This window comes from Miscanthus floridulus, chromosome 1, assembly GCF_019320115.1.
Source record: "Miscanthus floridulus cultivar M001 chromosome 1, ASM1932011v1, whole genome shotgun sequence".
Lineage (NCBI taxonomy): Eukaryota > Viridiplantae > Streptophyta > Magnoliopsida > Poales > Poaceae > Miscanthus > Miscanthus floridulus.
The window spans coordinates 38,888,293-38,952,683 of record NC_089580.1 but is presented as its reverse complement, the minus strand read 5'-3'; the positions used below and the strand labels follow the sequence as shown (position 1 = coordinate 38,952,683).

The 64,391-nt window shown below is 45.6% G+C and overlaps 4 protein-coding genes and 1 pseudogene across 5 annotated transcripts; 1 reads left to right on the top strand and 4 right to left on the bottom strand.

The window, feature by feature from the left end:
* Positions 1-15,920: 15,920 nt before the first annotated feature.
* Positions 15,921-20,477, bottom strand: LOC136479809 (uncharacterized). The gene is made up of 7 exons (XM_066477552.1): positions 20,071-20,477; positions 18,909-19,528; positions 17,183-17,747; positions 16,998-17,098; positions 16,825-16,905; positions 16,594-16,721; positions 15,921-16,458 (listed from the first exon to the last, which is right to left on the bottom strand). Exons 2-7 carry the CDS (start codon positions 19,470-19,472, stop codon positions 16,194-16,196), a joined length of 1,704 nt encoding a protein of 567 aa, XP_066333649.1. The 5' UTR covers positions 19,473-19,528; positions 20,071-20,477; the 3' UTR covers positions 15,921-16,193.
* A 2,281-nt stretch (positions 20,478-22,758) lies between these two features.
* LOC136487820 (uncharacterized) lies at positions 22,759-24,335 on the bottom strand. Its single transcript, XM_066484957.1, has one exon. The coding sequence runs from the start codon at positions 23,951-23,953 to the stop codon at positions 22,814-22,816; it is 1,140 nt and encodes a 379-aa protein (XP_066341054.1). The 5' UTR covers positions 23,954-24,335; the 3' UTR covers positions 22,759-22,813.
* Positions 24,336-24,454: 119 nt separating this feature from the next.
* On the bottom strand, positions 24,455-27,772 carry LOC136487902 (peptidyl-prolyl cis-trans isomerase CYP22-like). Of its 2 annotated transcripts, none has more exons than XM_066485019.1 (7): positions 27,367-27,752; positions 27,225-27,248; positions 26,349-26,436; positions 25,985-26,077; positions 25,364-25,396; positions 25,079-25,135; positions 24,455-24,760 (listed from the first exon to the last, which is right to left on the bottom strand). In XM_066485019.1, the coding sequence occupies exons 1-7, from the start codon at positions 27,564-27,566 to the stop codon at positions 24,650-24,652; spliced, it is 606 nt and encodes a 201-aa protein (XP_066341116.1). In that variant the 5' UTR covers positions 27,567-27,752; the 3' UTR covers positions 24,455-24,649. The 2 variants fall into 2 exon arrangements, with proteins under 2 accessions (XP_066341116.1, XP_066341158.1); XM_066485061.1 differs by having other exon boundaries at positions 24,669-24,760; positions 25,266-25,396; positions 27,367-27,772.
* A 69-nt stretch (positions 27,773-27,841) lies between these two features.
* Positions 27,842-28,524, top strand: LOC136488052 (splicing factor 3B subunit 6-like protein). Its single transcript, XM_066485123.1, has one exon. It carries the CDS (start codon positions 27,946-27,948, stop codon positions 28,336-28,338), a length of 393 nt encoding a protein of 130 aa, XP_066341220.1. The 5' UTR covers positions 27,842-27,945; the 3' UTR covers positions 28,339-28,524.
* Positions 28,525-29,863: 1,339 nt separating this feature from the next.
* On the bottom strand, positions 29,864-31,577 carry LOC136488138 (uncharacterized; annotated as a pseudogene).
* Positions 31,578-64,391: the final 32,814 nt, after the last annotated feature.

Below are 64,391 nucleotides of genomic sequence, written 5' to 3'. Positions count from 1 at the left end.
TCAAGCTTCCACTTGTTCCCATTGGTGTACTAATAGCTTTAGCATCATCCATTCCAAACTTCTTGAGCATGTCCTTGATATACTTGCCTTGGTTCACAAATGTGCCATTCTTGATTTGCTTGATTTGAAGACCAAGGAAGTAACTAAGCTCTCCAATCAGACATCTCAAACTCACTTGCCATCATCTTGCCAAACTCCTCATAAAAATCTTGATTTGTTGACCCAAATATGATATCATCAACATAGATTTGCATTACAAATAAGTCATTTCCAAGCTTCTTGGTGAAGAGAGTGGTGCCAACCTTTCCCATCTTGAATCTCTTAGAGAGTAGGAAATCCCTCAATCTCTCATACCATGCTCTTGGTGCTTGTTTTAATCCATACAAGGCCTTTCTCAACTTATAAACATGGTTGGGTTTCTTTCCATCTTCAAAACTGGGAGGTTGCTCAACATACACAAGCTCATTAATGTACCCATTGAGAAATGCACTCTTCACATTCATTTGGTATAACTTGATGTTGTGGGCACAAGCATAGGCTAATAAGATCCTAATTGCTTCCAATGTTGCAACCGGGGCATATGTTTCTCCAAAGTCAAGACCTTCAACTTGAGTGTAACCTTGAGCCACTAATCTTGCTTTGTTCCTTATTACTATCCCATCTTGATCTTGCTTGTTCCGAAAGACCCACTTGGTTCCAATCACATTATGATCCTTAGGCCTCTCAACTAACTCCCATACTTGGTTTCTTGTAAAGTTGTTTAGCTCTTCATGTATAGCATTGACCCAATCAATATCCTTCAGAGCTTCATCTATCTTCTTAGGTTCAATGGATGACACAAATGAGAAATGCTCATAAAATGAAGCCAATCTTGATCTAGTTTGCACACCTCTTGAAATATCACCAATGATAGTGTCCAAGGAATGATCTCTTGCAACATTGGTTGGTTGAAGCACTTGCACTTGATTGCTTGCATTTGATAGATCACATGGTTGAGATGATGAACTAGCCACTTGTTGTTGATCTTGCACTTTGTCATCACTAGTTCTTGCTTGAACTTGATTATGAGAACCACTAGCTTGTGAAAGGTCCTAATGGCTAGAGGGGGGTGAATAGCCTAATAAAAATTTCTACAACAACACTTAACAAAATAGTTAGACAATTATGAGGCGAAGCAAGTGTTGCGCTAGCCTACTCAAAATGCAAGCCACCTACCACAATTCTAGTTTAGATAGTATCTATTCACACAATAGCTATGCCACTACCCTATGTTAGTGTGCTCTCAAAGGCTAACTAAAGAGCCACACTAACCAAGCAAGCAAGCTCTCACAACTAGCTACACTAAAGAGCTTGACAACTAGTTTGTGGTAATGTAAAGAGAGTGATTAAGAAGGTTATACCGCCGTGTAGATTAAGGAACCAATCAATCACAAGGATGAATCATAATGAAGACCAATCACCTCGGAATCAATGATGGACACAATGATTTTTTACCGAGGTTCACTTGCTTGCCGGCAAGCTAGTCCTCGTTTTGGCGATTCACTCACTTGGAGGTTCACACGCTAATTAGCTTCACATGCCAAACCCTTAATAGGGTGCTACACAACCAACACAAGATAAAGATCACACAAGCCACGAGCAATCCACTATAGTACCTTTTGGCTCTCCACCAGGGAAAGGTCAAGAACCCCTCACAATCACCACGATCGGAGCCAGAGACAATCACCGCTCTCCGCTCGACGATCCTCGCTGCTCCAAGCCATCTAGGTGGCGGCAACCACCAAGAGTAACAAACGAATCCCACAGCAAAACACGAACACCAAGTGCCTCTAGATGCAATCACTCAAGCAATGCACTTGGATTCTCTCCCAATCTCACAAAGATGATGAATCAATGATGGAGATGAGTGGGAGGGCTTTGGTTAAGCTCACAAGGTTGCTATGTCAATGAAAATGGCCAAATGTATGAGCTTCAACCGGCCATGGGGCTTAAATAGAAGCCCCCACAAAATAAAGCCATTATACCCCTTCACTGGGCACAATGAGGGGTGATCGGACGCTCCAGTCCGATCGACCGGACGCTGGCCCTCAGCATCCGGTCACGTGATACATGCCACGTGTCCCCTCTCTTTGAATACTGTTCGCACGATCTCAATGGTCGTCAGTTGACCGAACGCAGCGCACAAACTAACCGGACGCTGAGCCTCCAGCGTCCGATCATTTCCAGTAAGGTTCTAGAAATGATTTTCTTTGACCGGACGCGTCTGATCATGCTTGATCGAACCCTGTCAGCGTTCGGTCACGCAGTGACTTTTCTCTACGCTGCCCGACAACATGACTAGACACTGGACCCCAGCGTTCGGTCAGTCCAAGACCTAGCATCCGGTCAGAGACCGACACTGGTGTCTTCACTGCCACACTTGACCGGACGCACTGGTCCCTCTGAGACCAGCGTCCGGTCACCTTGTGACCAGCGTGACTAACTGCTTTTCACCTCTAACTTCTTCACCCTCGCTCAAATGTGCCAACCACCAAGTGTATCACCTTGTGCACTTGTGTTAGCATATTTTCACAAACATTTTCAAGGGTGTTAGCATTACACTAGATCCTAAATGCATATGCAATGAGTTAGAGAATCTTGTGGCACTTTGATAACCGCATTTCGATATGAGTTTCACCCCTCTTAATAGTATGGCTATCAAACCTAAATGTGATCACACTCTCTAAGTGTCTTGATCACCAAAACAAAATAGCTCCTATGGTTTATACCTTTGCCTTGAGCTTTTTGTTTTTCTCTTTCTTCTTTCCCATCATGCTATGATCTTCATTTGCTTCACCACTTGGAGTGTGCTACCTATCTCATGATCACTTGATAAACTAGGTTAGCACTTAGGGTTTCATCAATTCACCAAAAACAAACTAGAGCTTTCAATCTCTCCCTTTTTGGTAATTGATGACAACTCTTATACAAAGATGTGAATTAAAATTCAATTGAATCAATGTTGCTTGTCCAAGCATATTTATCATATGTAAAAGGATATGGACAAGTTTCTTGAACTCCATATGATAGCAATTGCTCCCCCTACATATGTGCTAAGAGTTTGGATTGTAGCTTGCACATATGCTTAGATAGGAAATATAGGAGTCAATGTCTACCAAATGATGCTAAGGTATAAAAGATGGACCTTTGAAGCGTGATACCAATCGGAGTGCACCATTATACCATCCTTAGCACCATGGTTAGCTTAATACCACTTGGAAACACTTGGAAATGAAATCATTAGATATCCTATGCATACTAGTTTTTCATTTCATCATTCAAACCGACAACTAGCATACACCACACAAGCATAGATATTTAAATTTAACATTTGTGCCATGCAAGCAAAAATATGAAATGCACATTCAAATGCACCATACAAGTTCATGAGCTTGCTCCCCCTACTTATATGCTTTAAAATTTTAATTCCTTTCCTTTGTCATATCTCTCCCCCTATGTCAAGTTCTCCCCCTTTATTGTTTTTTCACCATCTTAGTACACTAATATATCTTTTATCTTTCTCCCCATGTACTAATATCTTTGTTATTTCTCCCCCTATCACTTATCTTTGTTTCTCTCCCCCCTTTGTCATCAATAACCACAAAGGCTTAAATGATAGATAGGTTGAGATTATCAATGTCAACCAATGGGGTGAGGATCATTTTCTTAAATTTGGTCCAATCTAGATCATTTACCAAAGATTTTTAACTCGGTTTGATCTAAGGACAAGCTTCTTCACATCTCCAAATAAGGGTTATCTTGTACCATGTTGAGTTAAACACTTAGAGCTCATTTTCTAGATCAAACACTAGGTTTACAAGCCCACAAACATGTCATATGCTACCACTAGATCACAATAAGCATAGAAGCAATAGTGGTACCATATAATCATCACATTCATTTGAGTTTCATGAATGAGCCTAATAAAATTGAATCACTTGAAGGGTCCTAATAAAATTGAAAATGTGACTAGATGCACTAAACATGTCCTTAGCAAGGATGTATGTCATGCCAATCAACTTTTACCTTGAATAGCTCGAAGGAGAGGCATGTCATATAAGTGGGGGGTGCATCAACACATATTTGAGAAATCCAATATATTCAACTCATTCCTTAGCTTGCAAAACCTTTTCTCATCCAATGGCTTGGTGAATATATCGGCAAGTTGGTCTTCGGTGCCTATACTCTCAATGCAAATGTCCCCTTTTTGTTGATGATCTCTTATGAAATGGTGGCGGACATCAATGTGCTTTATTCTTGCATGTTGAACTGGATTGTTGGTTAACTTGATTGCACTCTCATTGTCACATAGCAATGGCACTTTTTTGAACTTGATTCTAAAGTCACTCAAAGTGGCCTTAATCCAAAGTACTTGTGCACAACAACTATCGGTGGATATGTATTTGGCTTCAGCGGTTGATAATGCAACACTATTTTGCTTCTTTGATGACCATGAAACAAGTGATCTTCCCAACAATTGACATGTGCTTGAGGTGCTCTTTCTTTCAACCTTGCATCCCGCATAATCTGAGTTGGAATAACCAACTAGCTCAAACTTTGCTCCTTTGGGATACCACAAACCAACATTTTGTGTATGCTTCAAGTACCTCAATATTCTCTTTGTAGCCTTCAAATGACTTTCTCTTGGTGAGGCTTAAAATCTTGCACACATGCATACACTAAACATGACATCCGGCCTTGATGGGTCATATAGAGTAGGCTTCCAATCATAGATCGATATAATTTTTGATCCACCATATTTCCACTTGCATCACTATCCAAGTTGCCATTTGTTCCCATTGGTGTACTAATTACTTTGCTATCACTTATGCCAAACTTCTTGATCATGTCCTTGATGTACTTGCCTTGACTTGCAAATGTATCATTCTTCAATTGCTTGATTTGAAGACCAAGGAAGTAACTCAACTCTCCAATCATGGACATCTCAAACTCATTAGCCATCATCTTTCCAAACTCATCACAAAAATCTTGATTGGTTGATCCAAATATGATATCATCAACATAGATTTGCAACATAAACAAGTCTTTTCCAATCTTCTTGATAAAAAGAGTAGTATCAACCTTGCCCATTGTGAACCCTTTAGAGAGTAGGAAGTCCATCAATCTCTTATACCATGCTCTAGGTGCTTGCTTTAAGCCATACAAAGCTTTCTTCAACTTGTATACATGGTTGGGTTTGTTATCATCTTTAAAACCGGGAGGTTACTCAACATATACTTCTTCATTAATGTAGCCATTGAGAAATGCACTTTTAACATCCATTTGATAGAGCTTGATGTTGTGGGAACAAGCATAGGCTAACAAGATTCTAATTGCTTCCAATCTAGCAACCAGGGCATATGTTTCTCCAAAGTCAAGACCTTTAACTTATGTATAGCCTTATGCTACCAATCTTGCTTTGTTCCTTACTACTATCCCATCTTGATCTTGCTTGTTTCTAAAGATCCATTTGGTTCCAATCACATTGTGTCTCTTTGGTCTCTCTACTAATTCTCATACTTGATTTCTTATGAAGTTATTCAACTCCTCATGCATAGCATTCATCCAATCAACATCTTTCAATGCTTCATCTATCTTCTTTGGTTCAATAGATGACACAAATGAGAAGTGTTCACAAAATGATACCAATCTTTATCTTGTTTGTACACCCCTTAAAATATCACCAATGATAGTGTCCAAAGGATGATCTCTTGCAATATTAGTTGGTTGGAGCATTGGAACTTGATTGCTTGCACTTGCTTGATCATTGGGTTGAGATGATGTACTGGTCACTTGATCTTGTTCATTTTCATGAGTGCCACTTGTACTAACTTGATTTGTATCATTTTGCACATTTGAGTTAGAGAGCACTTGCACTTGATCATCTTCATCATCATTCACTTGCCTAGGCCTCAATTCACCAATATCCATGTTCTTCATGGCATTTGAAAGTTGAATGCCTCTAACATCTTTCAAGTTCTCATTCTCTTCTTGTGAACCCTTGGTTTCATCAAATTCAACATCATGAACTTCCTCAAGAGTACCACTATCCAAATTCCAAACTCTATATGCTTTGCTTGTAGTGGAATAATCAAGTAGGAATCATTCATCACATTTCTTGTCAAACTTGCCCAATCTAGTATCTTTCTTCAAGATATAACATTTACAACTAAAGACCCAAAAATATGCAATGTTGGGCTTTCTACCATTCAAGAGCTCATATGGTGTCTTCTCTTTCAATGGGTGATAATAGAGGCGGTTGCTACAATAGCAAGCTATGTTGATAGCTTCGGCCCAAAAAGATTGACTCACATTGTACTCACTAAGCATAGACCTTGCCATATCAATGAGTGTTCTATTCTTTCTCTCAACAAGGTCATTTGATTATGGAGTATACTTGGCCGAGAATTGATGTCTAATTCCAAATTCATCACATAACTCATCAATTCTAGTGTTCTTGAACTCACCACCATTATCGCTTCTAACTCTCTTAATGGTTGTTTCAAACTCATTGTGAATGCCCTTGACAAATGATTTGAATGTTGCAAATACATCACTTTTGTCCACTAAAAAAAATACCCATGTGTATCTAGTGTAATCATCCACTATCACAAAGCCATATTTATTTCCACCAATGCTAGTATATTGTGTTGGCCCAAACAAATCCATGTGCAATAACTTAAATACTTTACTAGTGCTCATCATGCTTTTCTTAGGATGGGTGTTTCCAACTTGTTTGTCGGCTTGACAAGAGCTACAAAGTTTATCCTTTTCAAACACAACATCTTTCAAGCCTTTAACTAAGTTATGCTTAACCAATCTATTCAATTGTTTCATTCCAACATGACCAAGCCTTCTATGCCATAACCAACCCATGCTAGACTTAGTGAACAAGCATGTAGATAATCTAGCTTCACTAGCATTGAAATCAACCAAGTATAGATTCTCATATCTAAAGCCTTTGAAGATCAAGTTAGAGCCATCTACACTTATGATCTCAACATCATCTATCCCAAATATGCATTTGAATCCAAGATCACACAATTAAGCCACGGATAGCAAATTGAAATTCAAGCTCTCAACTAGCAACACATTGGATATGCTCATATCATTTGATATTGCAATCTTACCAAGCCCTTTGACCTTGCCTTTGCCATTGTCACCAAATGTGATACTATCATAACCATCATTGCCATTGGTGTTGATTGAGTTGAACATTCTTGCATCACCGGTCATGTGTTGAGTGCACCCACTATCAAGAACTCAATGCTTTCCTCCGGCTTTATAATTTATCTACAAAAGAAGATCAATTCTTTTTAGGTACCCAAACTTGCTTGGGTCCTTGAAGGTTAGTCACTAAGCTCTTTGGTACCCAAATGGCTTACTTCTTTGAGCCCATCCATGGTTTACCAATAAACTTAGCCTTCACAAGCGGTACTCCAAGTGCTAACCTAGTTTATCAAAGTGATTATGAGATAGGTAGCACTACTCCAAGCGGTGAAGAAAATGAAGATCATAACATGACGATGGTGATTCCATGGTGATGATCAAGTACTTGGACTTGAAAAGAAGAAAGATAAAAATAAAAGGCTCAAGGCAAAGGTATAAATTGTACACCTAGTGTTTGATCTAGAAAATAAGCTATAAGTGTTTAACTCAACATGGTACAAGATAACCCTTAATTAGAGGTGTGAAGAAGCTTGTCCTTGAATCAAACCAAGTTAAATATCTTTTGCAAGTAATCTAGATTGAACCAAATTGGAAAAATGATCTTCATTTCATATGGTTTCACCTCAACCTATCTATAATTTGAGCTCACCTTTTGTGCTAATTATTGACAAAGGGGGAGAAAAATTCACAAAGATAGTAAGATAGGAGGAGCAAATAAATGAAAACAAATGAAATGACAAATTGTAAGGGGATTAATCAAGAATGCACACAAGTAGGGGGAGCAAGCTCATAAACTTGTATGTTGTATTTGAATGTGTATTTCATATATTTGCTTGCATGGCACAAGTTTAAAATTTAAATATCCATGCTTATGTGGTGTATGCTAGTTATATGCTTGAAATGGTAAAATGAAAAACTAGCGTCCATAGGCTAAAGTAACTAGACTTATGTTCATCGTATGGAAACTAGACCCTTGCTTGTAATATTGATCTCATGGGGTATTCTAGTTTTTGTGTATGTCTAGTTACTAATGGTGCTAATGATGGTATATTGGTGCACTCCGATTGGTATCACGCTTCAAAGGTCCATCTCTTATACCTTAGCATCATTTGGTAGACATTGTCTTATATATTTCCTATCTAAGCATATGTGCAAGCTACCATCCAAACTCTTAGCACATATGTAGGGGGAGCAATTGCTACCATTTGGGGTTCATGAAACTTGTCCATATCCTTTTACATATGGTAAATATGCTTGGGCAAGAAACATGGATTCAATTGAATTTCAATTCATATCTTTGTGAAAGGGTTGTCATCAATTACCAAAAAGGGGGAGATTGAAAGCTCTAGTTTGGTTTTGGTGAATTGATGAAACCCTAAGTGCTAACCTAGTTTATCAAAGTGATTATGAGATAGATAGCACTACTCTAAGCAGTGAAGAAAATGAAGATCATAACATGACGATGGTGATTCCATGGTGATGATCAAGTGCTTGGACTTGAAAAGAAGAAAGATAAAAATAAAAGGCTCAAGGCAAAGATATAAATTGTAGGAGCCATTTTGTTTTAGTGATCGAGACACTTAGTGAGTGTGATCAGATTTAGGATTGATATCCGTACTATTAAGAGGGGTGAAACTCGTGTCAAAATGAGGTTATCAAAGTGCCACTAGATGCTCTAACTCGTTGCATATGCATTTAGGATCTAGTGGAGTGCTAACACCCTTGAAAATGTTTTATAAAAATATGCTAACACACATGTGCACAAGGTGATACACTTGGTGGTTGGCACATTTAAGCAAGGGTTAGAAACTTCACCGGCACCCTATACAGAAAAGACAGGGGTTCACAGAGTGACCAAACACTGGTGGTGCAGTGACCGGACGCTGGGGTCCTGCGTCCGGTCAGTAGCAGCAGTGAGCACGCATCTCGGTCTTGTGACTGAACGCTGGCTCGAAGAGTGACCGGACACTCAGGGTCCATGTCCGGTCAATGCTGACGTACGCTGATGTGGTGGCACACAGAGGAGACATTGAGTGACCAAACACTGGGTGAGTCCGATCGAGCATGACCGGACGCGTCTGGTTGTGATTTTGCGCGAATGGAACCTTACTGGAAACGACCGGACGCTAAGGTCCAGCGTTCGGTCACGTCATAGCAGTGCATCCGGTCATCACTTAACTATTGGGATTGGGCGCTCAGTATTTGAAGAGAGGGGACACGTGGCGTGCATCGCGCGACCGGACGCTGAGGTCCAGCGTCCGATCAATCTGACCAGAGCGTCCGGTCGGCCCGTGTTCAGTGCAGTGAGGAGCCCAACTGCTCTATTTTGTGAGAGCTTCTATTTAAGCCCCATGGCCGGCTCAAGCTCACTCTCTTGGCCATTTGCATTGACATAGCAACCTTATGAGCTTAGCCAAACTCCTCCCACTCATCTCCATCATTGCTCTTTGTGAGATTGGGAGAGAATCCAAGTGCATTGCTTGAGTGATTGCATTTAGTGGCACTTGGTATTCGTGTGTCGCTGTGGGATTCACTTGTTGCTCTTGGTGGTTGTCACCACCTAGATGGCTTGGAGCAGCGGAGGAGGATTGGCACGAGTTGGTGATTGTTCGTGGCCATCTCCGGTGATTGTGAGGGGATTGGTGAGTTACCTCACTTGTGGGTAGGTTCTTGCGATGTCCAATTGTGTGGACGAGGTTCATGCAACACCTCTTAGCCGCTGAACCACCAAGTGTTGGTCAACACAACGGGGACGTAGTGTGTTGGCAAGCACGTGAACCTTGGGAGAAAATTGGTTGTCTCTTGCCCTTTGGTATTCTTCCGGTGATTGATAAAGTATTCATCTTGTGATTGGTTCACTCCTCTACACGATGGTATAATCACCCTACTCATTCATCTATATTCTTGCAAACTAGTTGTAGCAAGCTTTTTAGTGTAACTAGAATTGAGAGCTTGCTTTGTTGTTTAAGTTCATCTAGTGGAGCTCTTTAGTGTAGCAAGTGTGAGATCTCTTAGTGAGTAGTGAAATAGAAAATTGTGTGTTTAGTGATCATAGCAACTAGAATTGTTGCTATGATCGCTTGCAACCCTTGTAGTGCTAGAGCAAGTTTGTATTCCGCTATTTGTTATACTAATCAAATTGCTCTAGTTGGTTTGTAGATTTTTAAATAGGCTATTCATCCCCCTCTAGCCATATTAGGACCTTTCACCCATCCAAATCTGCCGCCACCAAATCCCTCACGACCTCGTCCAAATCCGCCTCCACCAAACCAGCCACGATTGCCACCACCCCTCGGCTGCATCTTGACTTTGATGATGGGAGCCGGCTCGGCCCAAACCACCATCGCAAAGGTTCTAGGGGTGGAGACCCGCCACAATTGGCCTACCAATCGTGTGAGATTTTGAGGAGTAGACGATGTCGATGGGGAACCTAGGGTTTCAACATCACCAATAACCCGATCGACTCGATCTAGGTCCTGAATATCACCAGAGAGGTGCCCTGATTTGAGGTCACCGTCACCGTTACGATTACCAGTGGATGGATGAACGCCGCGTGTGCTCTCAGATGGGCACGACCCTAGGATCTCGGGAACAACACGCACCATGGGCGGTGCTTGGAACCACTGGAAATCCCTAAAATGCCCATCCCCCACCGGAGCCGATTTCAAGCATTATGTTCTTCCCGCCACGTCATCATAGATCCGCGTTTGACCCCGCTAAGCCCAGCTAAGACGAATTGGGGTGAATTTGATCTTCAAAGCATCATTGTCAACTGATTCAAAGGGGAAATTCTCCTCCGAAGCCTGTACTCTAAACCAACGATCTTCAATATCAAATGGTGGTCCAAATTTCTTTTTCTTCCTCAATTTGATTCAACCCGCATCGCGCAAATTGGGGAAATCATGTTGTCTGAATATTGTGGATGGCACTAGATTCCCCTTCTCAATCCCTTCCCTGCGCCCCCCTGCGATTTCCATGGACCCCCACCCGCTGAGGGTTGCTGCGGTTCAGGCATGGTCGACGCCAGCAACCCCTCAACCGGAGGCGCTCTGTCAGGCACAGAGTTGTCCGCTGTGCCAGTTTGACGTGGGAGATTCTCCCTACGCCATGCATCCCGGCGAGGAACCACCTCCTCCACCGTCTCCGCCGACGCCTTCTGATGAGGTGAGAGGTCGCCATGGGAGGTGGAGTTCGGGGAAGGTGTTGGGGCTACGAAAGAGAAATGAACCTTCCAGGCCTCACGTAATTGATGAAGTTCCTCTCGTTGATGGAGCAGTTCCGCCAACGAGGTATGAGAGGCGGAGTCCGAAGGCACCGACGCCACCGAGCCCACCGCGGGGGCTCCCCGTCGGCAGGAATCCGGCGAGGGCCCGATGGTCGCCCCCGGAGTCGCCCCGCTCAGCTTTCCTAACTCAACCATGTCGCCATAGGGACCGGTGTCTGCTTGGTTGGCCTCTATTTGTTTTGTTGCCAAAATTTACCAATATCTCACATTTAGCTTGCCAAATCTGTGGCAAATATTTTTGCCCAACTTTTGGCAACTTTAGGTTGCAAAATCTTTGTCTTGGCAAATTTTGGAAGCCAACCAAGCAGGCTCTATGTTTGGTCAAAATGTATTGATTCTAGCTACTTTCCTCTACCTAGCTACGGAGTACCTGATTGCCAAAAGTTTTGAAATGGCCAATCCAATCTTTTGTTTCTTTTATGAATTGCATTGCACAGCATCAGTACTGAATAGCAAGTGAAGTGGGAACGAACGAACGACGACACAGCTAGCCGGAGCCAGGAGTGCAGGGTTTTTGTGAGTTACCACTCGATTACTCTGGGATGAAAGTGAAAAGGCGAGAGGCAATAAGTAGGGGGTGGCTTTTGACATGCGCGCTTGAGAGGCCATTATTAACCGTGGAGATGCATGGGCGATCATGGGCGGGCGGCAAAAGATGGGGCAAAAACCAGCAGAGTCAGAGAATGCTTGCTTGCTCTCTTGCACTGCACTGCATCGCAGCAGCGCAGGAGGAATCGAATGAAAAGACGAGATGGATTCAGAGTCCACCTGTGCAATGTTTCCATGTCTCCTGTCTGTCAGTCAGTCAGTCTCTCCACGCAGCACCATGCAGATGCAGTAGTAGTAAAAAACACAATGCAACAGTGTACCAAGTACTCCTACCATGCATATATAGATAAAGAACTGGCTAGGGGTCTGGGCAATGCAATTGCAAGCAATGCAAGCAGCAGGCAAAAGCTAGGGATCTTTGCTATGAGGTATGAAATGTCCAAAACCATAAAGCATGCAGCTGCATGCCGGATTGCTGGTCCAGATCGATCGTGTGGCCGTGGGCTGTGGGCTGTGGCTCTCGATGGGCTCTCACCTCGCCATGGCGCCATGCCCGTGTGTGTGTGCACCACACCCATCATCAGTTTGTGTTACTATGCACTGTCTGTCACTCTGTCGTCGGTGAGAAGCAGCACGCATGTTGCTGCAACTGCAAGCAGGCATGGAATGAAAAAAGGAAAAAGACCCGGTACGCCCCAAAAGCTACTTTCCCCACAGGCCGGAGGTCACAGGACACGATCTACAGCTTCGTCCTTTCTCTGGAACGGACGCGATGGAAGCAAGTACATGCATGCTCTGTGTCTTCTAGTTCGAGCTTAGATTAGAGATCGAAAGCGCGCGCATCACACGCATGCATGCATCTACCATCATACCACGCATGCAGCATCAGGCGGCGCTCTCACAAACTGTTTAGTTTATCCGAATGATCGATGAACAACGCTGGTTATCCTCTGATGATGAAGATGCTGAGCTGAACAATGCAGATAAAACCATGCATATATGTCGACGACCGTAGCTAGTGCTGTATGTCATGGACTCATGGTACGTCCGAGTCCGATCCTCCAGGTACAGTAGCTGAAATGTGAGAACAGCTTTTGTGCATACAGGCCGGCAGGCAGGCAAACAGGCAGCTACAATGCTAGTAGTGGTAGGCTACATGCCGTGGCACAGTTACGGGCACTTGTCCCGCGGCGGATTCAGATTCAGTTATATGAGTGAGTGGGGCGAGAGAGAGAAAAAAAAAAGACGATGGCGACCGTTCCTAGCTTGTCCTCTCCTCCCTGCTTATTGCACTCGCAGGTCGCAGCTCACAGAGACAGACAGAGATGCCGTTCCTATCTTTTCATTCAGCCAGGCCAGCAGCAGCAACAAGTGAGCTTTCGCGGAAAGCAAAGCTGCACTGCGCTGCCCTCCGTCGTCGCGCTGTGCGTGTGCGTGTGCGTGTGCGCAGGCAGGCACTCATGGTGGTGGCCGGCGAGCAGCGGCCGGCGTCCATCCGGCCGGCCACCGGTCGCTTTTGGTCGTGGTCGTGGCACTGATTGCTGCTGCCGCACGCAGCAGCGGGCCGGGGAAAAGTCAGAGGAGAGGAGCTTTCGAGGTCAACACGTGCGTACATACAGTACGCAGTACGCGTACAGGCAGGCAGCCCCGGTCCGAATCCTGTTTGCCTGTGGATCGGTCGGACTCGATCGCTGCGCTGGTCCACGCTGTTGATCGGAGGACATGGACAGACAGCCCGGGGTGGGTCAGCGGCCGCCGAGCGTGACGCGCCATCATCAGCTCATCGAGTATCTAGCGCGCGTCAGGCACTAACTGTTGTGTTGTGCCTCTTTTGCCATTGAAATTCCCACGCCGTCGCCGGCAGACAGACGGTGTGCACAGGAGCACAGCTGAAAAAGGAAAAATAATTGCAGCTAGAGTACCTTCCTTCCTATTCTTTGCTCGGCCCAGATGATCTTACGACCCATCTCTCAAAGCAGCTCGTGCCAGGCAGCCCATGTGAAAATACTATCCCATGACAACCGTCCCATGTCGTAGTAACAGAAACAGCTGGCTACCTGTCAGGACTCAGGAATCAGGATAGCAGTACAGTACTAGCAGCATCGGCGGCAAACGGGTGGAAGTGCAAAGTTCCTCTGACGACCTCTTTTTTTATATAACAAACGCTTTTATTAAAGTTAGGAACAATTTACATTAACAAGGGAGAAAGGCTCCCAAGAATCCTGAAATAGTAAAAAGATCTAAACAGACAAGAAGGTACATGCGACTGGTTAGAGCAGGAGAATCAAGGAGAGGAAACAGAGGATCTTGCTTGGGAGGCAAGACTGTGAGCAGGTACATTTATCAACTCTATTTATTTTGAGCACTTGGAACCTCTTGTTCTGAACTTGAAAACTGAAATCAGCTGTAAAAGGTTTGATAGACCAGGGCTTAGAACTCTGGAACCTGTCATTTATAATGTTGACCAGAGTTTCGTTGTCTGAAAAGGACACTCCCTGAAGATTGAGGAGCCCGCAGCATCTCGCTGCTAGAGCTAAACTACCTGCTTCAGCCATCAAAACAGAGGTAGAGCTGTGCATCCGAGCCTGAATAAATAGCTGGAACCTTGGAGATGGGTGGAAGATGCAGATTCCAATACCTGCAGATCTTGGAGGATTTCCTCCACCATCCGGATTGATTGCAGCGTCTACATAGCATCTGGGGCCACTAATAAGCGCAGGGATGGTATATACACTTGGGCGCCTTGATGGAACCTGTTGTTGTTTATCTGTATATGCAGGATCATCCTCTGCCAGCAAAAGGTTTGTGGCAACAGTGATGTCTGCGTTCGTTTCATAATGAACCTTAAGAATGGTCCACCTTTTGTTATTGAACCTGAGGTCATTCCTTGCTATCCACAAGTACCAGAGGGAAGTGAAGAATTTTTGTATTCTTTCCGGTGTAGAATACTACCGACTGTGACCGGAAGGTCCTTGGTTCGAGCCGCAGCCTCCTTGCATTTGCACATCGCAAGGGTAAGGCTTGCTGCTAATACCCTTCCCCAGACCCCGCACAGTGCGGGATGCTCTCAGCACTGGGTACGCCTTTCCGGTGTAGAATCTTGAGGCAGAATTGCAGCTATTGCTTCCTGCACCCCGTCTTGGTCCTGAGGAAGAAGATGAGTTCTTAGAGGCGGGTCCGAGGAGAACCAAAAAGCTCTGGCGAAATAACAATCAAAGAACAGACTACAGATGTCTGTCTGTTTCAGTTCTGCCACAAGAGCTGCAGGCTGTATCGATGTGGCTTTAATACCTACCTGCTCTTTCTGCTGTTGCTAGGGCATGCCGAAGAAGACGCCAGGCAAAAGTTTTGATTTTTGTTGGCAGAGAAGTGCTTTTCCAAATGTTTTTTAGAAGGGCCTGGGAGTTATCTGTGAGAGATCTTTCACTCGGGTTTAAATTTGAAGGGACATGTTGAGCACTTGAGAGCTTGTTTCCTCTGACGACCTTAGCAGGTCGTATACTCGTATGTGATTCCTCATTCCTCCCGTTGCCTCTGGAGGCACCAGGAAGCCCGCAGGCAACACGACCTTGCAGTCAATTGCAGCATCAACATCACAGGCCTACAACCAAACCAATTTAAACCATGAGACGAGCCCGGCGGCGCCCATGGCCGCTCACCACAAGCATCGTACACCATAGCAAGCAAGCACTGCACCACCACGCACCAGCTAAGGCCTTGTTTGAATATAGTCTAAGTTCACATCGATCCACGTGTGTTTGGGTATCCGATAACATCAAACAAGGCCTGAATATCGAAATAGGCCACAGCTCGAGGTCTCACACGAGGCACGACCAAGGCTGGGCTCCCAACAAGCCGCGCAAGCACAAGATTGCTGTACAACTTTTTTTTTTCATCATATTTCTCGACCAGTCTCATACACCGATCCGACCACACCACAAGTTTAAACTAGATCCACCATTAAGAAGCCCGGCTTGGTTTACCACGGGCAGAAGGAAACCGGCAGTCACCCCATCTTTTGTCAGGTTGATTGTTAGTCTACTACCAAAGGAAACCAAGAAAACAACACACCAGCGAGCTGGCCATGTCGACATACACTTCTCCAGCCAACTGACGGTCACGGTTGAATCGCGTCAGGTAACTAGATTCATCATGCTTGCTTCCCACCACTTTGCTGGGCAGCGTCAGTTCCCTGGCCAGCATCGCTTCCCTGGGCAGCGCTGCTTCCCTGACCAGCTTCACTCCCCTGGGCAGCACTGCTTCCCTGGCCAGCTTCACTTCCCTGGGCAGGAGGCCGGCCCTGGACAGCCTTGTAGCACGCCAGGCTGCAGAGAGGGAGCAGCGTCTTGGAGTCGCGGTACTTGTACGGGTTTGTGCACGATGGGCCTGCACACTTCTCCCTTGGAGGCGGATAGCTGATGAAATGAAATCAAGCAGGAAGAAGGGAATCAATCACAAGTAACAGTAAGACTGCAAGAGGAGAATAAACCTGCAGAGCTGCTGGCGAAATGACTAAATGAACAGAGATAAGTACTAGTGATCAACGTAACCTGACAGGTTTGGAGTTAAATATGCTTGGAAGCCCCATACTCTCAGGGAATGTAATCACAGTTCCAGTTGGGCTCATGACAGTCTGGACGCAGTTTTTCCTGTATTCTTCCAATCTTGCTTGTTTTTCCTGGAAAAAAAGAGAATGCAGAGATAAGTCCATGATAGCAAATAGGGAAATGTAGCAACTGTCATGCAAAGATACTGTCATGATATCAAATAGGAAGTTGTACCCTCTCTTCCCGTTCTTTCAGCTTCTTCTCTTCCTTTTTCTTCTCAGAATCTATACCCAGTATCTTCCTAATTGCTTCAGCCTGTGCAGTTTGAGGTTGTAAAATTGCATCACGCTCACCCAACAGAAAAGAACTGGCAAATAAAGCTCTGAACTAGAAGCACAGAAGCAAACCTGTTGTTCTTTCTCTGCCTTCTCAACTTGCATCTTACGCCTCTGCGCAGCTTCTGCTTTTTTGGCTTGTATCTCCACATCTGAGAGCTTCTCCTTTTGCCCTGTAACATAATTAGTGATGGAATTTATCAGAAGCAGAAATCTTAAATGCAACAAAAAGCTCAAAACATAAGCTAAGAATTTACTTCTTGATGAAGCTGCTGGTAATCCATCAGGAAATTCAATCAAGCTTTCACCATTCCCACCCCTGCCTTGAAGGGCTCGCTGTCTTGTTGTAAGCCCAGGGGTTTCAATCTTCACATCTTGAGGTGAATCAGCTTCCTTTAGACCATTCTTTTCATCCATCTCAGATTCCTCCTCTTCTATAAACTCATTGTCATCCCCTAAATTGGACTTCTTCCTACCATCCCTGCCAGATCGAGACGTTCTGAAGTCCTCGTCCACTTCATATGGGGTGCTCTTATTTTTAGAAAGCTTGGATAGCTTCTTTTTCTTGAGAGCATCATCACCAAAATCATAAGCTTCATGGCCAGTGTTCACAGGATCTGGTGCAACTTTAGCCCCTTTGAGTTTTTCCAGGTAGCGCAATTCACCATCTTCATCATCAGAATCTCCGTCAAGTGTTTTCTTCTTAGGAATCCTTTTGCTCTTGCGAACAAGGTCAGAAGACGGAGAAATTTCGTGCCTGTTGCCATGTTTTCCTTCAACACGATTACCATGGGTATCTTTGTTTGCTTGACCAGCAGAATCCTTTTAAAAAAAAAAGAGCGAGCAAGTAATGAACACTTATGTAATGACAAAAAAAACATAAACAGCAAAATAATGAACATATATATTCGATAATTGGTAGAAATAAGAATCCGAACTTACAATTACAATTTAAGTCAGCAAGATCATAATATGAACAGTAAGCCAACATTGCAAAGCAAGAAATTTTTTTATCAAACATGCAAGAGAGCTGTGTATCATTATATTAAGAAGAAAAGGATAAGGGGGTTGACCCTGTACAAAACCCACTCACTTGCAAAGCCATGATGAGTATGGAACCAAAATTAAAATCAGACTCCTGCAGACAACCCATACTGAGCAAAGATAACTAAAATCTGAAACATAGAAGCTGTGTTGGCCCGATCTGACCACCAAAGTTTCAGATCCTCAATATGCGAGTCACCATAGATTGCTAGCGAAGATCAATCTTTCTACGAAGAGGAAAAAAAGAGGCGGATGCGGAATACCAGATCTGACCAGAACAGGGTTTCCCTGCGCACCTTTCCCCTAGCGCCGCCCCTTCCCTGATTCCTTCTGCGGCCCCCTCTTGCGCCCCTGCTCGACGAGCCTCGTGGCATCTCTCCCGATGGTGGTGGAAGCAGCGCGGAGGCCACAGCAGACTTGCAAGCGAACCCTAGAAGGGGCGCAGCAAAGACCCTATGGACAGAGTTAACCAGCACGGAACCAGAGATGGAGCCAGCCAGAGGAAGGATATAGGCTTTACGGCGCACGAGAGGAATGAGGAATTGCTGCACTGGCTTTACGGCGCACAAGAGGAATGAGGAATTGCTGCACTGATGGGGACGGTATCGATTATGAAAACGGACAGGGGCAGAAGGAAAGGGGAGGAAGTGTATCAAACAAGTTTGGGAAAGTTTAACAGCATTAAACTGAGCTAGCAAACTTTGGCCGTACATGTAGAAAACTGGAAAGTTTTGCTGGCATTCTGGTATGTATCCAATCTTCAACCAAAATAATATGCCAGTATTAACTGCAGGGTGAAAACATTCTCTAAAGTATCTAAGCATATATACGTGAGATGCCTATCCACTCAGAATCGTAAAGTAAATGAAATGCTGGACAAAACTAGGTGATAAGTAAAGATACGAAAGTACATTATGATCTCGAGCACATTGAACAAACCTTTTGCTTGTACTGATGAATAGAGCCATCCGACGTGGCAGGAATGCCACTGCCACCAGCATCCTGGCCAATTTTGGTATGTAGGGTTCGATTAATCCCGACAACTTTGAGCTTTACTTTTCTCGGCCTATTTTCACCAGGCACAGAGTCATCTCTGGGGACCAACTGTGGGTTATCAGGGGATCCATTGTTTCTTGCTGTGCACTCTAGGGCAAGAATACCATCACTTCCATGCTTGGCGGCATCCTTCGTTTTGCTGCTCCGACCATGGCCATCATGGTCGCCTCCAGATCCATCATCCCTTCTTATCTTCCTGGGCACGTCACTCCTATGAGCCATGGAGCCCTTCATTTCAGGGCTATTTAGGTGTAGCTCTTTCCTCCAATGCCCACCAGCTTCAACACCAGTGTCATCGTCACGGGGAGCGCTCCGAGACGGCGGGCAAATGCCATTGTACTCAGAGGTGAGCTGCTCCGTAGACCTTGGCTTCCTGGATGTGACACTCCTTGGCTTCTTGATCACAGCATCAGTGGTGTTGAGCGGAGGGTTCCCGCGCCCCTCCATTACACCACACGCTTAACTCCAGACCAAGTAAGCTTCGCGCCAGCCAACTCTGCTGCCTGCATGTATCAAATGCGGCATTACAACTAGTATATATATCATTTGTTCCTTATGAAAAAAAAACCCTAATATATGTCACTGAATCAAGTTGCAACCACCAGGCAGACGATAAGCCAAATAGACCCTCTAACATAGCTGTATGTGGGATAATAAAATCCCTCACGAATGAACCGTGATTAAATAATCGCCCAACAAACCGCCGGCCATGAAAGCGAGAGCACCGACTGAGAGAGCCAAAAAAAAAAAATCAAAACGAAGCAACTCGCAGCCTCCGCGAGAGAGCGGCACGGGAGCTGCAGCGAACGCCGACGAGCAGCTGCGATCCGCAGCGCGAAGAATGAACCTCGACCACAAAACCCCTCGAGCTCCCCCCCCCCCCCCCCCCCCCCCCCCCCACCCACACACACACACACCGAGAGAAATCAAGCAGCGCAAGCACAGGAGAGCAAACGAAAAGCCCGACCAGCAACCGCGGCGGCGAGCACGGACCCTAGGAGGACCGAGGACGGGACATGGCGAGCGACGCACGGGGGAGCTTTACCTTGAACGGAGTGGGCCGACGACGACGGACCGGCGGCGGCGGCGAGCCGGTGGGGAGGTAGGGTTAGGGTTTGTGGAGAGAGCGCGAGGGCGAGGGTATTTGGGCCGGGCCCGTGCGGCGTGACGGGGTGGAGGGGAAGACGAGAAGAGGGGTGCCGGGTGGATGACGCGGGTGAGGACGGGGACGGGGAGGAGCGCGCGGGTGGGGTGGGCGGGCGGGCGGCTGGGGCTGCTGCTGCTGCTGGGCGACGCGTAATTTCTCCCATCTCTCCCTCTCTCTGCACGCCCAGCTCGCGCCCCCGCTTCCTTTGCCGTCAATCCCACCACGCCCACGCGCCCCGGCACAGGCTATCCCTTCCCGTTGCCTTCTCCCTCCTCTCCCCCCTTTCGCTGGCTGGATGGCGCACCCTCCCTCCCGCTTCGGTTCTTTCCGGGGTCTTTTGCGTTGACGTCCTTGGGGTGTCCATGAATTCTCGGAACCACAAGTCAAGGAGGCTGTTGGGACTTAAACACGAAATGTAAAACCATCTAACATCTTAGCCAAGTTTAAGTTAAGTTTATGGCAACTTCGTTGCAAAACCTTTTGCCTCATTCTTCAATGTAAGTCAATGCCTAAATGCATCCTAGCCAATATAAGTAGAAGGCTAAGAAAGCACGCAAAGTAACCCAACTTTCCTCTACTACAGTTCCTATACTCATATTTTGTCGGCCTCTCCCCTTCTTCGTCGCCGACGACCTCGCCGGCGCCGAGAGGGAGGGTCCTGCTTCCTCTGGCTACAGTTCTGCTACTTTTATCCTGCTAGTGCATGTCTCAAATAACTTGTGAATTTCATTGTTTTCCTCCCATCATTCATGCCTCCTCGTTGTTGTCATCACCACTTTCGTCGCGAGCGTGAGGTGAGTGAACAATGAAATAAATGCCCTTCTCCCCTCCACCTGGTTGTGTCTACCCAACCTCACGCATGGATTTAGTGGACCACTCTTCACTATCATTGCCACGGAGTCTGAGCTTTCGAGGTCTATTAACGTGTCTCACCACCTCCGCCTTCGCTGTCATTGTTATGCCCATACTCTTCTCATCCTGGATCCTTTCTCTGTCACCCTAGATTGAGTTGTCCACATTGCATCTCTATTGCACCTCATCCTCGCTTCGGTCGATGGCTAGAAAGTAGGGATGAAAACGGATCGGATACGGACGGATATCACCGATATTACATTTGTTTTCATATTTCTGTCTGGATTCGGATTCGAATACGGATAATGTCAACTATATCGGATAGAATACGATTGGATATTGACATCATAAATATGCGATTTGAGTATTCGGATACGGATACGGTATCGGATGTTGGATATCCGGACTCGAATACGGATAGATCTCAACCCCTCTAAACGGATTCGGTTTCGAATACGGTCGGAAAATATCCATACCGTTTTCATCCCTGCTAGAAAGGCTCCACCACCCTACTTTTGACTTTGAGCAACTGTCTGTGACCATCTTGTCGTCAAGATCTCCATAGCTCTCATATGTGGCTTCATTTGCTATGTCAAGTGCCACCCACTAAGGTTCTTTGTGTTATCGTTCATTTATAGTTCGCTAGCACACATCAAACATAACTTACAGTGGAGGCGTCCTCCAAGACAACGAGTAGAGACCACTCCAACCACCATTGCAGAGGCCCTTTTACCCCGACATGACGATGCTTAGCAACCTCCACCCGATCATCCCAATGAAGCCTACCTTCATCACATGTATATGCAAGAAGCTCCCTAATCCATCTAGTGTATCTTCTATATTTTCATGTGTTGTGGACATTTGGCCTTGCTTGACAATGATGTTTTCAACACCGTTTTATAAGTTGATGTTGTATTGCTCTTTATGTTAATATACCATCATATCCCCTTTTTAAAAGAACATGCTAGCTATCTTAACTCTAGCATTAGTTGTCAAACAATAGAGTGTTGTGTTTGGTTCCCTCAATGGCTTCACTTGCCTTTCCTCGTGCTCTCGTCCAATATTTTGGCTTCACGCTAGTCACCCATGCCCACGCACCCGCGCTAGCGCCCCTCCCATGGCTAGGGCTCCGCGCGAGGACCTTGCTAGCGTTGGGTAAGTTTAGCGCCCTCTCTTCTTCTCCATCTCTGGCGGGCATAGAAGGGGGTTCGAGGGAGGAAGCCTGGCCAGGAGGTGGGGACGGCAGAAGGGTGATTTAGGGGCCTTGGCGGTAGTGGAGGCGGCCCAGCCAGGTCGGGTGGGGGTGCTCCATGGTCGGAGCTCGCCGCGGAAGAAGGAGGAGGGATGGGAAGAAGGCGGCCACCGTCAGCGCTAGAGTTTCGTTGGAGCTTCGCGGCGGCGGCGGCGGCGGCAGCGAGGACGAGTGAGGAAGGCGGGGGTGGGGCGCAAGGACAAAGAGGACTCCATGGCCGGAGCTTCGTGGGAGAAGGAGGGGAGGTGGACGAAGTGACTGACGGAAATGCATACCGTTAGTGTTGCGGAGACACACCCATATATAAAAAGGCAATCTTTCATACGAGAAATGGGCACAGTCAATTACATGCATTTTCCACCTCATTCGAAGACATATTCCATACTCAAATATGTTAGAAACGCAAAACGGATAAGAAGCCAATTTGCTAGTAAATCATATGAGGAACCAACATCTCATATCCAATGTCATTCCTTTTCCCATTCCAAATCTACATTCAAACGCAATCGTAAAGTAAAACAATATTCTCATAAACGTCTACACCCTGACAAGAAATATGCTGAGCTCCGTGCCACCGCCGGCGCCCCCCTCCGGGTTAATCATGTAGAACGACTCGGAGTCCTTGCTTCCGACCACCCTGTCGAACCCGGCGCGCATGTACGCCACCTCGCCGTCGGCCTCCGCCCCGGCTGGCGCGTCCACCACGTCCCCGGGCAGCACGCCGGCGCCCACCGAGACCGTACTCAGGAGCTGCATCACGGCGAGGTCGCCCTCCGAGGCCTCCCGCCTCACCGCGTAACCCACGCGCCGCCCGTTCACGTACGCCGTCCACATCGCCTCCTCCAGCAGGCTCACGTTGCCGCCGCCTTCGGAAGGCGTCGACTTCTTGGACTTCTTCTCGCACTCGAGGGCGATGCGGACGTGCCCGCCGGCGGAGAGCTCCTGCATGAGCTTCCCCGTGGGCACGCCGATCTCGAGCACGAGCGACGGGAGGCTGCCGGGGCGCTCCTGGACGGCGAGGGTGATGCGCGCGCGGCGGTGCCCGTAGAACGTGCCGGTGACGCGCGCGCCGCCGCTGCCGCCGTGCCCGTCGTGCGGCTTGGTGTAGCGCCGCGGGAGCGCGGACGCCGGGCGGCAGGCCGCGGGCGCGACGATGGGCAGCGACCGGATCAGCGCGCGGATCGCGCGGAGCGCCCGCGACGGCTTCCGGACGGCGGCGGGCGCGCGCTTCTGCGACGCCTGCGACGCCGGCTGCCGGAGCGTGCTCTCCGGGGGCGGCGTGGCCGGCGGCGGGGTGGGCGCGCCCGCCCTTGCCCTGCCCGGCGTATGGGGCGACACCGGGATGGCGCACTGCGGGGTGGACGGGCAGGCCGGCGCGACGGCCAGGCGACTCGGAGTGCCGCCGGCCGTCGGGGAGAGCGGGGGCGTGGCGCGCGTCAACGGGCTCGAGGGCGTCGTGCGTGACATGGTTGGCATGCTACAGGGCGGCAAGGAGTGACGACGTGCGGGGATCAAGAGAGTCCTTGGGGCCTTAAAAAGGAAGCTGATGACAGACAGAATGGTTAATGCCTTAATGGCACGCACGTACGAGAATCGAGTGCAAAATGCTGCGATTTGTCTGTGACATCGGTAGAACGCATCAGGTGCAACCGTGCAAGCTGACGGCAGGCTTGACATTCCAGAGTATGTTATCCTCGTGGAAAATGCTCTGTCAAAGCCTAATCATATGGAACATACGATACCTGTGGATTCCTCGACTTGTAAATGGTGACCTGTTTGTTTATGGCAGCCCACTTGCAGGTTGCATACATCCAACCTGTTCGCTTATTGGTTTCAGCCAGAGCTTATCAACCATGATACAGTGTTTTCCTCTCGCAACAAACCAGCACCAGCCAGGCTTATCAGCCCAGAAACCAACCAGCGAACAGGCTGATCACCAGAAGAAGAAAAAATGGCATAAGCACGCAAGTACATTGCTTGCTTGTACCCATGGACAGACACCAGAATAGACGAGTAGTTTCACTTCTCAATTCTTTGGGCCAGAGCTGAGTCCAAAAATTGCTTGCTTTGCTTCCTGAATCATTGAAGCACATCATAGTAGAGCTGAAAACTTCTTGATAACTCAACCAGGAACAATAGGATCAAACATGTTCAGCACAACATAAGACCCAACTCCCAAGTCAAACAAGAACATTAGTTTTTCTTTTGGAGTATTATTCCACAGGTTGCATGGACACATCAATGTAAATTTTGATATGCTTCAGTACTTCATTACATGCGCTATATCGTTTCCACAGCTTAATCTCATCAACCAAACATGGTCTACATCAGCAGCGTCCAAGAGTCCACGGTTAGCCGCATTCAGGGATCAAGCTACATCTCACCACACTCGCTTATAATGCAGGCAAGCTTTGGTTTGTTATTCGCTCCAGTTGCAACATTTTCAATCTTCCTCATGACGAGCAAACCGTCTCCAAGCACTCTCTGAATTGAATAAACATGACAATGCTGGACATTAAACTCACATAGTGATAGCTGAAAAGCAAAAGGAAAAGGAAAACACAAAGGCCGCTACAATACCATATTGCCACGCAGTCTACAATTCTATAAACACAAACCTTTGAATCCTAACATTTGATTTATCTTGCTCAAATCTTATTATCAACAAACTAAACCAATTATAATGTATCATGTTAACCTTTGAACCCTAATACTGTAGGTATGCATATACAAACTTGCAATAAAGCCAATATCCTGAGGAATGGTCACAAAAAAGGAAGCATTTGAATCAAGTAAGCTTACCCCAAATACCACATGTTTGTTGTCAAGCCAGTCACACTTTGCACATGTTATAAAGAACTGCAAGCACAAGAAAGTAAGGTTTTCATCAGGCACTCTAACAGGGTGTACAAGAAAATATCTAGTCTGTTTTTTGTTCTTATAAACATGACCTGAAGGGAAAGACATTGCCCAACTGAGTTTTACTTACAGTAGTGCAGTAATAAATAATATTACTTCAAACTTATTGCGGAATAAATCTGACTCAGGCATTAAGGCTATGTGCAATTTTGGAGAAGGCAATTGTACCTGAGATCCATTAGAGTTAATTCCACTGTTTGCCTGAAAAAAAGGGGGGACAAATACCAAATGTTGATATCATAAGACAGAAGCTAACGTGTTGTTGGAGCATCAAACATGCTTTTAAGAACAAACAAAGTGATATTAACCAGCTAAATGCTTAAAAAAATAATTTTAAATTTTAAAAGGCAGCTGATGATCATTGATACAGCATTGATGAAAACGAGATCTGGGACAGACAGAGGTAATCGACCCTAAACCGTTGCAAATGATGTAGAACATGAAGAAAGAATGATTGATAAAACAAGAAACATCGAAATTGGCTGATACTATGGACAGATTACCGAATATCTTAAGGCAACATATAGCGCATTTGTGCAAGATCCTATAAATTACGCACATACATGGTAAAGGGGCAGGGGGCCTAGTAATTTGTTATGCTCATATGATGATCCCCATTCCAAAGAAGTGTATAAAATGTTATATGTGTAACTATAGAATGCCAGAAATACAAATCTAACTACACTAGGTCCAGGCAATAGATCCAGTGCAAACAAAGAGAAATTATAAAAGAAGTATCTTCTGACAACATTTGAATTGAAAAAACATCGTGGTGGAAAGAAATAGTACCATTGAGAGCAGTCCAGGCCCTGTATGCTTTGCAATAAAATTTTCATCATCAAATTTGGTGCCATAGATTGATGTGCATCCAGTACCATCATTCTGCAGGACACAAAACAGGAGGCTTTAGTTTATGTACTGAATATAATATGAACTTATGAAGTAGTTCCAATTTCTGCTTGGAGATTACTAAAAATAGTTAATCACTAAAGGAACAAAATCACCAGGAGGGTCCAAAGAGTAAAACAATATATCAGACTCTCCCTCGATTTTTGTTGCCTATTATAAATAAGTATACATACATACATACATAGCACTGGGTTAAAATCTATGCCAAGTAATAAAATTGATGGTTGAAGCTTGGCAGACAAACCTTCAAGAAGTCACCACCCTGAATCATGAAATCTTTGATCACTCTATGGAATTGACAGCCCTTATAACCCTGTGGCAAAGCATTTTTTCTGCAACCAACATCAAAACTGAGCATCAGAAATCGTATATCAGACTGCTGTCTGCAAAGTAATTTCATAATTGCTGGAGCAACTTTTTCCTCAAATCCTCATCAAGTCGCTAATCAATAACAACCACCAGCTAAAAGCAGAAAGAATCCAACTTCCTCCTAGACTAATTCACACTCCTGTGTCATGGTCATTCACATGACCCACCGCCCACCTACAGGTTCGAAATGCAATACATTGTACCCATAGGAAAAACACCCTTCCAAGTCTCAAAGCAGTGCTATGTTGCCATGCCGCAATTATGCACATTATCCTAAAGACCCAGGTTCATATCCTTGCATAGTCCCAACATCAGTTTAAGTAAAATTAAACATAGAGGTGAAGCAAGGAGCAACTTATTATTATACCAAACAACACACTCTTTACATCAGCTAGTAGGTCTGTAAGCTACAGAAAGCACCCCCTATAAGCTCAAGTTCTCACCAATCATAACAATCAACAGAAGTACAGAAAACAAATGCTCTTCCTTGATTCATTCTATCTTTCCTTTTTGAACAAAGATAAACCCTGCTCTTAAGAATGCATATAGTTTAATATTGTTCTTTCCTTTTTCACATCAGCTAATCTCCCAAGCAAATGACCATGCTAACCACTATAGGCATCAGTAAAATAGCAACTCGAAAGCAAACTTATCGATAAATGGTTTCACATCAGGATGGAGCCAGATTAGCACAATTAGCCTCAGAACATGCCCACAGCAAGGAGATAACCAATCTCTGGAAGTCTCTTACCTATGCTCCCCAGTGCAGAACTGCCTGAAACCAACAAAGCAACACGATTAGAGATCTATCCCAGTGTCAAACACATCAGCGGCAGAAGAATGAAACCAATGGAACCTAGGGTTTATGGCTAGTGGAGGGTTTAGGCCATCACCGGAAGTTCTCCGCGGTCTTGGGGGCGATGTCGGCGAAGAGCTCCATCTTGATGCGGCCAGCGGGGATGGAGCCGATGGTCACGTCGAAGAACACCACGGGGTTCTTCGGGTTCGGCGGCCGCTGGTGCCACTCCACCGCCGTCGCGGTCGCCGACGGTGGCGTCGGCCCCGCCGAGATGGCCGCTCCGCCGGACGCCATTGCGGTGCTCGATATGCTAGCGCCGGAAGCTTCTCGAAGGTCCGAGGCCCAGCCCGCGGTCGGTAGATGCAGCTTCGGGGAGGGAGGTCGCCGGAGAGTCGCAGCCGAGCCTCGAGGCGGCTCAGCTCGCGTTTATGCGCCAAAGATTCGCCCACGAAGGACGAAGCTTCGAGACTTGACGCCGACATATGGGCCCCGCTTCAAATTGGAGGGCCACATGTCGGTGGGACTTGTCCCCGAGTCGGCAACTAATCGACCCGTGCGCCGGCTCCAATAAGGCAAACGAAGACTCGAGAGAAATAGGCGGCTACACGCAGCAAGCAAAGCAACCCCCAAATCCCCAATCCCCAAACCCTAGGCGAGCTTCGGCGCGGCGGCGATGGCGGCGGCGGGCCTGCGGAAGGGGAACGCGCGCCTCCCTCCGGAGGTGAACCGGGTGCTGTACGTGCGGAACCTGCCGTTCAACATCTCGAGCGAGGAGATGTACGACATCTTCGGCAAGTACGGCGCGATCAGGCAGATCCGGCTGGGCAACGCCAAGGACACGCGCGGCACCGCGTACGTCGTCTACGAGGACATCTACGACGCCAAGAACGCCGTCGACCACCTCTCCGGCTTCAACGTCGCCAACCGCTACCTCATCGTGCTCTACTACCAGCCAGCCAAGATGTCCAAGAAGTCGGATATCAAGAAAAAGGAGGACGAGATCACCAGGCTCCAGGAGAAGTACGGAGTAGGGTCCAAGACGCCCGGCCCTGGCTCCAGCGACTGATCGGCCAGGGGTATTGCCTCTGCAGCATCTTGTATGATGAAGAGTAATCAGAGGGAACAAATTGGTAGCACTGTGCTGTGTTTCATCCAGTGTTGCTAGTTACTCTGTGTTGTTATTCGGTCAGTTGAATAGATATGTGCTTATCATGAACCGTTAATGTGCTATAATGCCTGTTCCTTTTGTGCTTTTCTAATCGCCATGGAATGTTTAGCTTCTACTAAAAATAAGATGAATGAGTTAGTATACACCTGTGGCTATGCTTGAATTGCTGATCTGTATTCTGTAGTGAGACTGGGAGTAGCATGGTTAGGCTGTTAAATTTGGGCTCAGTGTTTGGTTTTTTTTTTTTTTGGTATCTGGTATGTGTTACCATACACTAAAAGTTCAAGTAGAATGATGTTGGTCCACTATATGCAAAATTAAAATGAATTTTCAGAGCCTCCTACTTGGGTTCTACTTTGTGATGTTTTCTCAAACTCCTTTGTGTGATGTTGAACATTTGTGCTTATTACTATGGGATTGGACTGATATTCCTTTGTTAGTTCATTATATTGTTGTTCAATTGAATGTTTGTGTGTGCCTTATTGACGTTGAGCATTTGTGCTTATTGAATCGATGTTGAGCATTTGTGCTTATTGAAGTTGACAGATATTTTCCATAGCAAAACCATGTTCTTAAACATACATTTCAGGATGGTGACTGGAAAATGTTCAGATGTCTTTGCAAGGTCAAAGTGTGTTGCTGTGCACTTAATCAACTTCTGTGGATTTCATCATTTGAGGGTTGGTTAGAATTTGTGGGTTTCATCACTCCAGTGCAAAAATGGTGATTGTGTTGATGGTGGTCATTGCGTCGGGCTTCAGTCAGCGAAGTAGATTATAGGGTGTATTATAAATTATAATTGATGTATTGCTCAGACCATTCGATCCTGGTGGCATCATGTGATGATTATGGATCACTACACTTTATGGATTTCCTAACAGCTTATGAGTTTACATTCACCGTTATATATCTGTAATTTTGTAATACTCTAAGATTGTACTATGGCAATCAATTATATATCGGTAATTTTGTAATACTGTAATATTGTGCTACGGCAATCGATGTGACTTCCTTACCGCTTTCAGAATTTAATTTTGCTTTTGCAATTATTAGAGATGATATACCACAGCAAAATTGTACAATTTTTACATCTTAGCTCTTTGGTCACTAGGATCATCCTGAATTACAATGGTGGCGCCGTGGCGTCTCCTTTTGACTACAGTGCTACAACATTTTTAATTCTTTAGTTAATTGCACACTGTACATTCCTTTGGTTCCAGCAATTTCACAAACGCTAAAGCCTGCCGTGTGGGTCCAGCAATATCTCTTCCTTTAAAATGCACATGTCACGCAAACGCAGCAGATTTCGGTGCCACCCAATACGATAAATGGGCCACCCAGCAAGATGAATAACAGATTTAAGCAGAGCAGCTTTCTGCAAGTGCTATTACATTTAAACATTCATGAATCAAACATTTAAGAGAGTAGCAATATGTGCTGATATTATTCCACCGTAGCATGAGTCCAATTGATGGGTAGTAACTGCAAATACATGATGATGGTACAGTTTCGAGTTTTTGCTACATGCTTCTCTTGATATCGTGATTCCAACTGGCGCTATTCAACATCTGCTTAAAAATGACAGCGTATGGTAGGCCTGATGCATTATTTTTCTCCATTCTTGAGCAGGGCAGCTAAACCCAGCGGCCAATTGAACTTCATAGACATCTTGCCTCGCCACCTTCGAAGCTCTTAAAAACATAGATATGAGCAGCTAATGTCAAATTTGGCAATATGTTATTGTCCAGAAGAAGTTGTTGACCAAGAACGCGACATCAGATCATACAGAGTGGCACATTAGTTCCTTCAAACATAAACATGCCCCAAGCCAAATACACCAAGCTATCATGTCAATATGTCATCTTCACAAAAGTATCACTACTACATTCTAAGTACTTTATCTCAAAGTGGAGATCATTATATACCAAACTAGAACAGTTAAGGCACTTAAGGGCAGACACAGTCAAGATCCGCGTAGCTAACCAAAAAAAAAACTTGTACCTCCAAAGAACAAGCATAACATGGAATTGATTATCCAACAAAATAGGTATATATATCCAAGTAATTCTGTTTCCATCACGAAATTACGAAGTCATGCAAAATGCATGGGAAAAAACTGATGCCCACCGGTCCACCCCATGCCAAAATGGCTGTAGCTCAGTGAAATCAGTAAGGAGGCAGATGAGATTTCAGAATGCCACCTTTAGCTCAAATACACGCTGAAACAGCTGAGGAAAAATTAAGAGAATTGACAAGCCGAGGAAGCCTGTATCAGTGCCCACAGCCTCACCAATGGTGGTAACATAAGTTGAGTTCTCATAGAAAACCCCACAAGATCAAATAGAACACACTCTGGTGACCTCTTTAACAAGCATATAGTTAGATTCTCTTCAACCACAAACTGCCAGTCAGGTTTCTTTTGCTTGATGTCTTTGAAAGAGACTAAAACTTAGTAATGATGTTGAAATGACAAATAGCAAACGACTTCTGGAGGGCATTTAAGCATCCTAGATAGGAAGGCACGAGTACATGATTCAGATGACAGGTTACTCTTTTTTTTTTTTTTTAAATGCTTTAATCTTGGTCATCTTGATATCTAGCCTAACAACTGGCACGTATGCGTAGCTAGGAGCAAGGATCCAGCGCAAATCTGACCTATCAACTTAACCAGAACCCTAATTTGGCCAGTAATCGATAGCGCATTAGTGACTCTGGAACTGCTTGCTCGTTAACAACAGGGGAAGATTAACAAGTAACAATGAATAAGGACAATCCGGGCAGGAGAGTGGAGGCTCGTCTTACTCCGCGAACGCTGCGGCGAAAGCGGAACCGCTAGCGGGCGGTGGCGGCGGCAGGTGGACGCACGAGGCGGCGGCTTCGGCGATGGTGGAGAAGCCCTGGCGCTGCTTGTGCTTCGGGATGGCGGTGCAGTGGATGAAAACGATGCCCCGGCGCTTCACCACCTTGCAGAACCCGCACAGGCGCTTCACCGACGCGCGGACCTTCATCTTCTTCTTCCTTCCCCCGCTCGCCTCCTGCCTCGGGGCCTTCTCGTCTTCCTTCCGTCCGATTAGTCTAGCGCCGAGTCGGATTCTTGGTTAGGGTTTGATGGTGTAACGCATGGGTCAGGCGATCAGTATCAGAGGAAGCCCGGCCCATAAAAGATTGAGCCCATTAAATGGCAGTATAAAGAGTCAAGCTTCCACTCATATCCATACACTTGTACTCTTTGATCATAGGGGGTGTTCGGCTGGTACGGTTGTAGATGAATTAGGATGGTTTGGAGAAATTTATAAGAGGAAAACACTGTTCTGGATAAAAAAAAGAAGCGGATCAAGCCGGATTTAAGGGTTCGCGTGCTCATTATTTTCCCACTCTTCATTGAGCACACTCCAAGGGAGAACTCAAAACAATTCACGTTTTACAGCCAGAATCCAATAATGAGCACGAGCTTACAATACTTAGTCCATTTCATACAACCAGAGTTCTTGGAAATCATTTATTACAATACCAGAGTTTAGAGTGCGATAATTAAACAACGGAATGAAGATAAACATCTAGCGAAATCGATACAAGGATCCGTCTGTGTCCAGCAGAAGAGTCCTCCACACAAGAGCTACTCCTCAAGCTGCACCTGCAACAAGGGTAAAATAAACCCTGAGTACACAATATACTCGCAAGACTTACCCGACTAGTGGGAATAGTTTCCCGACTCCGAGGAGTATGATAAGCAATATGGGTTTGTTGTTTTCTTTTTGTTTACGAAAAGCATTACTAATAGTTCATCCTTACAATCATGTTTTATTAGCAGTCATGATTACTTCATTAGCTAACCATTCTAGGTAAGCATATGTTCTACTTGTCGGTGTTTCGAGTTGCCATCGACAGGTAAATTTCTAATATTACGCGTCAGGCTCGGATGGTGTGCTTAGAGGACACGAGGTTTATACCGGTTCAGACAGAATGTTCCTACGTCAAGTTCATTGCTATTACTCGTGTTACTAGCACTGAAAGTTTATAGTAGGGGTTACAAACGGGTGAGAGAGGGACATATCCCAAGTCTCTGGTGAAAGGAGTGAACGGGTGCTGAGAGAGCTCGGTTGCTACTCAACCATATGTTCGAAGTTCGACGGGCTCGTGATGGTTCGATCGGATCTAGCCTCAATCGATGTGATGTGTTGCCATGCTCCTTATGGGACGGCATGCTTTCCCTTTTATAGGCTAAGGGAAAGCATGAGTTACAGTGGAGGGAAAAGAAGAATGAGAGAGAGAGCCGAAGGCCTTCAGGATCATCAGGTCCTTCTCCTTTATGCGGGTCCCACCGACCCTATAGATGTCAATAGGGATGGCTTCGTGTCGTGGTCCTGTCCGTCACTGGCGCCATGCGTAGGAGTCATATGCTGGTCATGGCGCTCCACTCCGTCCTAGCGAACATCGTGATGAACTAACACGCCCATCAGTGTTCGTATAGGGGTTAGGGAGAACAACATCGGTATGCTCGACGTTGTTCTTGTTGTGAATCCTCTGGTATGGCCCGTCAAGGCCATGGGTTATATCGGGGCATGCCGGTCTCTTCCCTGGTGTTAAAGCTTTGACTCAGGCCTATACACTTGGACCTGGAGTGGTTGACGGCAGTATGGGTCTTCGTCGGGAGAGGCGGAGCCCGCGGCCTCGGGGTCGGGCAAGGTGGAGTCCTTCCCCAGAGGCTAAGCGAGGCGGAGCGCAAACCCAAGAGGTCAAGCGAGGTGGAGCGCAAACCCAAGAGTCGAGCGAGGCGAAGCGTAAACCCAAGGGTCGGGCGAGGCAGAGTGTAGACCCAGGGGTCAGGCGAGGCGGAGCACAGACCCAAGGGTCGAGCGAGGCAGAGCGCAGACCCGGGGGTCAGGCGAGGCGGAGCGTAGACCCAAGGGTCAGGCGAGGCGGAGCGTAGACCCAAGGCTCAGGCGAGGCGGAGTTCTCCCCTAGAGGTCGGGCGAGGTGAAGCATAGACCCAAGGATGCAGGCCCAAAGGTTGGCTGAGGCGGAACGTAGACCCAAAGGTCAGGCAAGGCGGTGCCCTCTCCCAGAGGCTGGAAGAAGTGAAGCATGCGCACCGAGGGGTCGGTTAGAGCTGTAGTCGCGCTCTTGACTGCTTAGATGAGTCAATGTTGATGGTCATTAGCTCCTCCTCTTTGGATACCCTAGTATTGGTCCCCAACAGTAGCCTCTGAGTCTACAGAGGAGTAGAAAACTCGTTCGAAGGTTTTTTTGAGCAGGAGGACTCTGGTGTCCTTCTTTTGTCATCTACGGCGTGACCTAGGGATAGTGATTCCCTTTTGTTGAGATCGGACCCCTCGGGGGTATAGCCGTGAGGTTTGTTGGGTCAAAAAAGATTCTTCCCTAATTTTGACCCCTTTAGGGGTCTGTCGTTCTACGACCGCGCATTTGGTCTCCTTACAAGTCCAACTTTCATCAAGCCCCCACACATAGCAGGGGTCTAGTCGAGGGTCAGCTCATCTTTGTGATTGTCACCCCATTCGTGGTTTCCGCAACCAGAGGGGTTAAGCTAGCATCACTTGCCTTGATGGCTTGAGTGACGCACTCGGCGAGCTCGCTAATGGGCGTGTTCTAGTGGAATCCGGGTCTATCATTTGTGATGGGGTCATCATAGCCCTCATGTGGCATTCCACTGCTCCTAAACTCGCCTCCTGGCAGATGCTTGGGTTGTTTCGGAGAGCGACTTAGGTGGCTCGCTAGCCTCTCCTCAATGGAGATTCTGTGGCCTTGGCTCGAGGTCAGGATCAAACGAGAAGGTTGAGATGACCCTGCCCGCTTCTAAGTGGGTCAGTTGAAGGCCGCTAGGGCTCATCTGTATTTTCTCCCCTAGCTCTGGTCATCGTGAGGTGGCCTCAAAACCTTTGCAGGTCAGTCTTCGAACCTCGGTCAGTTGGATTCCTGAGTTAGGGTCGGGTAGCTCAAACCCCTGAGGCTCGTTGGACTTGGTAGGGGTCGGCTGAGTTTCATGCATCACTCTGTCCATGGTTTCCACAACTAGAGGGGTTGAGCTAACAACACTTGCTTCGATGGCTCGAGTGTCGCGCTCGGTGAGCTCGCTAACAGACATGTTTGAGTGGAATTCGGGTTCGTCGTTCACTGATGGGGTTGGCATAGCCCTCATGTGGCATTCCACTGCTCCTTAACCCGCCTCCTGGCAGATGCTCATGTCGCTCCGGAGAGCGACTCAGGTGGCCCACTGGCCTCTCATCGATGGAGATTCTGTGGGCTTGGCTCAAGGTTAGGATCGAACAAGAAAGGTCTAGATGTCCCTGACTACTTCTGAGCAGGGTCGGGCAAGGCCGTTGGGGCTCATCTACATTTTTCTCCCCTGGCTCTATTTGATGCGAGGTGGCCTTAAGCCCTTTGTGAGTCGGCCTTTGAACCTCGGTCAGTCACCTCTCATATCAAATGAGACGACTACCGCTTCATGATGCGACGCAAAGCGTTGTGATGCAGCAATTGCAGATGAAATGCTTGGATGTATGGGATGAATGTATGGATGAATGAATGTATGAATGCATGCGTGAGAATGGATGAATCAATGATCATGCAATGGAAAAGAAAAGTGGGGGTTGGTAAAGTTACCTTGATGGCTTGAGTGACGTGTTCGGGGATCTCCTTATCAGATATGTCCATGTGGGGTCTGGGTCTATTGTTTATGACAGAGTTGGCATAACCTCCATGGGGCATCCCACTGCTCCCTATTCGTCTCTCGGTAGTGGCCTAAGCCATTCGATCGACTTGGGTGACCCGCCGGCCTCTTCTTGATAGAGATTCCGCAGGTGGGCCCCTCCAAACCCTTCCTGAAAAGGCAGAGGCTAAAGCTCAGGGTACGGGGACAAAAACTCTGATCACGCTGGTGAGCAAAAATGTCGTAGCCACTGGGGTGTAGGTTTCTTATGGTCCGGCTAGTTTTACTCAGAGTTTGTTTCCGCACACCTTGCTTCTAGTTTTTTAACATGAGATGGGGTTGGGCATAGAGAATGTCTAGCGAATAGATACTCTTGCCAGCCCCCAAGTGAGGCCTGACCCCTTGTCGTTGCTGGGGTCGAGGGCTCGATAGCGAAATTGATAAGAGAAAATGTGCATAAATTAAGGGCGACCTGCTGGCATAGGACCTACCTTGATGGCACGAGTGACGAGTTTGGGGAGCTCTTACCGAACATGTTCAAGTGGAATCTAGGTCAGTCATTCATGACGGGGTCGGCATAACCCGTGTGGGGCGTCCTGCTGCTCCCTACCCATCTCTCGGCAGTAGCCAAGCCATCCGATCGACTTGTGTTACCCGCTGGGAGAGGACTTTCCTACAAAGATAGGGGATGAGAACATCCTGCCCAAAAACTTAGTTAGGCAGATGAGCCATGCGGTGAACTTGTAATAAGTGTACATGCTCTTAAATTTTGTTATGGCCAAACAACTTTTGGGCCCTTCTCCCCTTTTGTATAAAAAGGTTAGTGCATTATGACCCCTTCCGTCATTAAGGCCGTAAAGCCTGGGGTGCAGGTGAACAAACTCTAATCACGCTGGTGAGTAAAAATGCCATAACCACCGAGGCGTAGGTTTCTTGCAGTCCGACCAGTTTTACTCAGGGTTCGTTTTCGCAACCCTAGCTTCTAGGTCTCAACATGAGGGAGGGTCGGGCATAGAGAATGTTTGCCAGGCAGATAGACTCTTAAACACGTACCAACTCTTTCCATGGCTAAGTCCAAAAAGCCTAGGGTGTAGAAAAAACTCAGATCACGCTGGTGAGCAAAGACGCCATAGCCACCGAGGTATAGGTTTCTCGTAGTCCGAATAGTTTTACTCAGCGTTTGTTTCTACAAACTTTGCTTCAAGGTCTTAATCATGAAAAAGGGTCAGACATAGAGACTGTCTACCGGATAGATATGCTCTTATTAGCCCCCAAGTGAGGGCCGACCCTTTGGCATTGCTGGGGTTGGGCATCACCTAAAGATTGGGGAGTTGATAGTGAAACTAATAAGAGAAAGTGTGCGTATATTAAGGATAAAGGTGACGTAGCTGCTCGATGTTCCAGGCATTGATGAAAACTTCGCTGTTGATGACCTTGAGCTTGTAGGCGCCTGGTCAGAGCACCTTCATGATGATGTATGGTCCCTCCCACAACGAAGAGAGATTATGGTTGTTCTTATTGCTCTAGACGAAGTGGAGCACCAGGTCCTCGATGTTGAAGGTCTGACCCCACACTCGACGACTATGGTATCAATGCAACGCTTGCTGGTACTTGGTTTAGCAGAGGAGGGTGATGTTGTGTGCTTCATCTAGCTAGGCTCCTTTATGTGCTCCCCTTTTTGGAGCCTCTAGACAAGAACCGCTTAAAGAGGTCGCAGTCCTTGTATAGGTGCTCGATGGGGAAAGAATGGTTTAGGCATGGCCCTTCGAGTAGCTTCTCGAAGTGGTTTAGGGTACCCTCGGTGGGCCTCTGACCCCCTTTGTGGTCGACGGTGGCCACGAGCGAGCCCTCGTGCCACTTCCTATTCTTCTTCTTGCCGAGACGGTTGGAGGCGCCTTCGCCAGCATCTTCGTCCTACTTCGCCTTGCCTTTGAGGCGGTTGAAGATTGCTCCGGCCGCCTCCTCACCCAAGGCATGGCTAGTGGCGATGTCCTAGAGCTCCTTGGTGGTTCTCGGACCCTTATGTCCTAGCTTGTGAACTAGGGACTCGCACGTGGTCCTAGACAGGAAGGCTCCTATGACGTCGGCATCGACGACGTTGGGCAGCTCGTTGCACTGCTAGGAGAAGCGCTGGATGTATCCATGAAGGGTTTCTCTAGCATTCTATTGGTAGTTTTTGAGATCCCATGGGTTCTCTAGATGCTTGTACGTGCCTTAGAAGTTTTCCACGAAGATCTCTTTTAGGTCCGTCCAACTTTGGATTCTGTTGGGCGAAAGGTGTTCCAACCATCTTCACGCCGAATTGTCTAGGAACAATGGAAGGTTTTGAATAATGAAATCGTCATTATCCGCTCTACTAGCTTAGCAAGCAAGTCGATAATCCTTGAGCCATAGTCCGGGGTTCATTTCCCTAGAGTATTTCGGAATGTTGGTTGGTGGTCGGTACCGTGGTGTTTACACCAAAATTTGAAAGAAGAGTCGTAGGGACTCGAAGGCTCCCAAGATCATATCAAGGAATCAATTGCATGCAGATTGGAACCAGCTAATTCGAATGCAACACTAGAATTGGCTTTCTTCAGGTAGCGCCAGTAGATAACGACGAAGGCTACGCTCGGTGCTGGGACAAAGCATGTTGGACTCTACAAAAAGAGAAAGATTAGAGGCCAAGTTATCTTAAATTAAGAATGTTTTCTCTAGGGCCAAAGATTATGATGAGTCGTGCTTAGATAGGAGTCATGCGTAGGTCTCGGGTATAAATATCAAACTCCGGCTATTGTAAGAAACACACAATCAATCAAATATAAGTTACTTACTTTTTTCGGCTTCGGCCACCCCTTAGGAGAAGGAGTAGAGTAGATCTCGGTGAGTTCTTCAGCGAGTATGATTGCATCGATCTGGTCGACCTCCACTGCTTGTCTATAAGTACCGTCATGGCTTATACCTCTGTTCATACGGCTGTATCGATCCGATCGACCTCTACTGCAACTCTGGTATAAGTTAGTTATCGATTCTTGTCTAGTTCAAGTAAGGCTGCATCGATTCGGTTGACCTCCACTCCTCAAACTAGATTAAGGTCAAGTTATCAGCTCTATCTAATGGTGGCGTTCCTTCGGATAGATTCATTAAGTTACCGATATTGTTTATTGCTTCCATTATTTATTTAATTACAGTAATATCACTTTGCCCGATTGAGATTGATCTAGATCAGCTTTATATCTTGTTTAACCCATCGTTTGTTAATCTAAACTGATCTAATCTGCACTTTAAACGATGAGTTATATTTTATCGGTTGTTTTATGTCAATCTTGATTATGCATAGCGTGCGGTTAAGGCATGTCTAATTTTGAGTAGATCTATTAGCTAGCAAAAATCATTCTATGGCCCATTATCATGGCATGTGTGATTCTGCCTCACACTCCACTGTTAGCACCATGGAGTGGGGATCGTTATTTGATAGATCTGTTCCTGATAGGGTATGACCTTAACTGTGCGCTATACCTGAATCAACTATTTTAGCCGATATCGAGCACTTTCATGAATAGTTCACATCATGAGATCATTGAAGTAGGGATATGTTGAAAGATATGTTAGCCCTATGATCTTATTATTGTATTACAGTCTACATAATTCTGCCTCATGCCCCACTGATATTAGTGATAAGTTATAGCCGTCGAGTCTATTATTGTTTCTATGGCCTGCATGATTCTACCTCATGCCCCACTGGTCATAGCGATAGATGAGATCTAATATGTTCATTAAACTTATCTTTATTAAATGGTTGAATGGTGATGAGCTGCTTCTTTTATATAAAAAGGAGTTCGGTTACTTACAGTCATTGGCTTAGCATAAACTAATTATTATGGACATCTTATTGCCATTGACCGATATTTGTCCAAATAATGATATTCATCCTGAACAATAACTGATTCTTCTTACAGAACCCCATGAGCTTTAACTGATTTATTCTTATGAATATGCTGGAATCGACTATTTAGTCGGTCTCCTTTCATATTGGCTCTCAGAGCTACACATTCGGGACTATCTGGCAACACTGACATGTCCCGCCCTAAATTACTGATAAATTTTCTCTCTTTGTCAATTGCAGGGTCAAATTGACTAGCATGTCTTAGGAGGAGTGCACAGGATCGACCACCCCTACGCTGAAGCTAGGCGGATCTCCAGCTCCATCAAGCGGATCCTTCTAGCTTGCTCGTGTGCCCTCGGCACAGGACAAAATTTCTATGTCAACACACGTTTTTGGCACGCCCAGTGGGACACCATAATCATCATGGCTGTTCACAACAACAACGACATCCTTATGGTACATTATGAAGATCTAGCTGATTTAGATAAAGATGTCATCGGCAAAGCTACAAAAGAATTTCAGAACAAATATTTCTTGTCCTACACCACAACATGTGACAATACAATTGTTCAGAAATTTCCACTACCAAGAGTTCTATTACACGAGCAGACAAATATAGTTGAAGCTAAAGACATGCGTTTCTTTACGAAAGTTGTAGACAAATCTATTCGTGATGCCATGTCAAACCATAATGAAGCTTTCTTGGACATATTCCACAACGCCATGAAAGAAGTGATTCATGGGTTTCCAGTTGGTCAAGTTGGGCTGGCTTATTACAATATTCCACATCTAATGACCTAAGGGACTAATCAAGTCGGTACCAGCCATCAAGAAGCAGCACCAGCTAGTAATGATGATGTCCAGACAGTTCAGGGTTCATCTGAACAAGCTCAAGGTACTACTATGAATCAGACACGGTATAATTCTAGATTGTTAGTGTAGCATGTGCAACAGCCGACGGGGCAAGGTCAGAATCAAGTGATTAATTTTGGCACATCAGGCCACATACCATCGTCGGCTCAAAAAATAGCACCATCAATTGAAAGGATCCGTAAAGATATAGATCCTTATGTCTATAATCAGAGACTTCAAGCAGCAAGCTAGCAAAGGACCCAGCAGATAGAGATTCTACATGAGTATCACTATGGCACAGATTATAACACCCTTCACATGATTCTGAATCCAAGGTATTAAGGCATATAAGATTTCAATTAGCCTAAGAATCACGCTTCCACTTATGCTTCCACTTACACTTCAGCCTAAGAATCAGCCTAAGAATCAAGGTGTCAACTGTAACCACCCTCTTATGCTTTCACTCAGCCTAAGAATTATGCTGAAGTCCCTCCATAGCAATGGTAGCATTCATCAAAGCACCAAAGGTCAGATAGCCCCATGTATATAGCTTCTCTTACAAGATGCAAGAGAGATCGCGATTGAAATGGTCCATCTTCTCATCAGTATCCACATGAGTCCCAACAAACTGTGCAAGATGGTTGAACTTGTTCACATACTCCATCATAGTCATGTTTCCTTGCTTCAGCTCCAGAAACTCGAACAACTTCCTATTTAGCAAACCAGCAGGAATATAATACTAATGGAAAGCAGTGGTGAACTCCCGCCAAGTCACATGGTGGTCCATAGGCTACATGGCATTGAAAGTGCCCCACCAAGCACTAGTAGATCCCAGAAGCTATTATGTGGCAAAGCATAGCTTCTACTCATCAGTCACATTAAGCAATTGAAACTTCTACTCCAAAATACAAAGCTAATGTTCTACGTCCAAAGGATCAGCAGTCAGCGTGAATGTGGGTGGGTGTGTCCCGAAAAAGTCCTAATAGGAATAGGGCCTCTCAGGACCATGGGCACCACCCCTATTCCCACCATTACCACTCGTGATGAGCAGCCATCATCTCGACAAGGGTCATCAGAGGTGGTGGTGGTGGTGGCAGAGGAGGAGGACCAAGGAATGGGGCCTCTTGGCTTTCCTCATTGGCATTGCCACGACCATTTTCGCCTTGGTCTTCACCAAGACCACGGCCTGTCCTAGCACTGTTGCTCCCGCGACTAGACCTCAGGTTCATTTGTAAACAGATAAGAACCCACCATTAGGGACAAAGCCTCCTTATTTAGAAACAAACGGCTAATGAGATGATAAGGCCCGATAAATGATTACTAACAAGATTTTTTCTTAAGAGCTAAAGCATTTCTCTTTATTTATTATCCTATTAATTCACTACCCAAAAATTATACGTGTGGGGGAGTTTAATTTAAGCAAGATTCTCTTTTTATGATGCATGGATTGACCTATTCATTTGCTCATGCCAGAATATAGTGGTGTTCGTATATAATTTTTTTGGCACATCGTACTCTCACTTTCTATAAGCTAACGATTCTTACACAGCGTAAGTTAGTGTACCTACAGAAGATTGATTAAATAAAACCAATGTCACTATCCTAGATAGACCATATTACTAGGGCTTATACTTATTTACATAATTTATTGCATCCTACTTTTTGCAAAGCTTTTGTTGGTCAAATTTTTAGGTTTTGAAAAGAGTTTTTAAACTCGTAGACTCATTATTAGCTCTGATACCACCTATGGTAGAACCACCCAAAATAACATGCTTTTGGAGGCACTCGTCTTCCATTAGACACTAAGCACCTTGAAAGTGAGCTACATCAGACAGTTCCATCGAGCACACCTCCAAGGGAGAACTCGAAACAATCCACGTTTTACAGCCAGAATCTAATAATGAGTACGAGCTTATAATACTTAGTCCATTTCATACAACCAAAGTTCTTGAAAATCATTTATTACAATACTAGAGTTCATAGTGTGATAATTAAACAACGGAATGAAGACAAACATCTAGCGGAATCGATACAAGAATCTGTCTGTGCCCAGTAGAAGAGTCCTCCACACAAGAGCTACTCCTCAAGTTATACCTACAATAGGGGTAAATAAACCCTGAGTACACAATGTACTCGCAAGACTTACCCGACTAGTGGGAATAGTTTTCTAACTATAAGGAGTATGATAGGCAATATGGATTTGTTGTTTTGTTTTTATTTGCGAAAAGCATTACTAATAGTTCATCCTTACAATCTTATTTTATTAGCAGTCATGATTACTTCATTAGCTGACCATTCTAGGTAAGCACCTATTCTACTTTCAAGCAAGGGTTGAGCAATCAGAACCATTTCACCATCTTTCATCTTCTAGTTCTTACTACGGTGCTAGACCATAGCCAAGTCTTACTGTCTCATAGAAATGGTGATTCACGAATCAATGTATCCCAGCTGGGTACTCCAAAACACACGCTCCATTGTACCCCAGGCACAAACAAGACCAACCCATTCTACTCCTATCACGAGGTCTAGGTCCCCGTCCAAACTTGGACTCTAAGCCCCCACACTTGAGGCCTGGTCTCAATATGGTGCTTGGACCTCCACATTTCCCCACCTCCAATCAATCGGTCTAGAAAGAGCTAGAATCCACGAATAAGAGCGCAACGAGCCTTCCTAGTCCCATAAGCAAGCATATGCTCAGGATAATAAGTCAATGACCTGACTATCATCCATAGCAATGGACGGTCCTTAATCGACACGAATAGGAAAAATAGTGTAACCAAGCTAAGCCCCGTTGGTCGCAAAACATAACCTGCTACACCACCAATACCCATACCATATCCATATCATGTCTCCATTTTTTCTTTCATTATTTTATCATGAGAGTAATTATAATAATCACCTATTATGAGTAACGATAGGTTACTCACGCTACCGAAACCTAAGCATAACAGCTACTCAAACCTATACTATTAGGACTCATAGGACAGATATATTTATGCATGTGGTTTCCATAAAATTCCTGTAACGTAAATGCACATCACATATATATATTTATTGATTATAAAAAATTAGGGTTATGCACCGGGGCTTGCCTTGGGCAGGCACAGTGTCAGCTAAGTCAGTCAGTGGTGGCTTTGGGACCTCCTCCTGTACGAGAATCTCCTCATCGTACTCCATGACAATCTCCTCGAACTCGTGGTCGCCGGTGGTCACGATCTCCGCCAACTCATTCTCTACATACATGCGATGATGATGCAACACTTAGCATTTAAGCAATAGCAACTCCTAAACTAAGAATACGCATACTGAGCTACTAAGCTAGCTCTAATGACTAAGGTACTAAGCTAACTATCATCTTTACTAAGCAAAGTGTTGGGTTCAACTAACAAACACCTAGCTTTACAAATGAAGGATATAACTTTATTTCTACTAATGATTTAATGTATATTAAAACAAAGAGCATTTAATTACCCTAATGCATAGTCTATTCTAAGGCTACAAAAATTATAGTGAGCACATAATAATACAATGAAGCTACCATAAAAATTTTAGGACTAAAGCTATCACCAATTTACCACAAAAATTCCTATAACATTTAACCTAATAATATTAAGCGCTCTCAAATGATTTAATAGCTCCTAATATCAACTTGTATATATATGAACTAAATATACTAACAGATAGAGCATAATTTTAGAAACCTAACAAAATTTGTTTCACAATTTTTAGATATCTACATGATTTTATATGATTTATCAAAGATCAGCTCAAAAATTAAATTAGAAAACTATTTCTAATTCCTTATGAAAAAACGAATTCTCCCGCGCGGCCCATATGCGTGGCCCATGCAAGGCCGATATACGATGGAGAAGCCCGCGTGCGCTGACGCTTTTGTAGAAACACCCTCGCGCTATCCTTTATTAACATGACGACTATGCGCACTATTTCTACAGACAACGTTTATGTAAGAAGGCCCTCGTATTAACCCGTCTTCACATCGAGGAGGTCCCTGACACCTCCACGCTCGCTGGCGCGGCATTGATCAGCACTGGGCTACGACATCGGCCAACTAGGGACTCCCATGACCCATCTAGAGGACCGATGCTCACCTATGGGCCAACGCGCAACAATAGGCAGCGATTCAGAGATCAAAGACGAAGTAGGGCGACTTCTCCATGTCGGTGGTAACCTGCGGTGGTGACGACAATGTTCTGGTGAGCTACGGTGCTAAGGGAGCAGTAGAGGTAGCGGGTGAGCATCAGTGACTCACTAAGGACCTAGCCAAGGCGATGGTTCGGTAGGAGACACCCTGAGCAAGGTTGGCCACATACGCGCGATGAGCTCGACGATGAGCCATGGTGGACACGACCATGTCATCAGCATTGGAACAGCAGTAGGGGTATGGCTCAGGTGCACATGGCAAGGAGGGGTTCAAGACAAGTCTAGCGGTGTAGCCAATTTGGCCCGAGGTGGTCAGATGGAAGCTACCCTCGGTGATGGGCGGACTCGGCCTTATCGGCGCGGTGGTGGGGAAAAGCTCAAAATTGAAGCTCAACTAGGCGCCATTCAAGGTGGGGTGGGGGCGGGTAGCTAGGTAGCTGGGTGATAGAGCTAGCAACGAGATGAATTGGGCAATGGTGACTTCTCCCTGCTTGTTTTAATCGTGCAGCTCAGTCCACCATGGTAGCAGCGAAGAGAGAAGGGGGGTAGGTTAAAGCTTAGCTCATCCTCGCCTTAGCGAGACACGAGCGACACGATCAAGATGCACACACGCAGGCGCTATGGACAAGGCATGCATGTGTCAGCAATCGACATAGCACGAGCGACTGTCGTGCCTTTATGGGTGAGGTGACAGCAGGTATGGCCATGTGCCGATACTACGGATACGCCAAGCGTGCGCACAGCAGCGGTAGGGCCACTGGCAGGGCAGACAGTGGTGTAGAGCTATAGGGGGGTGTGGATGCGACAGTGAGACAATGGCAGTGTAGTACGGCCATGGCTACAACAATGGCAGGGCAGCAACGCTCAAGACCAGCAGCTTCGTACGGTGGGGCCAGCGGTCCCTGGGCTGTAGCTAGGCCAGAGGTAGCCATGGCCACCCATGTGCGGTAGCACACGCATGCACGACCAGCGCAGTGACATCGAGCGCCCAAGCCTGGTGACCGCGTCCACCCGGCGAGCCAGCCTGAGAACATGCCGTGCACAAATTTTAAAGCGTCGATAGCAACTAAACAATTGAGGTTTACAGTAAACCCCCTTCACTATCCTAAAGAGGGCCTATTAGGCTACCAATCCGATCTAAAACATGACACCACCTCTTAATTCAATTTCTCAAAATAATTTGCTAAACATAGCGATGTCTAGCTATTGATAAACTTGGAAATTTTCTAAGTTTTTGAGCTGAACTTGATTTCAATTTGCAATTTATAGGCTAGTAGAAATATTATCTAGTAATATCATTTTTTCAACAGCAACTATTTCACTGTCATCTACAAAGTTTGTACTTCAAACTTTATTTAAGTATCACACACATATTCTATAGTATTTTTGCTTAATAAAAATTAGGTTTAAACCCTACTTGATATACTTGAGCTATTGGATCAACTTTCGTTTAATATTTTTATTAGTCATTTTAGGTTACAAGAAATTGATCTACACACTTTATCATATGTACTAACACATAAACATGATGCTCATGACATATTTTAGTAAATAATTTTGGATGTAACACTGAGGGTGTTACAACAAAGAGGGGTGTCACGTGACCTAGGCCAAGGTTAGCCAATCTAGACCTGTGTCCAATGGCCTCCAGACTTGTTTCAGGGCCTCTACACTCAACAAAGAGTGAAATGGAAGCCTTGTTCACCCATAGGCCCAAATGGGGTTCGGGTATCCCTAGCCATGGTTGGCCAACCCAACCATGATCCATAATCGAAGAAGGGGAAGTCCAACTTTGACTAGACTTCATACCAATGCTCTAGACGACCGAAGATGAGTGCACGGCCTCAAGATCTATGATACAGGGCTCTGGGGGACGTCGGGCGATGACCCATGTGCACCAAACCGCCTCAGACAAGGTCGGTTGGCCATCAACCGCCATTAGGAGTCCATCCATGCCGTTGGTTTGCAAGGCAGGGAAATGGACCATCGACCAATGCCCAAGGAGGTCAAAGTACCAACACTAGCGAATATATGTTGTATCATGGTTTCTCTTTAGGATAGCATTCGTGGTATAATTACCAAAGGCAACCAAGGTAGAATTCTGATTTTTTTTGCAATTTTCACAAGTTTAATCGTGGAGATGAATCTTTGATAGTCCGAGTCTCGAAGTGCTTGATAATGCCAATTCTAGTGGGTTCTGAAGATTATGAAGCTTAAAACCCAATGTAGCAAATACTATAACTTGATCCTTTCAGACTCTTCGGAGACCTAAATGTTCGAAATCTTCGAAGACGTAAAGAATAAATGTACAAAAAAATCAAAATGTGCATCAATGTTTTGCAAGCTTTGTTCTAATTCATTTTGCAATCAGCACTAATGTCATCATCTATGCTTTCACCAACATAACAATGAGAGGCTTCGCTGTCGGCGGCATTGACCACGAGTTCAATATTTTGCAAACTTTGTTCTAATTCATTTTGCAATCAGCACCAGTGTCATCATCTAAGCTTTCGTCAACACCGCGATGAGGGGCTTCACCGTCAGTGACATTGACTACAAGTTGGCACAAGAACTAATCTAAAATCTAGCACCTAGAGGCTCATTTTGTGACCCTTCACTCATTGCCCAAAAAAGGTGAGGGGGTTGGACGTTGGCACTGAACTAATCTAAAAGCCAGTACTGAGGGGCCCATTTCGTGACCCCTCGCCCCTTGCCCAAAAAGGTATGAGGGGTTGGCGCTGAACTAATCTAATAACCAGTGATGAGGGCCTCATTTTGTGACCCTTCGCCCCTCACCCAAAAAAGGGGTGAGAGGTTGGTGCAGAACTAATGTAAAAGCTAGTGTCGAGGGGCTCATTTCGCTACCCTTTGCCCTTCGCCTCAAAAAGTGTGAGGGGTCGACACAAAATGAATATAAAAGCTAGCACCGAGGGGCTCATCTTGGCATCTCACGACCCCTCACACCTTGCCTTGAAAGGTGTGAGGGCTTGGTGCCAAACCGATCTAAAAGCGTAAAGGGGCTCATTATCCAAAAAAGTCGAGGGATTCTCTTCGTCGCCTCTCGCCCTATATATAAATCTAAAATTGTCAAGGGGCTCCTTTCGCCTCTCCTTGCCCTATTGCCCAGAAAGGTATGGGGGTTGGCTCTGAAATAATCTAAAACTGCTACTGTCACCACCAATCGGATCAGGAGGATCTCCAGTTATGACATTTTTGACATTTACCATGTCGACGACGCTCAACTCAACCATGTGAAATAATTTCTCACAATAGCTAGCCAAGAGGGGTTGGTGAGGAGCATGCAACATCATCTCCATCATCCACTATGCCTTCACCAACTTTTCGATGAAGGGCTTCGACATCTACTTCAGCATCGCCAACTACAAGAGGTTTCACCATCGACTCTAGCATCAACAAAAACACCTTTACTAACATCTTCACCAGGGGTTTCACCATCTACTCTAGTGTTAGTTCATGATCCTTTCACCAACATCTTGACTATACCTTCATCGTTGACTAAGCCTTCACCAGCTTTCTAACAAGGGGCTTCGCTAATGACTTTGGCATCATTTGACAATGCCTTCACTGGCTTTTTATCGTGGGGCTTCGCCAACGACTTCAGCGTCATTTGACAATGCCTTTGCTAGCTTTTAGACAAGGGACTTCACCACCAATTCCCCACCATTGACTATGCCTTCACCAATGTTTTGGTGAGGCATCACGCCACGGCTTCGGCGTCATCAACAACACCTCCATGAATAGTTCGGCGAGGTGTCCACTTCACCTTCACCAAAATTTTGGAGTGGAGCGATCACCATCGACATCTTCGAAAGAATTCTCACAAGCTCCAGCCAAGAGGTGTTGGTGAGGAGTGCATTAGAGAAGCAATTTGCTCGAAGACAAAAGATTTGCTTGGCGTCCGTGAGTGAAAGCATGGGGACATGTCATGATCATCTGCAACTACTTCGCCTGCGTCGAATGCTTTGCCTACCTCAACTACATTAATGTCTTTGGTGAAGGCTGAATTGTGAAAATATGGTACCAAGGGCTGAAGGTCAAAGGAGCAAGCCACCAAGGATAGGATCATGGAGGTTAGAGCGAAGGTTGCCACCGAAGACTAGACGAAGACACGCCGAGGACTAGCTAGAGACAAAGTGGTACCCGGACTATCTATGTATAGACAAAAGTTGTGCGCTGAGGCTAAGTTGTAATTGGGCCATGCTTTGTAGTATTTAGCTATTGGGTTTTGTACTTTCGACCAAAACCAAATAGTTGAGGGGCTAGTGTTGGGGACCCCATTATTGTGTTCAATGCCCAATTACATAACCTAGGAGTTCGAAGAATAATATTTGGGGGCCATCTATAGCCTTTAGTGGCTGTTGGTATATTTTCACGCACATAGATAAATCCGCAAGTGTACAGATACCACTATAGCTTTCACCCAAAAGTATTGCAAGTATCGTATCCATAGGGAAATGTGTGAAACAAACTACGGTCTAACTTAACTAAGGATAGCAACAAGGTTAGGATAAATAGGAGCGTAGAGAGGAAAACTAAGGTTCTCTAATTCTGACTTGGGTAAGCTATGTATTCTACTATTCAAATGGGGACATCACTAGGGAAAGAGACCAGCAAATGATGCTTTCCTTCGCAACCGTGTCCTACATGCCCTTACAAACGGGAGGTGGACTATAGAGGATTCAATGAGGCTATAAGAGTCACCCTCGCGAGCTCTTACCAATCCAGAATGTAGGATGCATCCACAAGTAACTAGAGTCTAAGCACCATGCTTACACTACAATTACTACTTTACTCTTCCCGAATAAAGAATAAAGCACTCACACAAGTTGTGAACCTGATGAATAATATAAACAAGAAGCTTACATGAATTAGAAGTTGATTACCAAAGAAATCTCAGAGGCAAGCTCAGATAGAACTTGGATCCGCCAAGGTACAAGCCATAGAGAGAGCACCGACAGGTAGGCGCCTCCTCCAAACTCTTCCCTCACTCCCTATCTGACTATTTCTATTTATAAGACTAGATCCTATGGAGGACTAATCTTCTCTTGATAGGTGGCTCTGATCCTAAAGAGGAAAATATAAATTAGGGCTTTAGGATGGCTCTAGGGAGGAGGGTAGGGGCTGGTATATATAGGTCAGAGCATCAATTCTAAACCCTTGGATCAAATTGACTTGAAAGAACGGTGTAGATTCAATCTAGGAGGTGGTGGAGAACCGACATTTGAAGGAGGGGCTGACAGGTGGGCCTAGGGGGCCGGGCGGCCTACAGATGGGGCCGGCTGGCCCCACATGGCAGCCACCCACCCTTTGCTTTGGTGGTTTCCCTTCTGGAGTCTTTTAGAGTCTTCACATGCTGGTTTCGCTGTGGATAAACGTGATTTACTTTGACGAATAGGTTCTCCTTGTCGGTTTTTTGGATAAACCCTGCTAAAAACATAGATTCACCAAAACTCATGGAATTTGTCAGTTTAAACCCCTAAACCTATGTTGGCAATCCTTTTTATATATTTATACAAGTTATGTTGACTGTTTATGATTGATGTTAATGACCATCAACAAGCTACCTCACACTTAACCTTTGCTAGTCCCTGAGCAAAGCCAGACTCAGTAATAGATTAGGAGGTTCTACAATGCTTTCACGCCTCAAAAGTACACAGGCGTTCTATCAAGAATTCTCCTCTGAATTAGAATAAACTAATTTAACTTTCAAACTTATCCATATTACCTTCAACCATGAGGCTTCTTAGCCTTTACTTAGGTCTTTAGCAATTGAAAGACAGAACGATCAAGCCAAGCACTATGTCTCAAGTTCTTTGTTCAACCATTGTTCCAGAGGTTTTATAAATTTTCAAAATAAAACTCAGAGATTCCATTGTATGACATTCTCAAGTCTCTTAATATATGTGGTATTTGTGGATCCTTGCCAAGGCAATAAAGATGTATATTTATTAGAAACTAAAATCTAAAACAAAAGGAGAAAGAATACTTACCTGGATACACGGGAGTGCTTCTCCCCCAAGCTAGCTCTTTCGGTGAGGGTTTGGTATTGTAAGTCCGTCGAACTGGACTTCTCCTTGTGAAGTTCATTAATACCTCGGTTTGTTCTGAAGACGAAGATTCTTGTGATGATGCCTCTAATGGTGATGTCACCTTCTTCCGCCAAACCTGTTTTGGTTTTGAGTTTTGATTTTGGTTTGATAGGTTCAGGACCTTCACTTATAGAAATTGGGGAATCAATTTCTCCACACTTTGCTTGAAGTGTGTCCTGCTATAAAACGAGGTAGAGATCAAGTGCATGGGCTCTGTTGGTGGGAAAACACCAATAGAACCAAAACTTTACTTATTCTTCTCTAACCTTAGGCACATTGAACAAGATAAAGTTGATGTTATACGTTTTGTTCAATTGTAACATGGGTGATAAGATCAGAAGATTGAGCATGAATGTAGCATTTAAGTTCATTTGATAGAAAAGATTGAGTTGCTTGACCCATGGAAAGATTGTCTATCTGTGCATAATGTATCAATTTTTACATGATTATGACTATCAGCTTCCAGAGATATGATGTGCATTTTTAGCTCATTTGGTTAAGACTACGAGATCAAGGAAGTGGCGCTAGGAACAAGCTTGAAGAATAAACATGGTGAGTTAATCAGGTTATTTCAAGTAAATTGTAACTCAAATATATTTTGTTTCTTATTTATGTGCCTACCAGAATCTTTAGCTATTTAAATATTGATCATTTATCTTTGGATGTTACCTCTATCATTGGAGCATGATGCCACCATATGATGAAGGCTAGATGACTCATGATGGTCCTTCCCATTTTGCTTGAAGTTTTCCTTGTTTGGCTAGCCTTGCCGCTCGAGCTGTTCATGAGCTTCATGTCTCCTAGATTGCACCCTTTCTTTCTCATCCTTTTGTCAAGCCATCTTTCTGCTCTTTGATTTTTTAACACCTTGTTAGACCTTTTTTGCTCACTCATTATTTTATGCCTGCAAAGGATTAGTAGACAACACATACCCGAAGGAATATACAATTTTGAAACATGGGTTGTTTGTCCACAATTTTGTAGTTTTCATCTATGCTAATGAAAAGATGGTGTTAGAATTATTTTATCATAGTTTTTGTTTATCATGTTCTATACAGGCATGGTTCAAGGCAAAGGTAACTTGCAGCTAAAGACAAAGCAAATGACCATGAATGAGTTGTGTCTTCTTTGCGCAACGTTATTGGAGTTCACCATCTGCCTTGCTTCATCTCCGATTTAAATTAATCTCGTGACTTACCCAAATTGATTTGAGAGTTTCTTATAGGGGTTAGTCTAACAAAATATCAAGTGTCTACTACAACATACTTATTGGCTCAAAAATCAACCTAGATACCACGTCTAATTTGATTTAGGAAGGCATTTTAACCTAAGCACCACGCTTAATTTAAAAGCCTTTGAAAATAAAATCAGCACACCTTTTGGTTCAAGAATCAAACTAGACACCGCGTCTAATTTAATTCAAGAAAATAGTTTAAACTAAGCACCATGTCTAATTTAAAAGGTGTATAAAAATACTTCAAAACCTATGCATACTATAGTAAACACAAGAAGAATAAAAGTATTGTAGAGATTTATTCAAATAGAGATGAAAGAGCATGATTGTTGTTTAGTAAATTGAGCATGACTTAAAGGAAGAGACAACCAAAATTAGCATTATGGCATAAGATTTTTCATAGAAGTTCATCCCCCACACTTGAATTTTGCAAAGCAAAATCAAGTTTGGATGGATAGAACTCTCATGTGTGAAAGTGATTCAATGTTGGTTGATAATTGGTTGGACGTACCTTACGTCGTCATCCTTCGTTCTTTTTACTTCAAGCCTAGAATGGTTAGTGACAAAAATACCCAAAGGAATATTTTCACAATTAGATTCTATGCTCATTTCACAAGGGTATCACAGCAGAAGGTGAAAACTCATATTATCTTCCGAAGTGCTTGCTCTAGGACAAAAAGCTCATCCTCGAGAAACCTTCTAATTGCGCTTCTAATTGGTGAAGTGGTTTCCCCTCCAACATCAATCTTCATGTACTTGTCTCAAGATTAATGCCAATGAGATTTGCAATATTTATGATAAACATATGCATCTACAACCACCCTTTCAAAGTCTTTATGAATCAAAAGCACGAGGGGGTTGAAGATCTCGTGTGTGACAATGTTGGAGAGGCTAATTAATTCAGGAGATTTCTCATGTAAGCATAGATTTGATGAGGTTTTCATGAAATAACTTCCATGCTCATCGATGTCATCTTTCTTTTCAAGCTCCAAGGGTGTTTCTTCATGAATGTCTGTAGGCAGAAACATTATGTTGGGTTTATAAACCCAGGGTCCCTCGGGGACCAGCTTCCACGCCAAGGCTCAGCCTAGAAGAACGGCCTTTTCTTCTTCTAGACCGGCTCAAGAGTCTAAACTCAATAGACCGTAGCACTTGCTTCAGGCCCAGGCCGCCTTCGGCCCATCTCTCCGACCGGAGCACTAGCTCAGGCTCAGGCTAGCTCCAAAAGGCCTCTCTGATCGGAGTGCTAGTGTCAGGCCCCGGCCGCCTCCACATGACCTCCACTCGGAAAGCCTAATTCGTGTCTTCGACCCCGACCTCGTGTCTCCGACCGGGATTCATAGAAAACCCTGCTCATCACTATTCTCCGACTGGGGACCATCCGACCAAGGACACCCGCTCAGAAAGAACCAGAAGGCATGCGAAGAAAGGCAAGGCATGGCTCACAAGTTAAAACCACTGTACCAAGGACCATACCCTACACGGAATAGTGCTTTGCAGCCACCCTAACATAGTATTGTAGGGGCCGCTAGAAACTCCCATATGGTAAGCCCCCTCCGCGTGTCTCTGGACACCGATTACGGTATGGGCTCTAAGATTTACCATACCGGGTGAACATAGCATAGCTCCTCATATGCCACTAGGCATCCAGAAGTATTCTATAGGTACCAATGTCATCCTTCCTGAAGAAGATAGCTTGACCTTCTGTACACATCTGACATCCTACAGTGACATCGACAGTATTGGGGGGCTTCAACCATTATCTAGTTTTCATCACCGTAGGCAGCAAGACTTAGAAATATCTGTACTCCCCCCCTCTCACCTATAAAGCCATCCCCTTCATCTATAAAAGGGAATGTGCTCCCTCCAAAAGGGAGATCGACTTCTTCAAGCTCAGACTCACTAGATCGACATCAACCCTTACAACCGCAGTACCACCGAGTTCCGACCGCAACCCTTCTGGTCGAAGCCTTCTGAACCTCTTGTACACCCCCTTCTTCCTCCTTCTCGTTTGTACCCCCACTATAAACTTTGAGCACCTAGGCTCAGGAATAAAGTCATCAACCGACCCCGACTGGACGTAGGTCATGTTGCCTGAACTAGTATAAATCCTATGTCATTGAGTGTTAGGCCACCTCTGATCATAACGTACAGCAAAACTACAAATATTTACTAGTTGGTCACTTTCTGCACCGACAGTTGGCGCCGTCTGTGGGGAACACGTTGTACGTTCAACACTCTTTTGGTCATCGGATGGCCCATTTTTCCGCCACTCCCGCCGTGGCGGGCTTGGGCGATACGATTTGCTTTGAATCGTTGGAGTTCCCCGCACTCTTGCCCACCGGGATGCGGGTTCCACCCATCTTCGAGCCATTCTAGGTCTTCTGCTTTGGGAGCCTAAACTTCGTCGCCGACTGGCTCAGCATACCTCAGGAGGCTCAAGACCCGGCACCCATCGGAGGGACGTCCTCCATCGACTCCAGGACGCACGACTTCGACGATGCGGCATCTGCGCTTCATTCCGAGCAAACTCTCTGCTCAAATGCCGCTATGAGTAATATACATGCCGTTATTTACTTACTACGCTCTATTTTTTGCCAAATACCCGGTGGGTTACCGTTGTCCCCATCGTAGCCGCCATACGGCCGGTTCCCCTATGGCCTTGCGTCTTCCGTGGACACATACGCTCGGGGACTCCAAAAGGTGCTGGCACCGCACCCCCTCACATCTGAGTTCATGGGGATGGTGAGCTATTCTCCCACCTGGTTCCTCGACATCATGGACGACGATGTCGGGAGTGACGGCTCCAGCATCGGCGATGTGGCACCCAGCCACCGTCGGTCCTAGGAGTACGCTATGGAGGATGCCCCGGAACAGCCGCTAGGGGTGATGGAGTCCTTCCGGACCCATGCCCCGCCGGGCCCCCACGTAGGGACCCCCGAGCTCACACATGAGCATAGGGAGGATCTACAATGACAGTGGCCGCATCAGCCACCAATTGCACCAATGCGCTCGGCGCACCATATTGCGCCCCGTGTGCATAGATCGGTGAGCGACGCTCGGGGTCACGCCCATTAGCCCTAGCGCAATGCCCCGGTTCGGGGGACCAACCCCCCATAGTTCGCTTAGGCCAGTCAGAACGTTGTCGCCGCTGCAATGCTCCTGCGTGACCTGCCCGAGCCAAACGACCCTCATGGATGAGCAATCCACCAGAACCTCTGGGCACTAATAGAGACCGCCGCCATTCAGCAAGCGGAGTGCTCTATATCGCGACGCCGACCCATGACCTTGCTCCCTGTCTAAGGAATAGGGGCGCAGCAGACGGGGCACTACACCCTGTCATCGCCACAACCACCGATTGCGGCACAAGAAGGCACAACTGCTCCTCGTCTTGACTTGACGACCACCCCGTGCCGACCGCCCATCTACGCGCGGCTTGGGCCAAACCAAGACATGCGCAGTGTTGGTCAGAGTCCTAGCCCTGATAGCCTGGAACCACGGACCTTTGTCTAACACCCCTAGCAAGTGTCTTTTCTACCGCGCTTCAATAGGGGCCGCGACAAAGGCAAGGCCAAGTGCTAGGATCAAGATGAAGGCCCCTCCACATAGAGGGGAAAGAAGAATAGGAAGGATCAGTGCCAGACGGATGACACCGCATTGATCGCCGCAGCTGATCGCACACCCAGGTAGCCCCAATAGGGACTACCCGACCACTTCAACATGCTCATGGATGGTCCATGCCCCAACCACAACTATCCCATCAACCATCTCTACAAGGACTGCCAGCTCCTCAGGCGCCTACTGAGGTAGGCCAGTAGGCCAAGGGAAGAAAAAGGTGAGGAGGCAGCGACCGAAGAAGGGGGTGTAGCAGATAAGGATCCAAACGTCTGGAGCATGAAGGGATCCAACGGGAAGCCTACCAACTGAAGGACAATGACGATGACGCTCTCTCTGACGACCTTGGAATGGCTGTCTTTTTCTTCTTTTCCTAAGTTTTAGTCTTATCTTACTTAGCGAATGCTCCTACAAGAGCACCTCGACCCGAACACTGTTCGGCTCGGGGCGCTCGGGGGCTCCACTAGGGGGGCTCTACTACCCCTTTGTTTTTGTTTTTACCTTAAGAACTCTTTTGGTTTTGTATGAAGAAACTCCTTCCTACCTGAACAAAAGGGTAGTCTGTTCCTTTGTTTTACCTTACGTAACTTTGCTTTAGAACATTCCGACTGATCGCACCCCACCTTTTCCTATGGTTACGACCGACCGAGCCTCACGGGCCATGCCCTAGCCTCACAAAGTTGTGACCTATGTAACAAATGGGCAGGTATGAGATAGAAAGAAATTTAAAACAAAATTATGCTAAGGGAAAACTAAGGAATGAAAGGGAACAAGCTTCCCCAAACGAAGCGACTCCATCACAAGAACAAAAACCAATTACATTCGTTAAAACACACCACAAAACGTCTTGCACGGGGGCTTCCCCACGAACTTAAAACTTCCTACATTTGCTAACCACTATTATATTTTTACATGCTACTGGGCCGACCCGACGACCTCCGATGACGGTGTAACCGACGAAGGCTCGAGCTGCTCACTTCTTGATGATGCGGCATCTGGTTCGGCCTAGATCAGGGCGACATTCACCTCCAATCCGACATCATGCTCCGGGTTTGTAGAAGGATCCGTAAGTCCTCCCCCTCGCTCACTCTTCCTCTCACTAAGGAACTGCCGCAGCGTACATGCACTCTCAGTGAGAAAGAAGGAAGGAAGAGTGAGGAATCTCCACTAGAAGAGACCACCAGACCTCCCTGAGTCAATTGAGTCACCCAGGAGAGATGAACCAGCCTCCTGAGTCGATTGATTCACTCAGGATAAGCACCTGAGATATAGGTAGGAAGCGAAGGGGCGCCCCATGCAGGCCATGCCGAATCCATCTCAAATGATGAGCATGGGTCCTGGTCAGACATTTTCGACTAAAGCTCTCCAAACCCCATCTCTCAGGTCATCAAGGTAAGCATGTGTTCATTAAATACAAAACTGTTCACATGAGAGCTAACCCACGATTGACAAGCGTAGGTCTCGGATAGGCATTTCTGACTAGAGCTCTTCGAACCCCGTCGCTCCAGTCTTCAAGGTAAAACACCATCAAAGCCCCTCTATTTCATTACAAATCATTCATACATCCATACGTGCATTCATCTCATACGCCTGAACCCCCTGGACAGTTAGGGCATGAACCGCTCAGGGGCTCAGGAACTAAGCATCGCATGTGCAGCGAAATGCACCAAAATGCTCCGTGTTGCACCACAAAGCGGTGGCTTTCCTCATTCGACATGAGCAACCAAACAGAGCTTGGGGAAAAAACCATAGATGAGCACTGTGCGGCCTTTGCCCGATCTGGCAAACTAGGTCATCTCAACCTTCTCGTTTGATCCTGAACCTCTCGCCAAGCCCACAGAATCTCCATCGAGGAAGAGGCCGTCAGGCCACTCGGGTCGGTCTATGGAACGACCTAGGCATCTATCGGGCTATAGGTAAAGGAGTAGTGGAATGCCACAAGAGGGCTATGCCGACCCCGTCACGAACGACGTACCTAGATTCCACTCAATCACACCGGTTAGCGAGCTCACTGAGCTAGTCTTTGAGCCCGAGCGATCAGGACAAGCGACGAAACTCAACCCCTCTGGTTATGAGGAACCGGATGGGGTAGCGCAAAAATGACTCACAGCCCCCACGAAGGCCCGACAAGGCTCGGGGGTTTAAACGCCATGGGACCGCGACTCTAAATTCGGGTCGACGGGATAGGCGACATCTGGCTACGGCTTGGGACCGTGACTCCTTAACTCATGTCGATGGGATAGGCGACATCCGGCTATGGCTTGGGACCACAACTCCTTAACTCATGTCGACAGGATAGGCGACATCCAGCTACAGCTTGGGACCGCGACTCCTTAACTCATGTCGACGGGATAGGCGACATCCGGCTATGGCTTGGGACCGTGACTCCTTAACTCACGTCGATGGGATTGGCGACATCCAGCTACGGCTCCTGGGACCACGACTCCTTAACTCGCGTAACGGCTTCAGATGGCTTCACTAACTAAAACTAACTCTTTCGATCCATAGCGAGCACCGACGCCTGGGTCTACTCATGACTCCACCTTACCCGATCCCACGGCATGCACCGACGCTAAAGATCAAACTCTGTTGCATCCGAAACTAAGTTATTTCCATTCACGGCGCGCACCGATGCCGGGGCTTGTTTCAAAAACTAAAAACTTCCTCATCCGATCCCCGGCACGCACCGATGCTGGGATCATTAATTTCTGTCTCAATCCAATCCCCGCGCTTAAAAACACCTCGGCTGCACAATGATGCCATGGTTAAACAAAATTCCATCTCAAACTAAAAAACATGCACAAACGCCTGCTAAGACAACACCCCCAACCGGTCCAGCCTAAACCACCTGGGGCTCGGGGGCTACACCCGTGGGTGCGCTCGCGCGCACCCACTGGCAAGACAAAAATCCCTCAGACAATTCTGTCTGAATTGCCCGGGGGCTCGGGGGCTCCTGTCGGGTTTATAAACCCGAGGTCCCTCGGGGACTGGCTTCCACGCTAAGGCTCGGCCTAGAAGAATGGCGTTTTCTTCTTCTAGACCGGCCCAAGAGTCTAAACTCAATAGGTTGGAGCACTCGCTTCAGGCCTAGGCCGCCTTCGGCCCATCTCTCTGACCAGAGCACTAGCTCAGGCTCAGGCTAGCTCTGAATGGCCTCTCCAATCGGAGTGTCGCACGGCTTCCACTCGGAAAGCCTGATCTAAGGACCACCTCCGACTCCGACCCTGTGTCTCCAACTGGGATTTATAGAAAACCCTGCTCATCACTATTCTCTGACTTGGGACCATCCGACCGGGGATTCCCGCTCAGAAAGAACCAGAAGGCGTGCGAAGAAAGGCAAGGCATGGCTCACAAGTCAAAACCACTGTACTAGGGACCATACCCTACATGGAACAGTGCTTTGCAGCCACCCTGACACAGTATTGTAGGGGCCGCTAGAAACTCCCATATGGTAAGCCCCCCTCCGCGCGTCTCTAGACACCAATTACGGTATGGGCTCCAGGATTTGCCATACCGGGTGAACATAGCACAGCTCCTCACATGCCACTAGGCATCCAGAAGTATTCTACAGGTACCAATGTCATCCTTCCTAAAGAAGATATCTCAACCTTCCATACACATCTGACATCCACAGTGACATCGACAGTATCAGGGGGCTTCAACCATTATCCAGTATTCATCACCGTAGGCAGCAAGACTTAGAAATATCTGTACTCTCCCCCTCTCACCTATAAAGCCATCCTCTTCATCTATAAAAGGGGATGTGCTCCCTCCAAAAGGGAGATCGACTTCTTCAAGCTTAGACTCACTAGATCGACACCAGCCCCTTACAACCGTAGTACCACCGAGTTCCGACCGCAACTCTTTCGGTCAGAGCCTTCCGAACCTCTTGTACACCCCCTTCTTCCTCCTCATTTGTACCCCCACTATAGACTTTGAGTACCTGGGCTCAGGAATAAAGTCACCGACCAACCCTGACTGGATGTAGGGCACGTTGCCTGAACCAGTATAAATCCTGTGTCATTGAGTGCTAGGCCACCTCCGATCATAACGTACAGCAAAACTACAAATATTTACTAGTTGGTCACTTTTTGCACCGACGCATTGTCTCCATCATTCTATGCCTATGACATTCATTGGACGTTTTATTATCCAAGATTTCCCATGGATTGGTGGCTCTCAATTTGATCTCGTCTAAGGCCTCCTCTAAACTTAGATGAGTCATGTTTGTAAAAGAGATTGATTTAAGCTCACTGTTTGAATCTAGACCAAGTTTGGATTCTACCCATAAGGCTTCGTCCTTGTCCATCCTATCTTTAGCAACGACATATGAATTCTTAATACATTCCAGCCAATTCTTAATACATTCTAGCCATTGTCGTCGCTCTTCTTGGTCATCCTTGTAGTATGCATGATTCCTATACTTTGGTTGCCTTAATGGATTTCTAGGGTCATCATGAAACTTAGGAGAAAGAGCATAAGAGGAATCATCGGGGTCAAGGATGGGTTGAGAGATGGGTTCATATAAGGCATCTAATGTGGTCATAGAAGGGGAGAGGATATGAGTGGCTTCTAAATGGCTAGGCTCTCCTTCTATGGCATCACTAGACATGCCATCCTTGAATTCTTCCCAATGTCCCACATGGAAATAAGGACGCTTTCTAAGAGATCCCTTCTTGAGAGGATTTGAATTATATTCGCTTGAAGGTCTCTTATGAGAATTTAATGCTCTCCCAAAATCAACACCAAAGAGATCATCCTTAATCTTAATAGGGATTTCCAAAGGTGGAATTCCTTCTTCTTTTGGGGTATTTTGAGGTATTGGTGGTTCGAGATTGATAGCTATATCTTGGGATTGGAGTAGTTGTGATTTTGCTATCAAAACTTTCTCTTCTTATTTCGGAGAGAATTCCTTCTCTTCCTCGGAGAGTTTATTAGGAATTCTAGTGCTGAGAGTCTTTCCACTAATTCTATCAAGCATAGCCCTTGCTTCACTAGCAGACAAATGAAGGAAAGCTCCTCTAGAGGCTGCATCAAGGGATTCCCTGGAATCCTTGCTAAGACCCATGTAAAAATGTTAAAGAAGTATAGAGTCTTGAATGGCAAGGTCCGCGCCAGTGATGATGAGGTCATTAAAATGATCCCATGATGTGTCAAGAGATTTTTTTCTAGTTGTTTAAAATTTAGAACCTATTTTCAAAGGTTAACCACTTTAGAGATGAGAAAGAAACGTAAATAAAATTTAGAGCATAGCATTTCCCAATCTCCTTGCATACTTCCTACGGTTAGACCATACCATTGTTTAGCTCTTCCCGTCAAAGAGAACGAAAACAACTTCCATCTTAAGGTCTTGTCAGACATGCCAGCGATACGCAAGCATGCACAAGTCCGTTCAAACTCTCGTAGGTGTGAGTATGGATTTTTGTTGCCTTCTCCCAAGAAGGATTGATTCCTGAATCAATTTTATTAAACTCAGGCGCAGCTCATAACCAGGTGTTATGATAGGCTCTAAAGATTCTGGTGGTTTTAGGCTTGTGCTTGTGGGTTTAGCATATTGATAGATAGGAGTAGAATCTATGCTAAAAGAAAAATTAAAACAAAAGAAAGAATAAAAGATAAAAGGTTAAGCTAGGCTTGTAGTTATTTCAGCAACCATTTCCCCAGCAACGGCGCCAGAAAACTTATTGGTATATTTTAACACACATAGATAAATCTGCAAGCGCACGGATACCGCTGTAGCTTTCACCCAAAAATATTCCAAGTATCGTATCCATAGGGAAACATGTGAGACTAACTACTGGTCTAACTTAACTAAGGATAGCAACAAGGTTAGGATAAATAGGAGCATAGAGAGGAAAAATAAGGTTGTCTAATTCTGACTTAGGTAAGCTATGTCTTCTACTATTTAGCTGGGGACATTACTAGGGAAAGACACCAGCAGAGGATGATTTTCTTCGTAACCGCGTCCTACGTGCCCTTACAAACGGGAGTTAGACTATAGAGGATTCAACAAGGCTATAAAGTCACCCTCGCGAGCTACCACTAATCCGGAAATGTAGGATGCATCCATAAGTAACTAGAGTCTAAGCACCACACTTACACTATAATTACTACTTTACTCTTTCCAGATAAAGAATAAAGCACTCAAACAAGTTGTGAACCTGATGAATAATATAAATAAGAAGCTTACTTGAATTAGAAATTAATTACCAGAGAAATCTCAAAGGCAAGCTTAGATAGAACTTGGATCCACCAAGGTACAATCCATAGAGAGAGCACCGACAGGCCAGCGCCTCCTCCAAACTCTTCCCTCACTCTCTATCTCACTATTTTTATTTATAAGACTAGATCCTATAGAGGACTAATCTTCTCTTGATAGGTGGCTCTGATCCTGATAAGGAGAATATGAATTAGGGTTTCAGGATGGCTCTAGGGAGGGGGGTAGGGGCTGGTATATGTAGGCCGGAGCATCAATTATGGACCCTTGGATCAAACCGACTTGAAAGAACGGTGCAGATGCAATCTAGGAGGCGGCGGAGAACCGACATTTGAAGGAGGGACTGACAGGTGGGCCTTGGGGACCGGGCGACCTACAGGTGGGGCCAGCCGGCCTCACATGGCAGCCACCTGCCCTCCACTTCAGTGGTTTGCCTTCTGGAGTCTTTTAGAGTCTTCCCATACCGGTTTCGCTGTGGATAAACGTTATTTGCTTTGACGAATAGGTCCTCCTTGTTGGTTTTCAGGATAAACCCTGCTGAAAACACAAATTCACCAAAACTCGTGGAATTTGTCAGTTTAAACCCCTAAACCTATGTTGGCGATCCTTTTTATATATTTATACAAGTTATGTTGATTGTTTATGATTGATGTTAACGATCGTCAACAGTGGCATTTTTGTAAATACAAACTCCACCGGATCCATTTGAAGCCCCTAGTGGCATTTCTGTAAATACCAGCGTCACCATGGGGAATAAAGACCCGGACCACCTCCCCTATAAAAATGGTAGAGGAGTAGGGGTACGGGGATGCCTCCCACTGGTTTGGCTCACTCCCTTCCTCCCTTCTTCGCTCTCATTCTCGTTGGCAAAGCCAACAGACTTAAGTTTGCATAATGAAGAAGAAACTGATAAAGACAATTGTTTAAGTTTGCTAGGTACTATACTATTGTCTTAGTGATTATCAACATCAAGGATGAGCCTATCTTCCTTCTACACTTAATCATTTCACATTAATAATATGCATATGTTGCAATCTTCCTTCTACACTTAATCATTTCACATTAATAATATGCATATGTTTCAATTTCCCTTATTTCATGGATGTCTTAGATTTGAGCAATTGCAGTTGTGCCTCAACTATTTTTGTACTTTTATATTGGGACTTTTTTTTCCTTTTTTGAGATTATTGGGACTTTTTTCTTAGGGTTACGAAAATGAATACCCAACATTAAAATCCTTCTTACGCCACTGATCATATACACCATTGAGTAGTCCAATAATATCATGAACAGATGGTGCATAAACAACAATCCTAAGCCTATGCATAAACATTATCAACAGAGTCGACAGTAATTTTATCCTCCCTAGCCCTGCCCCATTTATCAACTCGATATGATTCATATGCAAGCAGGAGAGAGACCACGAGATATCATCAATAATTTTTTTTAATTGTCATTTAAATGATTGATAACAGAGGCATCAAATGAGTTAAAAGTACAGTCAAATCTCTGTGTCTGAAAATGGGAAAATGATTCTTAAACAACACATGGAAAACATCTATATTAAAGTTGTCATGGAAAGAGATCCTGTTACCTGATTGGGAATTAGCAGTGGCGTTAGTAGTGCATTCAGATTCAAAAACCCATCTACCTGAGCACATGTCCCGTATTTAATTCAAAGATCATCAGTACAATGAATTTACTCTGTTTAAAAAAAAGGATTTACTCCCTTTTTTCTTTGGGAGTTCAGATCAAACTTGTACCGTCGGTCAACTTATATATTGTAATGGTTGCATGGCCTGATACCCAACCTTCAATTAGCTCTTGAATATTGACTCCTTAATAAGCTGCCACTGGTGTAGTGAACTGGAATTTTGTTCATTCCCACAAGTTGAACAGGGATTGCGCTATGAAAAAACTCGTCTTCGTCTCCAATTGCAATAAAGAGTGATATACTTTTGTCGCTGCGAATCCTTAGTACATCAGGATCCCCCTCTAGCACTAACACGTCTCCTCGCCGAATGGAATATAGATGGGTCCTGCTGAACATCAAGCAGGTATTCATGATTATTGAACTTTTCCATGTCTTTTATTTCATGCCGGTGTAAATTATCTATGGAAGCCAAATGAGAAAGTAGACACATCGTTGTTTCTTCAACTATTTGAAGGAGAGATTTTCCCATTGTATTCATCAAATGATGAAATCGTGACATGAACCTGGATTGATATGGTGCATGAATTGAAGTACTAATGTTGAATTATTATAGAATATATAGTTGTAGTAGGTGGCATAATAATTAATAAAATCTTAGAAACAGTAACCAATTACATAACCCGGCAAGGAACTGAGTACTATTCAGATTGCACATTTCTCTCTGAAGAAGAGATGCAATTTTTGTACACCAGTTTACTAGACACATTGGGCCTATTTGGTATAGCTTATAAGTTGCTTATGGTCAAAATAAGCTAAAATAAACAGTCAAACACCACGTTTTTCAACAGCTTATTCTGGTCACGCTTATTCCCACAGCTCCTATTTATATTAAAAAATAGAAGTTGGATCAGACCAGCTTATTTTGACCGTCCCTTTTACTCTATCTATATAGCTTATCTGGGAAGCGCTTCCCAAATAAGTTGTACCAAACAGGTCCATTATTATGACCCCCAATGATGGATACAATAGATATAGATAATAATAAAAAAGAAAAAATTGGCTGCTGGACACTGAAAGTGACCATCCTTTATTGCTGGACACCCAAAATAGACCGATTTACTAGATGGCACTCTGGTTCTTGATAAATTTGCTGTTGGACACTCTACCTAATAAAATATTCATTTATAGCTTTCGAGGGGAGAGAAGCACGGTGAAATGTCCTTTTTGACCCTGGCTCTTTCTTCTACCTTGGTCTCATTCCCCTGGCCACGACCATGGCCATGGAGATACTGCTGCTACTCGCATGGAGGGGGAAGGGGCTCCGACAGGGGGCCGAGTCGGACAGCGACACAGCGGCGGCGCGGGGCCCATGCATGGGCCGTGCTGGGGCCGGCTCAGCGGCCACGTCAGTGGCTGAGCGGCCATAGCGCATCGGTGACGCTGCTGTGCAGCAGCACGCGTGCGAGGAGGGGCCTCGGCGGGTCCGGGCTAGCCCACGGTGCGGTGGCTTTGCGGGCGGCGGCAGCGGCTACTGCCCTGCTCTGCTCGAGCCATTTCCCCTCCCTCTCTGTCTGCG

Coding starts and splice junctions, on each gene's coding strand:
- LOC136479809 (XM_066477552.1), bottom strand. CDS start 19,472: ATGGAGGGGCGCGGGAACCCTCCGCTCAACACCACTGATGCTGTGATC. Junction 17,748..18,908: donor TTCATCAGTACAAGCAAAAG/GTTTGTTCAATG, acceptor TTTTTTTAAAAG/GATTCTGCTGGTCAAGCAAA. Junction 16,459..16,593: donor TTTAACTCCAAACCTGTCAG/GTTACGTTGATC, acceptor TCATTTCATCAG/CTATCCGCCTCCAAGGGAGA.
- LOC136488052 (XM_066485123.1), top strand. CDS start 27,946: ATGGCGGCGGCGGGCCTGCGGAAGGGGAACGCGCGCCTCCCTCCGGAG.
- LOC136487902 (XM_066485019.1), bottom strand. CDS start 27,566: ATGGCGTCCGGCGGAGCGGCCATCTCGGCGGGGCCGACGCCACCGTCG. Junction 26,437..27,224: donor TTCTGCACTGGGGAGCATAG/GTAAGAGACTTC, acceptor TGTTGGTTGCAG/AAAAAATGCTTTGCCACAGG. Junction 26,078..26,348: donor AGGGTGGTGACTTCTTGAAG/GTTTGTCTGCCA, acceptor TGTGTCCTGCAG/AATGATGGTACTGGATGCAC.
- LOC136487820 (XM_066484957.1), bottom strand. CDS start 23,953: ATGTCAAGCCTGCCGTCAGCTTGCACGGTTGCACCTGATGCGTTCTAC.